The sequence below is a fragment of the Macaca nemestrina genome, chromosome 11 (assembly GCF_043159975.1).
Source record: "Macaca nemestrina isolate mMacNem1 chromosome 11, mMacNem.hap1, whole genome shotgun sequence".
NCBI classification, from domain to species: Eukaryota; Metazoa; Chordata; class Mammalia; order Primates; family Cercopithecidae; genus Macaca; species Macaca nemestrina.
In genome coordinates this window covers 133,235,722-133,307,810 of record NC_092135.1, presented here as the reverse complement: position 1 = coordinate 133,307,810, position 72,089 = coordinate 133,235,722, and the positions used below count along the sequence as shown (strand labels likewise).

General features: G+C 45.6%; 2 long non-coding RNA genes across 4 annotated transcripts; both read right to left on the bottom strand.

The window, feature by feature from the left end:
* Nucleotides 1-14,060: 14,060 nt before the first annotated feature.
* On the bottom strand, nucleotides 14,061-28,473 carry LOC139357256 (uncharacterized). 2 transcript variants are annotated; one of them, XR_011610158.1, is made up of 4 exons: nucleotides 28,338-28,473; nucleotides 28,163-28,217; nucleotides 14,643-15,052; nucleotides 14,061-14,313 (listed from the first exon to the last, which is right to left on the bottom strand). It is a non-coding gene; the product is annotated as an uncharacterized lncRNA (long non-coding RNA). The 2 variants fall into 2 exon arrangements; XR_011610159.1 differs by lacking the exons at nucleotides 14,061-14,313; nucleotides 14,643-15,052 and adding an exon at nucleotides 27,788-27,914.
* Nucleotides 28,474-35,862: 7,389 nt separating this feature from the next.
* LOC139357255 (uncharacterized) lies at nucleotides 35,863-57,306 on the bottom strand. Of its 2 annotated transcripts, none has more exons than XR_011610157.1 (4): nucleotides 56,742-57,306; nucleotides 53,530-53,723; nucleotides 45,799-46,128; nucleotides 35,863-38,519 (listed from the first exon to the last, which is right to left on the bottom strand). It is a non-coding gene; the product is annotated as an uncharacterized lncRNA (long non-coding RNA). The 2 variants fall into 2 exon arrangements; XR_011610156.1 differs by having other exon boundaries at nucleotides 35,864-38,519; nucleotides 53,530-53,725; nucleotides 56,757-57,306.
* Between the last annotated feature and the right edge of the window lie 14,783 nt (nucleotides 57,307-72,089).

Genomic DNA, 72,089 nt, shown 5'->3' with positions numbered 1-72,089 from the left:
AGGTTAGAGTCTTTCCAGCCGTGGCTGAAAGACTTGTGGGTTGGGGTAGGAGCCCGAGGGGTTGGGGGCACCATCCACCAGAGCTCCTGAGTACAGAGGCTGCTCAAGCTTCACAGGAGAGGGCTGAAAGCAGGTTGAGGATGCCTGGTTTGGCCAATGAGATTGGCCTGAGATTCACTTTGGGAAGAGCTTTAGCTGCCCAAGGACAAGGTGCCCTTGACATGGCCAGCCTGGACAATATGGTGAAACCCTGTCTCTACAACAAATACAAAAATTAGCTGGGCGTGGTGGCGTGTGCCTGTAGTCCCAGCTACTCGGGAGGCTGAGGTGAGAGGATCACCTGAGCCCTGGGAGGTTGAGGCTGCAGTGAGCTGCAGCTGCACCACTGCACTCCAGCCTGGGCCACAGAGGGAGAACCTGTCACTTTGTCTGCTCCTGACAGAGTTCCTAAAACCCTTGTCGATGGGGGCACCAGGAGAATCTTTTGTTCTAATGTTTGGCTTTTACCCTGGTTCCTGACATAGAGCTCCTAATCCTTTGGAATTTCCTGAGTGACACGAAGCATCTTTTGTCCTAATTAAGTGTCCTTGATGGACTCCTGGACAGCGTCAGGATTGGGGGGCTGCCTGTGAGGGGAACCACCATGCAATTAGAGGATTGGAACTTTCAAACCTGCTCCCTTACCCCTGGCATCTGGGGAGAGGTGAGGGACTGAGGTTGAGTTGATCACCAACGGCTGATGATTTAATCCATCACGCCTGCATAACAAAGTCTACATATAGCCCCCAAAACTGGGTTCAGAGAGCTTCTGTATAGCTGAACGTGGGAAGGCGCCTGGAGGGGGGTGCCTTGGAAACTCCCTGCTCTCTCTCACACGCTGCCATGCCCACCTCTTCCATCCGACGGTTCATCTGTGCTCTTTGTAATACCCTTTACGCTGAATGCATAAACATAAGGAAGGTGTTTCCCTGAGATCTGTGGAGCACTCTAGCAGATTAATTGAACCTGAGGAGGGTGTTGTGGAAACCCCCAGTTTACAGCTTGTCAGTCAGAAGCACAGGTGACAACCTACTACCTGTGGTTGGCATCTGAAGTAGGGGGCAGTCTTGTGAGACTGAGCCCTCCGCCTGTGGGACCTGATGCTGTCTCTAGTTAGATCATGTCAGAACCGAATTGGATTAGAGGACACCCAGCTGGTATCTGCTGGACAATGGGTTGCTGGTGGGGACAAATCCCCATAGTGCCTTTTGGTGACCACAGAGTAAGTATTCTGTGTTGAGTCTAAGAATAGGAAAATGTTTGTGTTTTCATCAGACCTGCCTTGAATTGTTTTCTCACCTCTCCCTCTTCTCCCCTGCTTTTCACCTGGCTAATCCCTTTTGGTCCTTAAAATCTTGGGTTATTTTCTCCAGGAAGCATTTGCAGCCCTCTGGGCCAGCCTCTGCACACCCACTTGCAGGCTTCCTGCTATCACTTGTCGCATTACATTGGCATGTATTTATGGGCTGTTCTCGGCCTTGGAGCATATGCTTCTCAGGGGAATGTGTCTCACTTCTTATTGCATCTCCAGCAACTAGGAGAGTACCTGGTGCAAAGTAGTTGTTCAGTGAGTTTGTTGAACTGTACCAAATAGCCTTGGTGGCAGGAATAGAAGCATAGCATAGCTGTCGTGACACACATTGGGAAGAAGACTCTGTGAAAAGGATGCACTCCTGAGCTGTGGAATAATTCAAATCTGCCTAATCCAAGAGTGACCTGGGCAGAGGAATCCAGGCACGGCTGTCCACCAGCTCACACAGCACTGCCTTGCCGCAATGGCAAAGATGTGGTTTCAAAGTCCTGCAGCTCACCAGCCTTGAAATTAGGTGATTCTTGACGTTTGGGCTTTAAGGCGTTGTATTATTCCAAATATTTGCATATAGTTAAGTTATATTAATTTAAAAATAGATATAATTTCAAATTTGCATAATTTGAATTCACAAACAGTATTTATCATTGAATCGTAAGCAACACACAGAGGTGGTCTGATCACCCCTGAAACTAGAGCTGAAGGGAGCTGGGCCAGGAGAGGAGCAGGAAGGCAGAAGCAGGTGGAGCACCTGACATGGCTGGGCTGACTCAGCAGGCGATGCACCCCAGCGAGGGGGAGAGCACTGAACTGACAGTGATGACAGCAGCTGATTTCTTTGATTTTTCTAGGCACAGTAAGGCCCTGAATGTGTTATTCAGTTTAATCCTCACAGTACCATGCAGTGTGGGTTCTGTTACCGATGAAGAAACTGGGATACAGAGGGAAGCGGAGGCGTCTTGCCCAAGATCGCACTGTGAGGATAGTCAGTGTCTCAAGCCAGTGCTCTGACTGTAGATTCGCATGCTTTACTCCTCCATCTCTGCCCTGGTCCCCGTATTCCTCTCTAACTCATGAATTGATGTTGTTACCTCTTAAGAAAACCTTATGCAGAGTCGGCTGAATTCAACAAACCCTTCTCGGGCACCCACTGTGTTAGGGAGCAGTTCCTCCCTGCACTCAAGGCATTCACTGTACAGAAATTTGAGTTGCCCAAAGTTGACCTTGCTGGACTGTGGCCACTTTCGAGAGTCTCCAAAGCCCAGAGTGAAACAAATAAAAAGTAAACGAGAGCTTCAGTGGTCTAGAAATTGCTCATGGTGAACAGTCCAAACCCACCTACAGCTGGAGCCTGAGGCCACAGGAATGGCCACAGACACGGCACTGGAACAAAGACCATCCGTGGCCTAGGCATGCTGCTGTGTTAGACGATTCTGCCACCCTGTAATTATACTAGCTTATTGGCAGTGGCTTTTATGACCAGGCTAGGCAGTTTGCCCCCTGTCCACAAATGTCTACTCACCAAAGAGTAGTAGTTCTAAAAGAGAGATGCTGGTTTTATGCTGTGGCAGGGAAACAAGACACTGCTGTGTTTCAGCTTTTCCTGGTTCCTCTCTGAAACAGTTCAGCAGGCTGGCATCAGCTAGAGACTGTTAATAACATGATATGTGATTCTGGTCAACCTCATTCTCTGGAGGGAAATTTGCAGTGAAGGTTCTGTGATTATGATCAGAGCTCCCCAGTGTTCATGGCAAATACCAAATGGAAGGCAGACTTGCCGCAGGACCGTCTCGTCTCCATCCACAGAACTCAGTGTTCTCTGGTTTCTCGAATGCAAACCAAACCAAAACGAAATAATAGATTTTCCTTTAAGATTGAACATAGATGGGTATACTTGAAAACTGACACTCCATGAATTTAAGGAGGCAGGACCTTAAACTAAGTTGGTCCTAGATTAGGATAAGGGTTGTTATGGGTTTGGGGGTCAGTAGATTTCTCTGAAATGAAATGAAAGTTGGTTGAACTTTCATTTATGAAATGAAATTTTCATTTTGTATGTTAGAACTGTATGGAGCCATACTAGCAGCAACCACAGGTATCCTGAAAATGTGTGCAGCAAGCCCTTGGGGGACTGACGATGACAAATGAATGGAACTTCAGAATATAATACTGGTTTTTAAGTCCATTTGCATCCACTTAACTTCGAGGTTCTGTTCTTATCAAGTGTAAATAAGAAGAACAATACCAACCTACTTTGCAGTGTCTTTATACTGAGATGATTGGGAAGAAACTCAGCCAAGGTCATACATGCACAAGGATGGAATATAGAATGTTTTAAAAATATCATCAATATGACAAAAGATTAATATTTCTACACACAGCTCTTAAAGATAAATAAGAAAGAAAACCCAAGAGAAAAATGGGCAATGAGTATGAACAAGCAATTAATGGAGGAAATACAAATGGCTATTAAATTTAGGAAAATGTTTAAACTTACTATCAAAGAAAGAAATGCAATTAAAGTGGGGAAATATTTTTTTCTGCCAAATTGGAAACATGAAATTGAGGTTGTCTGGTGTAGTGAGGGTAGGGGGAGATAGATACAGTTGCACACTAAATGTGTAGACTGAGATAAGTGTTTCAAAGGTCCTTTAAAATTTTTTTTTTTCTTTGAGACAGAGTCTCGCTCTGTTGCCCAGGCTGGAGCACAGTGGCATGATCTAAGCTCACTGCAAGCTCCGCCTCCTGGGTTCATGCCATTCTCCTGCCTCAGCCTCCCGAGTAGCTGGGACTACAGGCACCCACCACCACACCCGGCTAATTTTTTGTATTTTTTAGTAGAGACAGGGTTTCACCGTGTTAGCCAGGATGGTCTTGATCTCCTGACCTCATGATCCGCCCGCCTCGGCCTCCTAAAGTGCTGGGATTAAAGGTGTGAGCCACTGCGCCCAGCCCTGTTAAAATTATACATCAACATTTTAGGTTTCTCATCCTTTGATAGGAGAATTCCACTTCCAGGAGTTTGTGGCTATGGAATGGTAGCTCAAGTGCGTGAAACTGTATGTATAAAGATACTTTTAAAAAGGTTTTGCTGGAAAAGTGATATCAAAAGGGAAAAAAAATCCCTTTAATTACTTCTCCAAATGGAAACGTGTTTAAATTTCTTTCCTACTGTGCTGGACAAAACTTTGTGTAGCAAGGCAAAATGTTTATTTTGCAATTTGACTTGACCTCTTTAGAAACTATCCCAACTGTGGTTGAGTTTTTAATCTTTACAGTAAACTTTTTTTGGAAGAAAAAGGGCAAATCTTGCCAAGAGTAGAAACTCATGTCTGGGTACAAATTAGACCGTGCTTATGTTGTTATGGTGACCCTGACATTTAAAAAAATGTAAACTAATATCTTGGAAGAGTTAATGAGCTCCATGAAAGGACTGGATTACATTCGGGAAAAGACACTGGCTGAGTTTCTGAGTCATCAGTGAAATTACTGAGCAAATTGATATCTGGGCACCATGTGTAGTTTGGTCAAATTTGATGGTTAAAGAGATTACATGAGAGTCAGAGGTTGTGCCCTGGCCTGTTCTAGAAATAAGAAAAAGCAAATGCAGCTCTTTAGCCCTTATTTTTACACTCCATAGAAATGCTATGCTGTAAGTTAAGTCAGAAACCTTTTGATGCACAAACAACATAGCGTCGAAATATATATAACTGCAAATTGTTAGAATTGCTAGGAGAAATTATCAAGACACAGTAACAATGCAAGACATTAATGCACCAATTCAGAATTTGACAGAAACAAAAAAGAAAGAAAAAAGGATATGAATGCTGCAATTAACATGTTTATTTTAATAGATACAACGAATTTTGTACCCTGCTAATAGATACTACTAGAGGCTTATCCCCCTCAAATAACCAGGGAATATTTATAAAATTTGGCTATATGTAGGCTAAAGGAAAACTTGATTACTTACCTCAAAGTAGAAATTACACATTTCATTATTTAATCATTTGTATTAAATCTAAAAATAGGCTGCAAACAAATAATGAGACATAAATTATAAGTATACTGCGACATTTTGAAAGCACTCTTTCAAAACAGTTTTGAGTCAAAAAGTAAATCAATTTATTGTTAAAGTAAATTTACAAATGGGTTGGAAATTAATAATAATGAGAAAAATACAAATCAAACATACAAATCAAAACTATAAATAGTGTTGTCAATTCAAATCCAAAACTTTAAAAGCCTTTACTATTAGAGAAGAAATACTTTTAAGGATTAACAAGAAATATTCAACTCAAGAAGTACATAAAAACAAAAATAAGCAAAATCAGGTATTAATCATGATAGAAGAACACAATTAAGTTAGAAATAAAATGCATAGAAATAATAAATAGAGTGAAGATGCAGATCTTTGAAAAGATTAACAAAATAGAGTTGTTTTGGGGAAATGTCACCAAGGGAAAAAAAGAAACAAATTAAAACATATAATATTTGGAATTAGAAAGATGGTATCACCACAGATAGACGGCAAACTAAAACTTTTCAAATAAAGAATTTTTTTTTTTTTGAGACAAGGTCTCACTCCCATCACCCAGGCAGGAGTGCAGTGGCATGATCACAGCTCACTGCAGCTTCAACTTCCTAGGCTGAGGTGATTCTCCCACCTCAATCTCCTGAGTAGCTGGGACTACAGGCAAGAGCCACTGAGTCCAGCTAATTTTTGTACTTTTTGTAGATGGGGTTTTGCCATGTTGCCCAGGGTGGTCTCAAACTCCTGGGTTCAAATGATAAGTGATCCTCCCGCCCTGGCCTCCCAAAGTGCTGGGATTACAGGCGTGAGCCACTATGCTTGGCCAAGAATAAGTTTTTTATAGTGGTAATATTCTCTCTCTCTCTCTTTTTTTTTTTTTTTTGTAGCTCATACTTTATTTTTATTTTTAAATTATACTTTAAGTTCCAGGGTACATGTGCACAACGTGCAGGTTTGTTACGTAGGTGTACATGTGCCGTGCTGGTGTGCTGCACAATGGTGGTAGTATTCTTAATAACAAAAAACCCAAGTACACATTCATCAATAGATAAATCAAATGTATTACATCCACTCTGTGGAATAGATGGTGCTGTTTAAAAGTGTGAGATAGGCCTTTATGTACTAATATGGAAAAATTAGAATTACATATGTAGAACGCTTTAACTTGTGGGCAAAAGGATGGGTATGTTTTTCATCTTTGCTTCCATGTACATTTAAAAGCTCTAGAAGAAAACATCAAAAATGTTTGATAACACTGGATAGATGCTTAGGTATAGTGCACGGCAGGAACTAATTAGATGGAATCAGAGAAAAGGGAGATTTTTTTTTTTCTGTATATATACCTTTATACTTTTGCCCTTAGAAATTTGTGAATGTATGACCTATTCAGTAAGTTAAATAAGTAAAATAGAAGTGTTGTGAATAGAATTTAAGCAGATTATGGCCAAGCATGGTGGCTCACGCCTGTAATCCCAGCACTTTGGGAGGCTGAGGCGGGTGGGTCACCTGAGGTCAGGAGTTTGAGACCAGCCCGGCCAACATGGTGAGACCCCACGTCTCTACTACAAATACAAATATTAGCCAGGCGTGGTGGTGGGTGCTTGTAATCCCAGGTACTTGGGAGACTGAGGCAGAAGCGTCTCTTGAACCTGGAAGGCGGAGGTTGCAGTGAGCCGAGATCACACTACTGCACTCCAGCCTGTGCGACAGAGTGAGACTGTCTCAGAACAAAACAAACAAACAATTCAAGAAAATGAGGAATCTAGATGTGGTGATGTCTTTTCATACAGGCTGCTGAAATGGGTGAAAGGAGCAGTGTCAAAGCTTAGCATGCCTGTCATCTCAGCATCCTCCAGTTACATCTTTCTAACCCAATGCATCTGTGTGGGGACAACACCATGCAAGTTTGCCCTTGGAAGCTTTTTCAAAACCATCCTTTCTTCTTTAGCTGACCCTGCCCCTGCTCTGGGCTGGGCTGTCACAGCCCTCTGACCAAGTCTCCTGCCTCAGTGGCTTGGCCCTGGTCTGCCTTTCCTGGCACCTGCATCCTGTTAAGACCACCAGCTCCGCATGTGGAGGGCTGGGGTTGCTACTGCTCCTGCTGCATGCCGGCCTCTTGGTTCTGAGTTAACCTTACCTTCCTGAGCCATGTCCCTCACCTGGAAAACGGGAATCATCCTAACGGCACTTCCCTTACTGGGCTCCCCTGAGGATTGAATGAAATAATGAAGGAAACGTGCTCAGCAGGAGACATACCCTGCCCTCTATAAGCCTTCACTCCTGTCACTGCTGGATCTCACTATGGCTGGCACAGAGGTGTCACTCAGCGCTGCCTTCAACCGGAGGTGGTCGCCTGGAGCCTCCACCAGTCGGCTCCTTCAAAGTCCACTCTCGGCTTTTGAATCCAGGTCCTACTCTTCTCAGGGAGGTCCCAGACTGTGTAGGCTGGGTCTGGGGTGGGGAGTTGCGGTAAAAGGGCCCAACCCTGTCTACCAGTGTGGGCCTCCATCAATGGGAAGCCCTTTGTAGGGGCAGGGGAGCTCTGTGCCATCTCTTTTTCCTTCTCAGATGTCATCACTGACATGTTCCTGGGTCTAAGTCTGTTTCCTGAAGAACCCAGCAGGCCAGCTTGTCAGTTCACTTTACCAGACCCCATCCGCCTGAGAGCTAAAAGCCTTGACCTCTGTGTTATGGCCACGGTCTTAAAGGCCATCCTCTCATTTCTTCACCCTGTAAGTTTTGCTCATCCTTCAAGAAAAACCTGTTTGCTTGCTAGTCTTCCCCAAGATCCTGAAGTGATGTGCCCCTCCAAGCCCCAGGTCACTCTGCACATTCCCAGGGTTGCCTGGGCGACGGGCAAAGCTGGTACCACCATAGGCAATGGGGCACCCAACCCACTCCTCAAATCTATGGTGTAAAATCTGTGGCAATAATTTGCCTTAATTTTCCCTATGCACTCTACATTCTCACTAAATATTGCGGAATTGTTGAACTTAAATTAGAAGTTTCGTGAGAAAGATTTTCCTCCCCTTCTTTTAATAGAATTATCCATTTAAGAGAATCGTACATTTAACAGATTCAATACATTCTCCCCATGTGATTCTAATAAATGGAACCACCCAGGCCCTTTAAACGTTCAATTATGTTGGGGGTTGAAGGGGCATGTGTTTTCTTTTTACACAGTATTTTGACTTTAAAAAAAAAAAATCTGAAATGAATCCGAATTCCTCCATACAAATACTGGTAAATGTATTCACAGGGTCATCATTCACAGCTCCAGCGGGAAGCTTGGGAATCATAACCTTACATCAGTGTCCAGGCTGTCATTTCCAGGCTAATTACCAGCCGGCTGCTGAGAGGACACTCAGATGACCGCTTGGTGAACACAGGGCGAAGGGGATCCCGTGGGAGAAGCTGATCAATGGGCTGTGAGCTCAGGGACCCATCTGGACTCTGGGGCGTGGCCTCAGCTTGATGAGGTATACAGCCTGCCTCTGATTGAATTTCCTTGCACTTACTCTGAACTCAGGAGGATCAGAAAGATGTGAGTCGGTAGGACCAACACTCAGCTCCTCCCCAGCCTGGCTCTGAGACCCTCTGTGAACCCCAGTGTCCTTGCCTGGGACAAATAGATTCGCTGATCTCCACTTTATTGGGCCCTTCCGAAAAGTAAATGAGACAATGGCAAGGAGTATTTAGTGGAGGCTGAATCAGAAGCACAGGACTGGGGGATTGGATGAATTTTAAATGAGATCTAGTCGGATCTCCTGAGACTGTAAGTGAGGGAGCGGCAGCACGACAGGGGAAGAGATTTCCTCGCTGGTTCCTGGAAGAGTGAGTCTCAGGACCCAAGTCTCCAAGCAATCCATCCTGAGCGTCCCGTCAGCTCTGCCTCGCTGATAAAACGTCTAGCGATGACATTAAAACCCAACATGTGTTGACTTTATCCCGTGCCAAGTCCTTTTCACTCATTATCTTCAATCCACAAACAACCCTGTGAAGCTGGTGGTATTACTTCCCTTTTATGGATGAGGACACCTCGGTTCAGAGTAGGGCAACTTGCTCAAGATTATGCAGCTAACTGCTGGCGGTAGAGGATTGGAACACCACTGGCATCCACAATGATGCTGGCGTCTGTTACCCAATCAGGCCTCCCCCGTAAGAATCCATACTGCCTCCCAATCCTCAGTAGTAATGGGAGTTTTACTTCACTCTCCAAACAGGTATCACACGTTGTAGTAGTTAAGAGTTCATGTATATAGAGGAAAACAAATGTATTATGTGTTTAAATAATGCATTTAAAAATGAATGTTATTACATGTTTCTTTTTCAAAGACATTTTTATTTTATGTTGATAGTTTTCCCAGCTTTGTGGCCCATGACAGAAAAGAGAAGTAAAGAAGATGCGTGCGCGTGCACGTGCGCACACACACACACACACAAATTTCTCCTTGTTACTCTCCCCTTTAAAAAAAACTAACTTGTTCCTTCCCCAAAATATTTATACTTTAATTAAAGTGGCCTAAGGCAAAACTAATTTTCACGAGAGATTACTCTTCACTGATCTCCAATTATAGGCAGTTGCTATAGTTACACCTGAATTGAGCGAGATACATGATATAATAACTTCACAATGTAGAACTTCTCCCAGAAATGTGTTGCCTACTTCCACCATCTATTGGGTAAGTTGAAAGGCTTTTCAAGGCTCCCTATTCCAAATTAGCTTCAAGAAAGGTTTAATGGCAGGGAAAGGGAGGGGTCAAAGGGAAGATCAAGAGTTTTTTACAGTGGTGGTGTGCTTCTGTGCCGTCACTGTGTATTTTGTGAAGACACTGAATAAAGCAGTGACTCTTTAACAAAATCTATGAATTAGGCCCCTTAGTTAGTGTCAACCTAAACTTCTGCCAGGGCTGAAGTGGTGGGGGATGGTTCCTACTAGGTAGAACTTGAAAGCTCTGTGAGAGACATGTGTATAGTATATATTTATTTAATAGTTTCAAGTGCGGACAAGACCACGGATAATGTTTATTTTCATAAAGAAAACTGTTAAAAGGATGACAACGACAAAATTGCATGTGGCAATGACTTGTATTTTTTTTTTAATTCCCCAATGGCCTTGTTTAGTATGGAGAATGTTGAAAACCACACATCAACTATTGGCAGGTAAACACCAAAAAGGTTTCCTTGGGTATTGAAAAATGTTGACTACGAGACAGAATCAAAGATATGGCTATTTTTCTTCTTTTTAACTTAGTTCATAATTTTATTATTAAATAAATAGCCAACAATAGACACATTTGGAGCATATATGTTTTTAATTCCAATTCTATGTTTGTCTTGGGAAATTCTTAGGGGGTTTTTGCTAACATCATATAGACCATGAGTCTGAATAAGTTCTTCCTTCACACACAGAAAATGCAGGCGGAGGCGGGAGAAGAAGGACCTAGCGTGGGATGAGCCCTGCTGTGGCTCAGCTTCCTGTTGGGTCATCTTCAGAAGACCCTGCAAGGCTTCATGGGACTTTCTTAGGGATTAGGAAGTCAGTCCTTATAGAGGCAAGCAATTTGCCCGGAGCCTCAGTATCAGGATTCAACCCAAGACAATGCCCAGCCTCTCCACTGAGCCTCCGACTCCCCAGTGGATGCCTTTCCCCTTACTGAGCAGAGAGTGAAGATGACTTTGAGTTACCTCAAAGTGGCACATTCTTATTCTATTGTCACAGTGATGCAAACAACACAAGTATTTCGGGAGAAAAAAGAATAGTCCACAGGGTTAGGCTGATCAACCAGACTTTTACATTTTAATTTCCTTTATTTTTGCAGCATTTTTCCCATGTGTGGACCCAATTTCTTCATTGTTATGTGATACTCAGATTTTATCTTTCCTTTGCAGGATTAAAATATCAGTATCATTATTATTACTAGCTACAGATCATTTTGAGATATATTCGAACTCTTCTGTCCCTTCCTCACTAAAGTGTTATTTTAGAGAAAGCCCTGGTTACACCCGCATCCCACCCCGCGGTGAGAGTTCTGTCAATATTAATTGGTAATCGATGGTGAGGAGTCTGGACTCCCTCCTTCCACCCTGGAGCATGTGTTTTTGATCTTCATGACCTGTTGCCCAGGTGAACAATGACTAATCTTACTAACAAAGCATAAATCTCATTTTCCAATTTGCCGCGTCTCTCCAACCAAACTCAATCCTCTGGGGAGAAAAGATGCACCTGTGTCCTTGAACTATCAACCCAATCATAGGATTATGTTTCCCAGAGTCCCTAAAGCCCTTGCCCGGTCAGCTGCCTCGCAGGTGAACTCAACAGGATAAACCCTTCCCCGTGGTCCTTGACCTCCCTGCTACCCCAGGGTGAGCTTGGCTGTGCTGAGAAAGAATATTACCCTCATGCTTCATGAGTCCTATTTCATGGCTGGGGACCAAGCAGGACCAAGCACCAATTTAGAGACAAGTTCCTGTTGGGCAATTTTTACATTTGCAAACCAAAGAAGTGGAGCTCTGAAGCAAGCTTGGGGTGGCTTTCATTTCATCTCCTTTTCCATTGGCAGCCAATGGCATTTCCAACAAAAGTATGTCACCTTGCCCTGCTCATCTGCCTGTCTCTCTTCTTGCCTCTTTGTCCACTCAAGCTCCCTGATACCCAGCCTCCTCGGCCTGCCTTCTCACGCCCTGAATAATCTGTTCCTCTTCTGCCCGCTTACCTCCAAGCACAGACCCAATGAAAACTCCCTTAATGTGGATTTATGCAGGAAGTAATGGATGCACCTCACCATAGCAGCCGGGGAAACAGCAGCACTCCTTCCAGTCTCCATGGGGGATGTGCATCCTCCCCTGGACAGCCTCTCCTCTGATAGCTCCATGATGAAAGTATTGAGCAAGGAACATAGCCTTTCCTGTGTGCCAGGCGAAGTTTCAGGGGCTTCAGCTCTACTGTGTAACAGACTCCTGACAGCTCCTGCTATACTCGAGAGTGTGCGAGGTTTATGTAGGATAGTCCTGAGCAACCCCAAACACATGCTCACTCTACCTCTAGTCATGATTCCTGCTGAAGTCTTGAGAAAACTGAGCTGAGAGAAGATACATGCATTTTCCAAGGTCACCCACCTAGTGAGGGGAGGAGGTAGCCTTGAACCTGGGTGGTTTGCCATCAGCATGGGCGTTCTATGCTGTAGCACAGGGGTCCTCAACCCCCAGGCCCCAGACCGGTACCACACAGCAGGAGGTGAGCTGTGGACAAGTGAGTGAAGCTTCATCTGTATTTACAGCCACCCCACCATCGCTCGAATTACTGCTTGAGCTCTGCCTCCTATCGGATCAGCGGCAGATGGCATTAGATTCTCATAAAAGTGCCAACACTACGGTCAACTGTGCATGCAAGGGATCTAGGTTGCATGCTCTTTATAAGAATCTAATGCCTGATGATCTGTCACTGTCTCCCATCACTCCTATATGGGACTGTCTAGTTGCAGGGAAACAAGCTCAGGGCTCCCACTGATTCTACATTATGGTGAGTTGTATTTCATTATAAATTGCAATGTAATAATTACAGAAATAAAGTGCATAACAAATATAATGGGCTTGAATCACCCCCAAACCACAAAACTATCCCCCCTCCTACCTCCCTGGTCTGTGGAAAAATTGTCTTCCATGAAATCAGTCACTGGTATCAAAAAGGCTGGGGACCACTGCTATTAGCACCTTCTACTGCCTACTCCTCTTTCCTGTTTCAGTGCCAGAAAAACAGGATCAGAAGCCTGGTACTTCTGAAAGGGCTGTGTTAAAATCAGGACTGGGCAAGTGAGCAGGAATTAGAGGGACCCCCACCTGGAGCTCCTTGGAGCCAGCTCAACGCAGACCAGAGAAGTGGCCATGTGTCTTGAGAGTCATCCTTGCCTCCTTGCCCCAACCTCCCAGGACCAGCTCCTGACAACCAGACTCTTCTGCTCAAGAGCACCCACCTCCGAAGGCAAAGGCACTCACCAGACAACTGAATGCTCCCTGCAAGGAGGGTCTGCCATTTAACAGAGGCCAGGGAAGGAGTGGCCCATTGCAAGGATGCAACGCGTGTTGAAATGTCATGGGACTTTGGGAAAGCAATTGTATCTAAGGCCTTGTCTCAATCATGAGGTCACTTACGGCCTCAAAGATGAGACAGGAAGGGAAAGGGCTTCGGCAGGTGGCCTCAGGCTTGTGTTATAAGCAGCAGATGGCCCCAGAGGTGTCATAGTGGGGACTACCCATGCCAAGAGGTGTGATAAAGGGAGGGTTGGTGCTGAATTTGGGTCAGATCATTGTGTAAGGGACAGCTATCACCTGAACCAAGGCAGGGAACTCCTCAACATGAGAATTTTGGATACTAACCAGCAGGGGAACTGCAGGGGCACAAGAGAGCCAATGTCACCACACAGACCTCCTAAAGCAGCTGTTCAGGGTGGACACACAGTCGCCCCTGCCCACATTTCATGGGTCACAGCAAGTCATGTGGCCAAGCCCAGTTCAGTGGGGAGGGAGGCACACCTTGCCCAAAGGAAGCCATATGGGGGGGAGGGACAGAAGAGTTGTGAACCAACACTACAATCGGCCCCTCTCTAACCTTTGAGGGACATCTGCCTGCTACCCTCAAGCTCAATTTGTGGGTCCAGCCCAGTCTAAAACCTCTGGGAGAAGCAAATTAAGAAGGGATGGTTCTTACCAATGGAGTTGTCTGTCCCATGTGTGCTGGGCAAAGCACGGAACAGGCTTGGGGACAGAGGTTCTTCAAACTTCCAAGTCAGGTGAGGTGGACGTTGAGATAGGCCCTGGTTTTGCAAGGCTGGTGAAGTGGGATCAGGGACACGTACAAAGTCCCCTCCATGACATCAGCCAGGGGGTTCAGCTTCTCCGCTATAGGCCACAGAGACAATGAACTCCAGAGCACCTGCATGTAAGGAAATTAAATGATTTGTGAGATTGTTTTTAGAATGAAGAAGAGCTATGAGTACTACAGGTTAAATGAAAGCAAAATAATAAGGAAAGCAGGAATTGTTAATAAGCAGCCAATAATATTTAATTATTCAGAACAATGTGGAAGGTAGGTACTACTATTCCTATTGTTCAGAAAAGGGAACCAGGACTTGGAGAAAACTTACGACTTGCTCAAAAAAAGCTTATGCTTTGTCCCATTAGGGCAAAGACTCACTTTTGTGGATAAAAAGTATTGCCATGGGTAAATAGTTCCTCTGTTCTGCAGATATGATGGCATCGTACCTGCTAGATGACAATGGAAGCACATGTGGGAAGCAGAATCACCAGGAATGCACTCCCAGAAAGAATCTGAAGGACATGTTCGAAACCAAAATGGGGGTTGGAGCAGAGCCTAGAATGAGTCTTGAGTTCTCAACCCCTGATCTGGGAATTGGTCTTCACTGGTGCCTTCACTGTAGTTGGTTTCAGCTGTTAGTTCTCAACTGAGGGCATAGCTCATGCTTCTGAAAAACTGAAAGTCCCAGCTAGTGCTCTCCTCCGTAGCAAGGCTGTTTTGATAGCAGTGATATCTTCAAAGGACCTTGGTGGGCTGGGGGTTACAGGAGATAATTCCTTTCTACTTGCACGGACACTGTCAGTCCTTAATCCAGATATTTTCAGATGTATAGTCACTTTTCTCTGCAGACAGGCTTCTGTGATCACCAGGGGAAAATACAAATCCATTACTATAATTTGCATAATCTGCCCTTTGATCTGCTGAATTGTTTTCTCCTTAGAAAAATGCTGCTCTGCCTGATTTTTTATTCTTAACCTTTTCCACAGTGAAAATGTTTTCCAGGCTTCAGAAATTTCTTAAGTGGATATGACATAAATTTAAAAAGAGCTCCTTTAACATCACCAGCTTAAGTGCCAGACTGGCCATGTGGCTGGGCTTTTCCTGGGGCTTCCTGGCAGCTGTAACAGAAAAGGCTGGATAGACCACTTAGTAAATGAAGCTGGTAAATCAAATATTTATTCTAAGAACTGTCCCTAAGTACTTAGTACCAATTTTACTACTATTCTGCAATGTACTCAGCACACAGAGAGATGGGACAACTGATTAGCTGGAACTGGGGGGCAGGGACCATCCCTCCATTTAATTTCTTTTCTAGTCCTAGACCAGCACAGCACAGAGCCCACAATACTCACATAGGCAGGTGATAATACATTTTAAAAGTGGACCTTTTCAAACCAACTTTACAAAAGTCACTTTTGAAGTCCTTAGCAACATTTGAAATGGGTATTGGATTATTTCAAAGAATTGTTAATTATGTTAGGTGTTAATAGCATCATAATTATATAAGAAAATCCCCATTTTTTAAAACAGCAAAGCATACTGAAGAAGGTCAGGACGAAATGATCTGGTATCTAGAATTTGCTTTACAATATTTCAGAAATAAGGAAGGACAGGAGGAAGGAATGAGAGAAGGAAGGAATGGAGAAAGAGGGAGGGAAGGAAGGAAGATAAGAAAACAAATAAATGAATTATGGCAATTTCCTGATAATATTTGGAATCTGGGTGATGGGTACATGGGGTCATTGTAGACATGCTTTTGTGGTGTTTGGTAATTTTCATAATAAAACAAGCAGGCCTTCAATACGCCTAAGCTACAACAATAAAACAAAACATCTATGTTTCAAGAATGAGACAAGCAGAGAACAACAAGGAGCAAGGACCTAGAAACATAAAAAGATCATTGTTACAACAACTAAGAGGAAAATCTTCACCTGAAATGAATGTACTTCATGGAACAAAGGAAAATCTTATAAAGGGATGGTTTTCTATTCTTAAAGGGATAAAAAAAAGTATGTCATTTGTTAAACAGAAATATGATGGTAGAAGGGGAAAATAAAACGTTTAATAAACTAAATAGCATCATTGTTGGAAGAAATTAAAATCAAAAAATGGCCCTTCAGCAAGTTAAGCAAATGATATAAAAAATAAAAATAGAGAAAAACACTCAAAAAGTTGAAATTTATTAAGAAATAAGAAGAATGTGAATGAAGATGATATTTTTGCTTATCAGAATTGATACTAACCAGTGTTGGTCACCAAAGTACAAGAAATAAACGCTTTAGTTTGGGGCCTATAAATTGGTATAGTATTTTTGAGGAGCCATTTAGCATTATCTGCTAACATTTTAAAGATACACACTCTTTGGCCTTGTAATTCTACCTCTAGGAAAATATCCTATAGAAATGCTTGCACACATGCAGAATGATACATTCACAGAAATATACAATGCAGTTCTGTAAGTGTGAAAAACTAGTAATCACTTAAATGTCCATCTGTTGGGAGGAGGTTGAATATTCTATAATATGTGCATTTGACAATGACTACTACATAGTCGAGAAAAATAATCACAAATATGTCAGTACTGACAGGAGAAGAAAGAATTTCACTTTTACAATTTTCTATTTTTTGACTTTTAATGAAAAGCGTGAATAAATCTATTATTTGTGTAATTTTATTAAAGGTAACACAAAAACATTTAAAAAAATCAACGGACATGGAAAATAGATTCTGGAAATACTGTCCTTTGTAATGGGGTCAGAATTGGTAATCAAAGGTATAATGCAATTCACTATGACTAAATATGAAAACAGCTCACCATATTCAAGGCAAAACAAACAGAACATTTCTCAAGACATTCTGGTGGAATGTTCGAGCTTTAAGATGAAAAAGAAAACATTATTAGACAAAAATCAGGTTTATTTAATTCAATAAGGATTTGAAGCCATTTCCTTTATACAGTGTTTACTGTTCTAAACACTGGAGATGAACAAGATGAAGACTGTTGATAGGAAAAATATGATAAACAAGGAAACAAACAAAAAAGTCATATGTTGTAATGCAAAAAACTAAAATATGGCAGTGAAACAGAAAAGAATGACTTTTACTATAATAATGACTAAACATGTCTTTAAGTCTATAAATGTTGAAGATAAATATTTGAGAGTGAGAAAGTTGTTGTCATTGAAAAGAATTATGGATAAACATCTAAAATCAATAAAAATATATCCTTAGAGATACAAACACACATACTGATGACTCACAGAAAAAGCTGTGAAATATCCCAGACAAAAACGTTTTGGAAAAAAAATTATGTTAAAAAGATAATAGAAAGAATATAATTTTTTAAAAGTTTATCAAGTTAGATGAGTAAATAATGAGAAAATTGGCTAGCCAAAGACAGATAACCCAATGGGAAAATGATCAAAAAACTTGAACAGGCACTTCACAAAAGAGGAAATCCAAATGTCCAATAAACATGCAAAAGGTACTTGACTTCCTTAGTCATTAAAGTGAAAATTAAAGCCACAATGTGGTATAACTGTACCCCTCTCCTCTCCTTTCTAATTTTTCTTCTCCCAGTCTGAGGGGGTAAAAGAAGGTAGGCTAGGGAGATAGAATCATACTTCCTTAGACCCAGATGTACTCTCTCTTTTTAGCTTTTGCTTTTGTTCCTAACAGTCTTGGAGTGAAGTCATCTCTTACATGGCATTTTCTGGATTTTTAATAGACAGGCTATTTTATTTTATTTTATTTTATTTTATTATTTTGTTTTGAGATGGAGTCTTGCTCTGTCACCCAGGCTGGAGTGCAGTGACCCCATCTCAGCTCACTACAAGCTCCACCTCCTGGGTTCACGCCATTCTCCTGCCTCAGCCTCCTGACTAGCTGAGCCTACAGGCACCCACCACCACACCCAGCTAATTATTTGTATTTTTAGTAGAGATGGATTTTCACTGGATTAGCCAGGAAGGTCTTGATCTCCTGACCTCGTGATCCACCTGTCTCAGCCTCCCAAAGTGCTGGGATTACAGGCGTGAGCCACCGCACCCAACCTAGACATAGCCTTTTAACAATACTTCTCAATTTTTGTTTCCTTACTGGTAAACTGGTCTGTCTCTCTTTGTACCCAGCCCACTATTCTAGCCAGTTGTGTGGTGTGCTGGTGAGGGATTAATAACTAGATGTCTAAAATGTATGCATGTAGACATAAGTTCATTGTAAATTTACTGCTATAAAAATATGCAGCAAATATTTACAAATAATGCCAAATCCTATAATACTCATTATTATAAATTTCTTATACCAATTTATTCTCACAGAATAGTTTATTAATTTTTTTTTCTGCCAAATTTTTATGTAATATCTGTAGTCAACCTATGGTTCCGATTCTTGAATGAGAGTATTCTGACATAAATGTTGGTTGATATTTTCATTCATGTTAACAAGTAAAAAAGAAATGAAACAACAATGAAGCTTCACTAGTTTGTTCATGATGTGAGTGACTTCTTTGCTGAATTGCTGAGTTTTCTGATAATGAAAGAATATATCCTCAAGTTTTTGGGCTATTCACAATATGATGGCTACAGACATAACACGCTTTCATGTTTAATCTTCATTGAGTATTAACATTTCCTCTATCATATCTTTAAGACTAAACAATCAACAAAACAATAACTCAAGCCCTGGTTCATAGCATTTGCCAATGTCCATGGTGTAAGTACTCCCTCCATGGCCAATTCCAAGCTACCGATGTGACCTGACAGATCACAGCCCTGGAAAGAGGTTCCTAGTGGTCACCGTCAAACAGTGTTTCCACCATCAAGAGACAATGAATGTAGACAAGAGCACTAATAATAGTAAAAAGTAGCAAGATAATTAGGAAGTGATAAGGTTTAAGTATTTATTGCTGTTGCTTTTAATAAAATGAATCTAATTGTGAATTTTTATGATTTGCTTTTTAATAATGCCTTAACAACCAGTTTGCAAAACTCCTGAAAATCTAACAATTGGCTCTTGGATCTTTCATTGTGCTCTCAATTGCCCCACACAGTGGCAGGAGAAGGAGAAAAAAATTAGTCAGATATGTGTCACAATTGAGGCTGGAGTTCAAGCAGTATGGAGGACGTACATTAAGAGAAAGATTGAGGATAAAGCGAAAACAGAGGGGCTTCCGTGTCACTCCCCACTGAGGACTTGGGGAGGAGAATGCATGGTCCTGCAGAAGATCCAAGACCAATACTCCTAGGACGCCCCTGGCTCCTTCTGGGTGTGGAGGGCGATGAGAAATTCCTGCCCATGCCTGTGGGGGCACTCAGGGGTCATGGAAGTTTGACCAGGAAGTTTCCAGGAGTGGCCAGGGTAGGGAAAAGGACCCCATAGGCAGATACAGGCCAAACACCTAAGCTAAAGCCAATGGGCAGCATTGTCAGACTCAGGAAAAATGCACTAGGGAGGCTGCGATAGCACCGGTTGGTTGGCAGAGAGAGCTACTGGGCCATGACCCAGCTGAGAACAGCCAGAGATGTGGGCAGCAGTGGCAGAGACAGAGCCAGACCAGGGCCACCAGACCATGCACGCCAAGGGCAACTCTAGGCCTGAGCTGCCCTTTCCCATGGAGCTGCAGTATCATTTTCATCCTTCACTCTCAGAAACCACCCAGAGGGCAGCAGGGAGGGAGGGGACATCAAAGACCAAGTGATGGAAAAGAGCCCAAGGTACCCCTGAGACTGCCCAGAGGATGGGTCGAGGCATTTACTAGGTGATACAAAAATGTAATTTCTTCCCTGCTACTCGACTCCTACTGAGTGCAAAATCTGCAAAGGAAATCTGGTCTCCTTATTTTTCTTTTACTCTAGTAAATGTCAGTTTGTAATGCCACAATAGAATCTTCACTGGGGACTTGGAAATCCTATATAAAAACCAAGTATTTATTCCCAGTTGCATCTGGATTTAAAGAGCACCTCATTCTAGAAGAATTTCTGGTGAGGATTTGAGGCAGTGTTTGTGGTGGGAGCCATGAAGGCCGGGCTGGATGTGTGGCAGGGTGAGCTGTGCCAGGCACTGACAGCTCAGGGGTCCCCTTCCCTGGGGGGCCCTTAGTGCTGGGGATGCAGGTCCCCCCTACAGGGAATTGCATGTGTGATGCAGGGAAGAAGGGATGGTCAGCTGGGGATGACTTGAGAGAGTCAAAGCTCTGTTGGACACAATACAAACAACCACGGGTGCAGGTCTGCAGGCTGGCCAAGGATGGCTGCAACACCCACTGAGGTTTGAGGTTTCTCTGCTCCTCCCCACTGTATTTCTCAGCAGTGCCATTAATGAACTCATTGACCGAGTACCCTAGGGACTTCCTTCTCTCTCCTTTCATCTCCACAGTGGCCCTGGGGCCCACAAATCCAGGGCAGAATAGCTTCGGTTTTCCACTTTCTTAGACTTGCCAGGGGCTTCAAACTCCCTAACTTGCTTCCTCAACTCTTGCTTCCATCCTGTGAAAACTCACATTTCCCCAGGGCCGCATGTGCAGGCGGTGGGAAGTGCCCGTTTTCCATCCAGAAATTATTGACTTGCTTTGAGAATTCTTCAAAGGAAACTTTCTCACACTTGGCAATTTAATGAGTTTGCTTATTTACTCCAGGGCTTTATAGGAGGTGCAAACCCTTCTCATCAAAATCACATGTGGACTTAGAGTATTGCTATATTCGGATTTTCAGTCATTTTTTTTTTTTAATACTAAGCATGGTTTTGCAGACAGCTTTATAGGTGGCACCAGCCACATCACCCACGTTTTTCACTCTGTCCTTGATCAGGCTGGGGTGTTGTACCTCCTGTCGTGCGAGGAATGCTGGACACCCGAGACTCAGGCAGAGCATGGTGGAGCTTCCTAGGAGAGAAACAAGAGACTCGGAAATTCCCAAGGCCAAGCTATCACATCTGCTCGGCATTCCCCTTCAGCTGGAATTCTCGGGAACGGCTGTGGGCTTTGTTAGAATAGCCATGGCTAAGGGTGCTTTGCAGACGTCGTGAGCTGAGATTGATTTTCTGAAACTGTGCTGGGGCAGAGGTTCCAGGGTGTTTCCTGGGGTCTCTGGCGACACCCCGGTGAGTGCTCTCCTCCTCCAGCCGTGCCCACCCAGGGGTGGTGTGTTCATCCACTTCTTACACAATGCCGTGTGTTGCTGTCTTGGTTGCCACCTTCCCAACCAATGTTCGAGTCAGGTGGACCCTCATGGAAAAGGCACCAGTGGTCGCAGACTGGCATTGCTCCCTGTCCCACCTCAATGTTGCAAATGTTCCCTGCCCAAATGCCTGCTGTGCAGTAGGAAAACCTACGTGACACCCCGCTCATGTGAACAAGAAAGAAATGATTGCCTCCTTTTGTTCTTTTCTTGGAAGTAGAACCAGAATTGGTCCCATTTTGACTTTGCTGTACAAGTGACTTAGGGTCCCATGGATGAGTTGGACCTCTTGACGAAGATCTCACTGTGAGGAAAAGTGTTTTTTCTTCTTACCCTTGTTCCAGATTGATTCACAGACTTTCATGATAGAATTAGAGTCATTTCAGTGGAAGCGTCTTTGAAGACACCTGGGTTGATGGCGGATTGATAGGAATTGTGGGTATCTCTGAGTAAAAATGTATTTCTTTATTAGGGTCCCGCTTAAGAAGTTATACATGTTCAGGGACTATGGGCATTAACTAATGAGGGAGGAGCAATGCCTGTGCGATCCAGCCAGCTACAAACCAATCGGCAGGGTATTGAGTTACAGTTAGGACTAGAATGCCAAACCATAGCGGATGTGTAGAGAGACCTACGATGGGTCATTCCCAGGGAGTGAGGAGCTAGCTCAAATAAAGGACGATAGGGAAGGAGTAGAGCACGGAGCAGGAGAAGGCTTTTCAAGATACATACCTGGCATAGAACTCATCTGTAGCAAATATAAAGAACTCTCACACACCAATAAGAAAAAGGGAAAACCCAGCAGAGAGTGGGTAGAAGATGTGACTGAGTGTTTCACAAAGGGGATATTCAAATGGCCCATGCACGAGAAGATGCTCACCTTGATGCGTTGTCACGGAAACGCCACAGAAAACCACAGGAGATGCTGCAACACATCCACCAGAATGGCTCAAACAAGGATGACAGGCAAGACCCAGCATTGATGAGGATTTGGAGCTGTTAAACCTCTCATACACTGCCACTGGGGGTGTAAGTGGCACCACCAGTTTGGAAACTGAATGTCCACACACCCCTTTGTATCTTATTCCCTAGCAATTCCACTCTCAGGTAGGTATCCAGCAGAAATGCATATGAATGTTCACCAAAGACATATGCACAGAAATGTTCATAGCAGCCATAGTCATATCAGTAACAAAGTGGAACCAATCCAAGAGTCCATCAAGAAAAGATAAATACAGTAAAATCTCATACAGTCATAGAAATGGACAAATCAGAACAATTCACCACAACAACATAAATGAAGCTTGCAGATACAACTTTAGACATCAGAAGCCAGACACCAAAGATATACTATATGATTCTATTTATGTTAAGTTCAAAAGTAGGCAAAACTGGTCTATGGTGTTCAGAATCTGAATAATGGGAGAAGGGGGCTAGTTAACAAAAGTGGACATGAGAGGGGTAATTCTGGGTTGCTGGCAAGGTTCTGTTTCTTCTTTTAATTGACATAAAATATTTTAAAATATTTATGATGTAATGTATTTGTTCTATGCATAGAATGTGTAATGATCAAGTCAGAGTATCTGGGGCATCCATCACCCTGAGTATTAATCATTTCTATGTGTCGATGACATTTCAAGTCTCTTTTCCTTTTTTTTTTAAGACGGAGTCTTGCACTGTCACCTGGGCTGGAGTGCAATGGCGCAATCTCAGCTCACTGCAACCTCTGCCTCCCAGGTCCAAGCGATTCTCTTGTCTCAGCCTCCCAAGTAGCTGGGATTACAGATCCCCACCACCACACGTGGCTAATTTTTTGTATTTTTAGTAGAGACGGGATTTCACTATGCTGGCCAGGCTGGTCTCGAACTCCTGACCTTGTGACCTGCCCGCCTCAGCCTCCCGTAGTGCTGGGATTATAGGCGTGAGCCACCGCACCCGGCCTCAAGTTCTCTCTTCTAACTACTTTGAAATACACTATACGGTTGCTATTGTCACTCTATTCTGCTATCAAATATTGGGACTTATTTTTTTCTATCTAACTGTATGTTTGTACCCACGAATCAACCTCTCTTTATCCCCTCTCCCTCTCACCCTCTTCCCAGCCTTTCATATCTGGCATCCTATTCTCCACACCCCGCTCCTTTTTTCCTGTAATGAGCCAGGTAATATAGCATTCTATTCTCTATCTCCATGAAATCATAGTTTTTTTGTTTTGTTTTGCTTTTTTTCTTTTTTTTTAGCTTCTGTATATGAGCGAGAACATGAAGCATCTGTCTTTCTGTGTGTGGCTTATTTCACTTAACAATAACCTCCAGTTTCATCCATGTTGCTGCAAAAGACATGATTTCATTTTTTTTTATGGCTGAAAAGTATTCCGTTGTGTGTATATACCGCATTTTCTTTATCCCTTTGTCCGTCAATGGACATTTAGGTTGAGTCCATGTCTTTGCTATTGTGAATAGTGCTGCAATAAACATTTGATGCAGCTATGCCCTTGATATACAGATTTCTTTTGCTTTGGATAAATACCCAGCTGCTTCTTCATCTAAGTGACATTCTGTTGATGATCTGCGGGTTGGTTGCATGAGTGTGTTTACTTTATGAGATCCATTTATCTGTTTGCTTATTATATGTGCATCTTTCTGCATGTGTGTTATACTTTAATGAAACTGTATTTAATGAAATTTTATTTAAAAATAGGAAAAAGAAAGAACGAAGAGGGGCTTGCTGGTTCTTAGGTGGATAATCATTCATAAGCCCTAAATCTCCTATGAATTAAGACCTACTAAGAAATAAGACACAGGAGCTGTAGAGATTGAGTTTTAAAGCCAACAAGAGATTTTGTTCATCTGTTGTTTGTTGTCTGAGAGGCAAATTTATATTGGAGAGTTCAGTTTGGATTTATGGCTCCTACTGGACTTCTTGTCAGCCTCTATCCCAAGCCAGTCCTTGGGCTGACTCACATGGAGGAGGATTGAGGTCTGCAGAGTAAGAAGAGTCAGACTGTCGGCTGGATCACCACTGGGTGCTCTGCCTGACAGAGGGAGAAGGACATCCGACCCACACCTGACCCTAGTGTGCTTGCTGCAAAGTGGGGAGCTGAGGTCAGCCACAGTGGCCTGTTCCCCTCTCGAGTCTCACCAGTCAGAGAAGTCTTTGGGACAAGTGAGTGAATTGGGATGAGGAAGAAGGCCAGGAGAGGTTCTTCCAGGTAAAGGCAGAAATACTTCCAAAGGTTGTCCTAGAGACTCATGCATCTGAAGGAAGGCGGACAGACAGAGGGCAGGTCAAAGAAAGCTCTTCTTGATTTCACTCCTGCCAAGCGTTAGTGCCATGTGTCCAAAAGCAGAGCCTCCAGCCCTACACTGGTTTGGAAAAAATCTCTTAGTGGCATAGTGGTAGCTTAGATTCAGGGTCCCAGACCTTCACCCTCTTTCTGTAATAGATCATACAGCCAAAACTTGTTCCATGTGATTCCTTGGTGCCTCCCGGTGGAATATGTGGAGGACAATCTAGCTTGGGTTGATTTAAAGGTTTGTCACGTGACTTGCTTTCTTGGCCCCTAGAAAGTCAGCAGACAAGAAGCTAACAGTCCTCACTTGCACCCATGTGGTTTAGCTTGGCTTCTTGCCCTTCTGCCATAAAAGTGACATGCCCTGCTAGCTGCTGTTCTGAGAGGAATGAGGGGATTCAGTGAGTGGACCTAAGCCATGCCCACAGACTGGAGCCAAGCCCAGTCAATCCCAGCTGAGCCCAGCAGGGCCACAACCTGCACACGACTCTGTGAATGAAAAATAAAGCCTGAGGTTCTGGTTCTGTTTGTTACGCAGCATTTTTGCAGCAATAGCTGTCTGATGCAAAGACAAAAAGCCAAACACAGATGTTTCCTGTATCAAAGAGTGACATCTGAAATATACCCATTATCTTGCAAAACTTAGGAAGTTATAATGACACCCTGGTCACCAGGTCTTAGATTTGGGTTCCTCTTTGCACATTTTGAATATATAAAGGCTTGTAATTTTCACTTCTCTTTGAGCTTCATGCCCTGGCACCTGGGTGCTGTGTTGAGGGTGGGCTGGTTAGCAATGGCACCTGGGGCCATGCTGCAGCTACCACCACCACTTGCCCCTGCCAGTGAAATGTAACAGCTAGAGGTTATTTTGTCTCTCCTTCTCAGCATCTATTTTGGCCCGAGACTCCCGCTCAGCAGATTCCTGAACAGCAGCTGCTGTTGATGATTGTGAGATGCCCAGTGGCCTGGTGGGACCATGATTTCTGCCGTCTGCTCTTCTCCAAACCTGCCTGTGCTCAGCGTGGACTCTGCAGACCTGGAGGTCCAGTGCAGGGGTGGGCTGGGCCTGGAGTTGTCTCTTCTGGTTCCAGCATCATCCTGAAACTTCTCTAGCTGCTGCCCCAGGTCTCATGGTGCCCATGTCACCCGTGTTCCACATGTAAACCTCAGGTAAGGATAATTTTGGTCTTTAGATTTTCCTGAATGTCGTTCAACTTTATTCCTCCATTTCCCTCTCCAAAATGGCTCTTCACACGCTCCATTTGTTCCTTAATACAATCTATGTCCCATGAGGAAAGCTGTGCTCCCATTTCCAAAATCCAGAATCATAACGACACATTTCTGGATTTCAGAGCAAATGGGGGAAGCCACATCATGACTGGATAAGCTCCCCTTCACTTTAGATGAAGGTCAGACAAGATGAAGAGGAAAATACCAAAATATCTCCTAGTATAGATACTGCCCTGGCTATGGAACCAGGGAGAACTCCCAGAAGCATCTGCTTGCCCACCTGCTCTGCCTGGCTGGGCTACAGAGACTCTCTTCTGGTTTTCTAGTCCCTGCTGTGGCCCAGGTGGAGCTGGGAAAGTCAGGCCAAGGTGAGACCTGGGCACACTGGCGTCCTCGCCTGTCACTAAGGAGCCCCAGCACCATCCCTCTGACACCACCAAGGTCAAGGGACTGAGCTTCCTAAAGCAGTAATGCTGAAAGCCACTGCCCTGGCCCAGCCCCAGGCTTCTCTCTCCACCTGTGAATTCTGACCAGCACATGTCAATCCTTTCCAGCCACCTCTCCGATTTAGTTCACTGTCAAATCCCAAACCAGTTGGCGGGCAGACAGAGGATTCAGACATACGGACATAATAAATCAGTCTTTCTCCTGCTAAAGCTGGCTGGGAGACCTGAACTTTACTTGGGGCCACGACGGACTGGCTTCCAAACCCCTTGGCCTTTGTCAGAAGTGCAGGACAATGACACCAGAGAGGGTTGGGGTTGGCTGAACAAACTCGCTTACCCAGGGCTTCCAGAAGGCAGGTGGGGCCCGAGCCCACCATGCTGAGCACGGGGAAGCAGGGACACAGAAGAAGACCGCTCCCTTCTTTAGAGGCACGAGGAGGGAAACAGAGAGCACCCCAGCAGCTGAGCGGCCCACGCAGGCTCCCTCCTCCTCTCGGTCTCACCTGCAGAGAGGCACACAACAGTGGGGTGGAGAGAAAGGCACAGGCCTCTCCCCTCTGTGGGAAACTGAGGACTAGGAATTGACCTACAGGGTCAATTGGTTTACACACATTTCATACCGTATTTCCATACGGCACATACAGGATTTGAATAGGGCTTTCCCCCCTATACTCCTGTCCTTCCTGGAACCTCTCAGAATGTGGCTTTCTTTGAAAATAGCATCATGGCTTGCTGTATTTGGTTGAGATTAGGTCATTCTGGAGTAGGGTGGGCCCTGATCCAATGGGACTGGTGTCCTTATAAGAGAAGGAGAGATGCCTAGAGGAGCACAGGGCGGACACCATGCCTGGCGGAGGTGGAGGTGGGAGTGCTGCATCTCCTAGTCAAGGAGCTCCGGGGACTGCCTGCAGCTCCAGAAGCCTGGAGAATGGAATACGTTCTTCCCTGGAACCCCCAAAGGGAGCATGGCCCTGCCAGCCTCTCAATTGCAGGCTCCTGGGTGCTCCATCTGTGGGACAATCAGTTTGTTGTTTGAAACCATCTGGTTTCTGGTGTTTTGTTGCAGCAGCCCTGGGGAATGAAGACACCTCAACAGCTCAGTTGTTTAGGCCCAGCTCACCGGAGTCGGGTTCACTCCCACTCAGGAAAACACTGAGAAAGAACAAGGAGATGGAGGAGGAGGCAGAGGAGGAGGAAAGATGTGACTTGCCCAACCAGTTACTCCTGAGTGCCCTGCTGGTCTCTAAAAGCAGAACATGCTGCTCTGGGGGACAGAATGGAGAGGCTGCAGACACTTGTGCGTGTAGAGATGTGAACGGCGTGACAGGAGAGTCGCGGCTGTTCTCGGCTGGACACTGCTGACGCTTGCTGGCTCGATGAGGTTTGCACGTCACCTGGGCCCCGTGAGCCCCAGACTCCTTGTCTACAGGATGAAGGCGGTAAGAGCCCACAGTGTAAGCTGATTGTGGGAATCAATGAGATGCTCAGGTAACGTGCTTCGTAGTGTTCTGCTCACACGAGCATTCAGGTCATGGAAGATGATTGTGGAGCTACCACTGGGTATGAAGTGAGATGCTGGGGAAACAGCAGATACGACACACAACTTCTACCAGAGAAACTTATACATAAGGACATAGTATTCGATAAAAGTGGCATTTTGAAGCAATAAACAAGGGAGGAATTGTTCAACCAACTGTTGGGGGAAAATTAGCTGACGATTTGGAATTTAAAAACGGTGTATGCCAAACTTTAAACCCGATGTTAAAATACATTCCAGAACTATTCAAAAATTAAATGTAAAAATCCAAACCGAATCAACTTACTTGTTGATATTGCAATGTAGAAAAGGAAGAAAAATAAAGTTCGACTGCATTAAATCTGCATAAAAACAGAAGAAAAAACTATAAATTGAGGAAAATATCTTGGAAATGATTTACACACAAACAATTAGTAAACACGTGAAAGTCTCATACAAATCAGTTAAATAAACTAAAATACCTGTAGGTGTGTCGGCACCGCACTATCCATGAAGACTTTTGTGGTGACCGTGGAAATGAGCCTCTCAGCTCTTCAGCCACGGGGACAATCACTGACCAAGGGCACTCAGTCACCACATTATTTGGTCACCAAATCTGTCACCAAGTCTATCACTGGTTTGCAGTGAGGCCACATTTGTTGCAGGCTGTTCCTAGGCAGAGACGGAGGGCGGTAGGGATGCTAAGTGTCTCCTAAAACAAAAATGAAGTCTAAGAATTAAAGTTCATTTTGCTCAGAGGTCTTCCTAAGGGCGGGTCTTTCAGAGTGGTTCTGTCAGCCGCTGCCAAGGCAGCATTTTGGATCACAGTTCATGTACAGGGGGTGAAGGTTCAGTCCGTGCAAAATCACATCAAGGTTTGGGTGCAAGAGGACACCTGGTCATAGTTTCCAGAGGCACAATGACAAAGCCTTCAGATGTTACTTGACGTGCAGGAAAAGGCATCATTCAGCTTTTGAGGAAGAGGGTGATCCGGGCGAGAGACCTGGAGGCTGTGTTCCCTATCCTGTTTTGTCTTCAAAGCATCTTTCCAGGGAGCTGCACATCGTCCCAGAGTCAGGGGCTTTGTGAAGAGACGCTGACAAGCAGAAATGAGCAAAGGTGGCTTCTTACGTTTGCTGCTTTGTCTCACTGGAGGCAGACCGTGCCCAGGGGACGTGGGACTCCTCTGATTGACAACATTAACCCCAGGACTTCCCGACAGCCTCGCTGGACTCCACCAGACTGCACTGCAGCTGAGGGTGCTGTTTCTCAAGCCCTCCTCCTTCCCTCCCTCCCTACCTCCTTCGCGTGGGTCACACCTTCATTACCTTCCGGCAGCCCCCCAGTCTTCCCAGCATCTTCAAGGCGCAGAGCCTTCGGGAATTTCTTGCGGGGCTGAACCCAGCTTGGCATCTGTCTCTCAACAGATACAGACTCACAGATTTTTAACAAACCACTACTGGTTTAACAACAATGAGAAAAAAATATTCAACCCCCATAATATTCAAATATCCTATTCAAGTTGCAATCACTATCATGGTGAAAGTTCACTGGTGTGTTTGTTTTTAAACTAGACTACCCCTGGCTGGATTTTTTTTAAGGAGCTAAGCATGCTCCTATGTTGCTGGGGGAAACCTAAAGTTGCTCAGATGTTGTGAGAAAAAATTAGCAACTGTACCAAGAACCTTAAAAATGATCACATTTTTGACTCTGGCGTTTCATGTTGAGAAAACTCTCCTAAGCCATATAAATACTTATAAATAGGCACTAAAAATAGCCAACATTTTTTATTGGTTTTGGAAAAAATAAGCAGTCATTTAACTTAATGTTGGCAACAAAGTGGAAAGGGTTCTGATATGATGGGGCGTGTGGCAGCTCTGGAGGCTGCTACATGAACCTCCTTTCAGGGAAGACCCTGGCGTGGAGGACATAACTTACTCCTCTATCTGAATGTAGGCTTATGCCCATTAACCACCCTGTTGTCGCCCACCCGTCGCCCCTGCCCCTGCCCCCGGCCTCTGGAAACCATCAGTCTACTCTCTACCTCCATGAGATGAACTGTTTTAGCTACCACATATGAAAGAGAACACATTATATGCATGTAACAAAATAGTGTAGGTATCCCATAAATACGCACAAATATTATGTATCAATTTTTAAAAAGATGCAGTGAGCACTCATTTTTTTAAAAAAGAGCCTGCTCAAGGGGTGGTGAGCTGGTAACTTCCAGCCTTTAGCAACTTCCGGTCAACGCCAGGTTTTGGGCTGAAGCCAGGCTCACTGCAGGTACTGAGGCCTAGGCCCATCCACCCAGTGTGGACCCCCTCCTTGCCAGCAGTCCTTGCTTGGGAAGGCCCTGCGTCTTCCTCAGATCTGCAGTGTCCATGTGGTCAGGAGTCTGCCCCTAGCCAGTGCTGTCTCCTCACCCCATCCTTTCGCAGATGTCAGGTCTCCATGACAGCTGAAAGTCTCTTCCTACTCAGCCTTGCTTCCTCCCTCTTTTATGTTCCACAGGACACGTCTATCGGGTAACCATTTCGAGAACTCCCCCTTGGCTTGGCCAGAACTCTCTTGGAACTGGGCTGCAGTCTGAGACAATTCCCACCTGCTCCTCTTTCCTTCTCTCTTCTTCACTGGGGGCTCAGACCTGCCCTGCTCTAAGGCACTCCCTCTACCTCTGGCTCCCATTCCTTTATCCCCAGTCAGTCTCAGGCTGTCTGGGCGTCAGCCTCTAGTGGACCCAGGCTAACACACCAAACTTCCAAAGACTGGACCCTGAGGCTGTTGCCTCCCTGACCTGCAAGTCAGGGCTCTTTGGGTCAAAACAGTCTGGTTTTCAAAAGCGTGCTTTGTTGCCGGTGAAACTGCAAGAGTTCCACCGAAGTACCAGCTCCAGCTGCCTGCAGAGCGCTGTGGACCCCTTCCACCCAGGGATCAGTGGGTGAAAGAGGACTTACCGTCTTGGCGGAGGTCATGGGCTCTGGTCTTTGGAAGAGTCAAGACTGCTTTGAACACAGTAGGGTCAGGAGGGATCCATGAGGAACTCAGGTGATGCACTTGTGTGAACTTCTTAGTGTTTTCTTGATCCATTGTGATGACAAATGGAGGCATGCAGCAGCCCCAGCCTGAGAAGGGATGCGATCCCGAACTCTTCCTCCTGGGATGGGGGTCTGGGTCACACCACCAGGTAAGCCCCCTAGACCTGCCAAGTGGATGGTGCAGGGTGAGGTGAATTTACAACAGATAGTGGAGGAGGGTGAAAAGGAGTACCACTGGCACCCTCCTTCTGCTCACAAAGAGAAGCCCACTGGCGCCCTGCAGGTGCAGCTCCAGCACATGTATGGAGAAACAGAGGGCCAGGGAGCAAGGGGTGGGCTGCAGCGTCCGTGAGAAAGCACAGCAGACATCTCCCTGCGAGAGAAAACTTGCCGTTCAGCTGCAAGGGTGCAGTGGGCTCCAGCCAGTAGCAGCTCCAGCCCCCTCCACACTCCTTCCAGGCTGCCCCCAGACACTGACTGAGCACAGCTGGGCACTGGAGCCTGGCAGTTTCTACCCAGTGCAGGAACTCCTCCCTGTGTGGTTGGCCGAGACCTTGTCAGAGCTGCACTGCATCTGCAGGCGCTCCCTGTCCAATCCACCTCTCCCTCATCGCTCACAGAGGCCAATTCCCAGCAATCCAGCAATCCTCTGGAGTCCTCACTCCATCTCAGCATCTGCCCCTTGGAGGACCCAACTGGCGCATTAAGCACAATAAATGAGGGAATGAATAAAGAGACTTTCTTCAAACACCAAGTGTGAGGATGGCCCATCTGGAAACACCGATTCCAAGAAATGGGGTCAATGTTTCCAAGTGGGAAACTTAAGGTTTCACTTAAACAGGCAGAGATGAAGGTTTTTGTTTGTTTGTTTGTTTGTTTGTTTGTTTGTTTTTTGAGCAGGATTACATTTTTCATACAACTTTGGTGTATATTAACAGTTGCAGCAATTTGATTGGTTAGGCAGTGTTTCTTTTTGGGAATGGTACATTTAACATTTTTGACAGAGGAAGTACTAGTCATGGGCTTTCCGTTATCTGGTCTAAGCAAAGCAGGGCAACAAAAGGGGAAGTTAATCTATCACAGGGCTCATTAATTAAGAAGGCAGGAGGTTTTCACCCCTGAAGTCATTCAGCTCCCTCTGGTCATTGTACAGAACAAGAAAAAGAAAAAAGCAAGGGAATCTATGATCTGAAAAACAGACGTGATAACCGTCTGTGACTCAGATCACAGTCGCATCTCTCTTGAGGCTTAAAGTGTTTGAGGGGTTTCAACAGCTTTTAAATTGTATTTATTTTCACACTTATGAAGCAGACATTATTCTTCCCATTTTACAGACTGGAAAGCTAAGTCTCAGGAAGGTTGAACAATTCATCCAAGGTCACAGAGCTGGAAAGTAGTAGATATTTGGATTCAGACGTACTTGACTTCTGATCTAACTTTCTTGAGCACCGTGTTTCCCAAATGTCCACCCACACACCACCTCCACCGTCCTGCCCACGTCTGCCTACTGTGAGTCTTTAGTTCAGGGTCAGGTACCTCTTTCTGGAAAGGGCCGTATTGTAAGTATTTGACATTGTGTCCCACATGGTCTCTGTAATCTATTTATCTCTTTAATTTTTACTCTTTTAAAAAGAAAAAGTATTCTTAGCTATGGGCGATACAGAAACAGGCTTCAGTCAGCTTCGGCCTGAGCCACAGTTTGCCAACCTCTGATTTAGCTTATTTTTTCTATATACAGACTTTGTAAATGAATGTTATGTATTTCTTTTCTTTCTTATTTAGCTTTATTCTAAGCAGTAGTATCTGTAAAGTCCCAGGATGGGTATGCCAGTTGTACATGTTTTTAATACACATTTCAATAAATACATGCCAGTTCTTTTTTTTTTCTTTTTCTTTTTTTTGAGATGGAGTCTCACTCTGTCGCCCAGGCTGGAGTGCAATGGTGTAATCTTGGCTCACTGCAACCTCTGCCTCCTGAGTTCAAGTGATTGTCCTGCCTCAGCTTCCTGAGTAGCTGGGATTACAGGCATATGCCTCCATGCCCAGCTAATTTTTGTATTTTTAGTAGAAACAGGGTTTCACTATGTTGGTCAGGCTGGTCTCGAACTTCTGACCTCATGATTCACCCACCTCGGCCTCCCAAAGTGCTGGGATTACAGGTGTGAGCCACCGTGCCTGGCCAATACATGCCAGTTCTTATGGAAATATTGGTTCTATATCCCCATGCTTTGGACAGCAGTACATTTGACTGCTCTGCCGTCTACCTGATATGAGTGGTCATCCCACAGGGTGGGTAGAGGCTAGGGAAAAAAAAAATTCTCTGAAAAAAAAAATTCTTTTTATCAGGCAGAGTCTTATGATTGATATGTATCTTGGTTGCAAATGTAAACCTTTCAGAGAGGCTGACAGCTGTCAGCCTAACTTGTGTGTGGTTGTTTGGTACCAGGCAGAGTCAAACTTCTGAATGATGACTGGTGGCTTAACCATCAAAGGGCCTGGCACCACAAACTGGTCATCATTGTTCTAGAGCCAAGGCAATCAAAACACAGCATTGATTCCTTCCTTCGGTCACCAAGCATCCACCAGGGCTCACCATGTCCTAGTCACTTGCTAAGTGCTGGGGATAGGATGATAACAGTTGCAATCGTGGCCTTTGCCTGGGGAAGCCAGCGGTCCTTTGGGAGACAAACAGTAATTGCTAAACCATAAGTAATGCACAACAGCAATTACTCCCTGCTCAGTGGAATAGGCATGGCATCACATGCAAGCATGAGGCAGGGGTTTGGTTTAGAGAAGTAAGGGAACTTTCTTTGGGAGTTGATAGCTGTCCTGAGATTTGGCAGGTGAGCAAGATTCACCTGAGGAAAGAGGGAGAAAAGGAGATCTGGGCAGGATGAGCAGACTATGCAAAGGCCCTGTGGTGAGAGAGCAGTGGGTAGGGGCAGAGAGGGTACAACAGAATAGTAGGATGGAGCCAGGGAGGCCAATGGGCCAAACTGTGCACGGCCAGAGGCCATGTCTAAAGCATGTGTCTTTAGCCTGCCGGTGGGATGCTGTACAGTGATTCATGCAGGTAGCTCCTGGGAGGATAGCTGCATTTCCCAAAGATCCCTCCCGTGGCAGGGGGAGACTCCTTTGGGTTAAGCATGAGGGAGTGCAGGTGGAGGAGATGGTGAAACACTGCAGTCGTCCAGGCAAGATCTGATGGAAGGCTGGAGAGGGCTGCAGCAGTGTTGGTGCGTGGAGGTGAACTTGTTACACGCTGGGAAGGGGGAAAATTGGTAGAACTAGATGAGAGGCAGACAGATGGTTCCAGGGAGAAAGGAAAGGTCACTGATGACCCCCAGGTGCCTGCTGGGGCATTCACTGAGAGGGAGAACAATTGGAAAAAAAATTTAAACACAACTTTAAGCTTTTCTTATAGAGAGAGCCAAGCTTCAAACATCTCAGCTTTCCTTCTTTGCTTTCCTTGTCTTGCTCCAGCCATGGCTCTAACTTTGACCTCTGATGAGAACCTCATCCAGGTCCAGATACCAGAGCTACCCTTGAAAGCCGTGCTCTTCTAGACCATGTGTGTGCTGCCCAGACAAGGTTTTCATAACTTGCCTGCAGATCTCTGCTGAGGTCCAGAGTGCAGTCTGCTCTCTGATGCTCAACTCTGAACCCAAATACACAGCCACAGAGCTTTTAGCTACCGCTTCAGAGACCTGGATTCACATTCGCCAAGCTCCTCAACTAACATTTCGATATGAAGAAGGGTAAATTTTGTGCATTGTGGACGTCTTTATGAAAGAAGGCATGCTAAATGTTGTATCCACAGGTATTAATTAAAAGAGCTGCACCTTTAAGAACTGATTTATCTCTTGGCAGAGGTCCTCAATAATCAAACATCAGCAGAGGAATGGTGGGAGCAGGCATATGAGTGTTACAATCAGTAGCAACACTGCACACACCCACACATGCACACACACACATGCACACACATGCATGCTGTTCTGTATCGTAGCCTATGTGATGATCAGACAGAGCATATCCTGTTGTCAAGGATGATTGCCTGAGCCCAGACAACAATGCTTTTGTTCCTGATGACTGGTGTCTGTGTGTGTGGTTCTGTTCCCATGATGAAACAATGGCGCAGAATGATAATGACATAATGCCAGAGTGTTTCTAATATTTTCAAATGATCTAGGGTGCCTTTGCTTTGTACACATGAGATGAAAGACAGGAATGTAGTAACAGAACTTTAATTTCTATGTTGAGGGACTCAATGTTGAGTGTCTGTGTCTTACTGACACCCTGTGTGTCTTACTGGCACCCTTTGAATGTAGGTGCATTGTCTTGTGTGGTTCTCATCCCTCATTGGCCCACTAGAAAAGCATTTTAGCTTCATGGAAAGAGTGTGAGCTATAGGACCTGTACACTGATCCAAGCTCCCTATCCATGGCCTGGTGGCCTTGGGCAAAATCCTCATGCTCTTTGAGTATGACAGTGTCTCCATCTGTCACATGGGCTCATGCCACCCATCTTACAGTTTGTTGAATTAGAAATGCAGCTGGGTGCAGTGCCACTTCCAGTGGTCTCATCATGATTGATCGGTTTGGGAATCAGAGACCATCTTGGAAAAGGAAAGGAAATGGGAAGGTAGCGTGTGTGTGTCTGCACACCTGCACACGGGTATGCGTAATGTGTCTTCATGAGTGTTGTATTGGAGATTTATTATATTAAAGTGTCAAGAATGGAAAGTTCAGCCAGGCACTGTGGCTCATGCCTGTAATCCCAGCACTTTGGGAGGCCAAGGCGGGTGAATCACCTGAGGTCAGAAGTTCGACCAACATGGTAAAACCCTGTCTCTACTGATAATACAAAAATTAGCTGGGCATGGTGGCAGATGCCTATAATCCCAGCTACTCAGGAGGCCGAGGCAGGAGAATCGCTTGAACCCGGGAGGTGGAGGTTGCAGTGAGCTGAGATCGCACCACCGTACTCCAACCTGGGTGACTAAGCAAGACTCCATCTCAAAAAAAAAAAAAAAAAAAAAAAGGAAAGTTTTCCAGAAATGGCTATTTGTTCCCAGAATGAGTGTTTTAGAATAAGTACAAATATATTGGTACAAAGTGGCTCTGTTGGTTTTAGTAACATTTTAGAGGAGCGGGGGAGGATGAGCTGAGTTGTAGATGATTCTCCCTCACTCTCTTTAGAAGGTGCTTTTTCCCTGAAGGACCGTGCTGGACTTGCCTAGCCCGTGAGCAGCAGTCAATTGTCCTGCCCTTGGAGCACATTTCTCCTTCCCTTCCATTTTGTGCACATTTCCGCCAACTCCCTGGAGAACTTTGGAAAGACACAAACGGTGCAAGTCAGAAGAAGTCACCAGTTCCACGTGCCTGGAAACCACGTTATGTACAATCCATGCTTCTCTTTCATCATCGCTTGAAATACAGAAGATGCCCAAGTGGTATCCTGAAAGTGAACAAATCTAGAACAAATTGCAATGAAGGAGCAAATCATGAAAATGAACAGCTTCCACCTCCACAGACTGGACTTTTGAGGATGAAAGTGCGTTGGAGCAGCTTTGAAATGAAAGACCCAGCAGAATGAACACAGCTGTATCTAATCCACTGGATTAAAGCTGAAAAGAAGTCATGTTTATAAAACAGTCTTGCCGGCATGGGCTGCTTGTGTCTCAGCATGCAGAGTCTGTTGGTTGGTGCCTGCCGCCAGGTTTCTCCCACGACCCAGCTCCCGGGGAGGCTGGGCTGGCCGGCGGAGTCCCCGCCTGGACAGAGTTGCAGTAAGTCCCAGCCAGAGCCCTGGAGCGGGGTAGGGATGGAGATGTGCCACCCAGATAGCGCAGGGGTTCCAGGAACCCGCCTATTCTCTATTTTCCCGTAAGGACGAACCAAGCATGCAAACATTCTCATGGAGCTGACACGAGCCTCAGGGGGATAAGAATTCTTGCTTTGTTTTTTAAACAGCTTTATTGAGACATAAATCACGTGCCTACAATTGACCGGTTTAAAGCATACAATTCCATGGTTTCGATACGCTGCATTATTAATTTTGGAAAATGGTGGTGATACATACATAGAGCCACATATACATATATGTGCGCGAGGCTGTTTTACACGGGGTGGTCGGGAAGGGGCGACATTTGAGCACAAGAGCAGGAAGGAGGGAATGGGCCTCGCAGGGCTCCCTGAGGGAGAAGACACGGGGGACTGACATGAGAGCTAGCTCGGGACAGAGAGTGGGCTCACGTGGCCAAAGCAAGGAAGCCGCTGTGGGGTGAGGTGGGGAGGAGGCAGAGGCTGGGTCTTCAGGGGTCCCCAGGGTCGAGTGGCAGGGTTTGGTTCTATTCTACGTGTGATGGGAAATAGCAGTTGTTGGATTCGTGTAGCAACATGGTGCCCATGGGAACCCACTGTAGGGCTGAGCAGAGAATCGGCTGCAGCCAGCCGTAGAGGTTCCTGCATCAAGTGGGCTCAATGGGGAGACTGGGAGAGGAGCAGCTGGGAGGGAGGTCAGACTCCCCAGGAGAGGAGAGGAGGAGGAGAAAAGGGGCAAAAGGAAAACGAGTAGAAGTTGGGAAGAGGAGAGATGTCAAATTCTCCAGGAAAATGGGAGAAAAAGGAGAAAAAGGCAAAAGGAAAAATGAGTAGAAACTGGGATCCACACCTCCACATCAGTCAAGGGTGGAGCATTCTTATGACGGCCTCTGACTTTATCCTAATAGTATGAGAGGCTTCTAATCAGAAGAAAATACAGGTTGAGCATGCTTCCTCTGAAAATCCAAAGTCCAAAATCCAAAACTTTGTGAGCACCAACATAATGCCACAAGAGGAAAATTTCACACCTGGCCTCGTGACAGGTCACAGTCAAAATGAAATCAAATGCACAAAATGATTAAAATATGCCATAAATTTACCTTCAGGGTATGTGTGTAAGGTGTATATAAAACATAAGTGAATTTCGTGTTTAGACTCGAGTCCCATTCCCAAGATATCACATTGTGTATGTGCAAATATTCCAAAATCCAAAACAGTTCAAAATCAGAAACACTCTGGTCTCAGGTATTTCAGATAAGGGACACTCACTCAGCCTGTACAGCATTGGGCTGCACTCTGTTTATTCAGAGTTGAGACATTTGGCCTGATTCTCTTCTGCTGTCCTTTATAAGTCACTATATAGATCTCAGTCTATGGAGTGGAGTCTAGGAGAGAACTGTCCCCCACTCCAAACGCACATCTCATCCCCAGCCTCCCCAGGCAGAACTCAAGGTGGGGTTTACACTCCATTCCCACAATTCTCACAGGTGTGAAGGATTCAGCATTAGCCTACATTTCCCTGCAGTATGCTCAGAGCTCTCCAAAGACCTGGAGATAAAAACTATCCCAAAAAAGAAGAGTTCTTCATGGGACATCACATTATAACTGAAGCCACAACCAACTCTGGGCATGCAGGTGACCCTCCCACCACCTCTGGTGAGTCACTGGCAGACCCCAGAAGCAAAGCCTGTGATGCCCAGGTGGCAACGTGGCTCCCACTGTCTCCTGTGCTTCTCTTCTTAAGAAAACACCGGTGGTCTAATTTCAGATCTGCGTTAGTTGCTTCTTGCACCGCTGTAAATACCTGAGACAGGGTAATTCATAAAGAAAAGAGGTTATATTGGCTTACAGCTCTGCAGGTTGTACAGAAAGCATAGCAGCTTCTGTTTCTGCTTCTTGGGAGGCCTCAGGAAACTAACAATCATGGTGGAAGGTGAAGGGTAAACAGGAACATCTCACAAGGCTGGAGTGGAAGGAGGAGAGGGGGGCAGGGAAATTGCCACACATTTTTAAAAGACCAGCTCTTACATGAACTCACTCACTATCATGAGAACAGCACCAAGGGAGAAATCTGCCTCCATGATCCAATCCCCTCCCACCAGGTCCCACCTCCAACATTGGGGATTACAATTTGACATGAGATTTGGGCAGGGACACAGATCCAAACCATATCAAGGTCTTTCTCCTGTTCACTCCATGAACCATGTCATTCTCATGTCATGTTCCCTAGGGCTGCTTGTCTAGGTTGTCACCTGGACCACCTTGGGCACCTGGGCACCTCATGTCAAGTCCCAGGCTCTGTTTCACTTTGTCATGTGTCAGTGGACACCTGGCTCTGCATGGCAGGTTTAGCCCAGATGCTCCCCAGTACAGAAATACTGGATTCTGGAGGACACCCCTGCACAAAGACCCGAGTCACTGGGACCAGCTACGTAGATTGCAAAGCTTATGGCAAAATGGAAACACTTTTTAGGATCAGTTTCTGAAATGTATTAAGGATTTCAAGATGGTGATGCATAACTTTGAACCAAGTGTGAGGCCTCCTACGTGCAGAGCCTTGTGTGTCTGCACGGGTCACATTTCCATGGCACTGGCCCTGAGAGCCATGTAGCATAGTTGGAAAGCAACTCTACTCCACTAAGGCAGACCAAGATCAAGGCAGATTGAGTTCCCATCAAGGAATGGAAAAGATGGTCATCCCCAACTGTGGGAGAAGCACTTGTGTTAAATGGAGATCCTAACCTCTCATTATATTTGCTTCTGGTGTTGATATTTAACTCTGTATCATGTGCACATGTCCTTTTTTCAAAAAAGAGAGAGAAAAAAGGATGAACTAATTGCTTGCGATGTTGACACCTTATTTTTGTCTTCATTTCCAGGTCTGATTATCTACAGTGACTTAGACGGCCAATTAGTTGACGAAATGAATTTGCATCCAGAGCTCAGTGCTCCATCTCTGTAGTCTCAGCAGCCAGAAATGGTAAGAAGAGAAATTTGTTGTAAAATATTCATGCTAATCCAGAACTTGGGATTTTTTAAGGCTAAATCAGGACTTTTTACCCTGAAAATGCTCAGCGACACCTTGCCACTTCTCAGTGACAATTTTGACCATCACTGCCTCCCCAAGGCAAAGTCATTCTCACAAAGGGGGTTTAGATTTTGGTCAGAAGGAGTTGGAGGCTGCAAGCCATCCGAATCTCCAAGCCTGCTTCTCCCAAGTGGCCAGCTCCCAGTGCTGTGGTCCCTGCATCCTGGCAGCAACCAGTTGGGCATCCCCACACCTTCCTGGTGGCAGCTGCCTGCTAACAGGCCAGCACTTTCACAGCACCATTCACTCAGATGTATCCATCTGGACAGACATAAGGTTGAAATGGGCCTGGCAGAGGTGGCAGGCATGCCTCAGAGCAGAAAGCTTGCACCCAAAGGTACAGCGAGCATCCAGCTTTATCCCTGCTGGCTGTGAAATCCTGGCTGGAGGCAGCTTGCTCTAATCAAGCCCCACACAATCCTTTGAGCATCGTGAGTGCTCAGTAGGGATGTATGTGGGCCAGGATGAATAGCTCAGTTAATTTAAAATATTGGACCAGGTCAAGGCCCATGTGTGATGCTCTCACCCCACAGAACACAGTATGCTGGGAACCCTTGGACAGGACTGTCAAACCTTACATATATCTTTCTTCAGAATAAAACACTGTTGTCTTCTCAAGAGTAAGCTCCTTAAGTATGGATTAATTTTTAGTTATGAATTAATTTTGGCTTTTAAAGGGTTTTTAAAAACGGTTACTTGAAATATCAATGAAATATCTTTCAAAACCCTTTGTGAGCTTGCTTAGAAATGACTATCATAGTGGTGATGACAGGAAGCCTCTTCTTATTAAAGATGCATATAAAAGGATGCCATATTTTAATGATCCGTTGAAACGTTTGCCATGCAGCTGCATTGCCGTCTGTCCTCTGTGCTTTGATTCACAGGTTCAGGCAAGAGCATCATGGAAACCATGTCCTCCATCCCAATTCACACACAGTGATGATCTCATGTTTCACCCCAGGCCAGGGTGGTGAGAGCAAGGATGCTGTTCAGCCATGGTACCCTTCCCTAGACACCAGCAACCTTCAGGGAGGTGCCTGTGTTCCTGAGATGCTTGGCTCTGAAGGGCTGCAGGGAAGAACCAGGATGGCAGTGGAACAGGGGTAAGAGGGAGAGGAAGAGGAAGAGGAGGAGGAGGAAGAGGAAGAGGAAGGAGGAAGAGGAGGTGGAGAAAAAGAGGAGGTAAAGTCGGAGATTCACTTCAGTTTTTGGCTCTCCCTGCCCTGAACATGAGTCAGTCCTAAAGCCAAGGGGTAGGGAACCCACTGACATCTGAGTCAGTTCACCCAGATGATGGTAAGAGTGTTGTTGCCACTCAGGGAGCCTTACACAGATGTGTATGAAATCCACTTTGATGTATAGCAGGAGGGAATGAACCTGGTTCTGTGCCCAGGAGAACCAGAGCACATGGCCAAGTCAGAGTATTTTCAAGGCCCCACATAGGGCAGGGGAGAACCGGGCTTCTGATACCCCATTTCTTTGTCTGGTATTTGCTTAAAATAAACACATGGAGGAGCAGATCAGGGAGCTCCAAAGGGGATGGAGAAGAATGAGTAGAAAGTAGCACCTGGTTTTCTGCATATGGCTAGCCTGCTTTCCCAACACCATTTATTAAATAGGGAATCCTTTCCCCATTGCTTGTTTTTGTCAGGTTTGTCAAGATCAGATGGTTGTAGATGTGTGCCATTATTTCTGAGGCCTCTGTTCCGTTCCATTGGTCTCTATATCTGTTTTGGTACCAGTACCATGCTGTTTTGGTTACTGTAGCCTTGTAGTATAGTTTGAAGTCAGGTAGCTTGATGCCCCCAGCTTTGTTCTTTTTGATTAGGATTGTCTTGGCTCTACGAGTCTTTTTTGGTTCCATATGAAATTTAAAGTAGCTTTTGCTAATTATGTGAAGAAAATCAATTGTAGCTTGATGGCGATAGCATTGAATCTACAGTGTACTTTGGGCAGTACAGCCATTTCTATGACATTGATTCTTCCTGTCCATGAGTATGGAATGTGTTTCCATTTGTTGGTGTCCTCTTTTATTTCCTTGAGCAGTGGTTTGTAGTTCTCCTTGAAGAGGTCCTTCACATCCCTTGTAAGTTGTATTCCTAGATATTTTATTCTCTTTGTAGCAATTGCGAATGGGAGTTCATTCATGATGGCTCTCTGTTTGTCTGTTATTGATGTATAGGAATGCTTGTGATTTTCACACATTGATTTTGTATCCTGAGACTTTGCGGAATTTTCTTCTCAGCTTAAGGAGACTTTGGGCTGAGATGATGGGATTTTCTAAATATACAATCATGTCATCTGTAGAAAGAGACAATTTGACTTCCTCTCTTCCTATTTGAATACCTTTATTTCTTTCTCTTGCCTAATTGCCCTGGCCAGAACTTCCAACACTATGTTGAATGGGAGTGGTGAGAGAGGTCATCTTTGTATTGTGCTGGTTTTCGAAGGGAACGCTTCAAACCGTTGCCCCTTCAGTATGATATTGGCTGTGGGTTTGTCATAAGTAGCTCTTATTATTTTGAGATACGCTCCATCAATACCTAGTTCATTGAGAGTTTTTAGCATGAAGGGGTGTTGAATTTTATTGAAGGCCTTCTCTGCATCTGCTGAGATAATCACATGGTTTTGGTCATTGGTTCTGTTTATGTGATGGATTACATTTATTGATCTGTGTATGTTGAACCCGCATTGCATCCCAGGGATGAAGCAGACTTGATTATTGTGGATAAGGTTTTTGATGTGCTGCTGGATTCGGTTTGCCAGTATTTTACTGAGGATTTTCACATCGATGTTCATCAGGGATATTGGCCTGAAGTTCTCTTTTTTTGTTGTGTCCCTGCCGACACGATTGAAAACCTAACTTAGTAGTATGCACTTGTAACAATAGCTGAGTGTTGGCCAATCCCAGCGGCCATACATCAAACTACTCATAGGCTGCTGAGTATTCAGACTGTGTTCAAATAAGGCAAATGCTGAGCTATAATCAATGCCATTGTTTCTGTACCTCACTTCCAGTTTCTGTATGTCACATCCCTTTTTGTGTCTATAAATTTGTTTTGACCATGAGGCACCTCTGAAGTCACTCCGAATCTCCTGTGATTCTGGAGGTTGCGCGATTTGCAAATCATTTCTTTTCTTTTTTTCTCAATTAAACTCCATTAAATTTTAAGGAAAAAAAAAAAAAGGGAAGCACCTGGGAGACCTTCTGCTCCACCCCCCATTAGCTGTGTGATTTCAGCACATTTTTCAACCTCTTTGGACCTGAGTCTCTAATCTGTCAAGTTTGAGGCAAGACTAGCTGACCCTTAAGGTTCCTTTTAGCATTTCTATGAGAGGATCCCGTGATCCCATGAATCGTTATTTTAACACGTGAGATCCAAAGAAACTCATGACAGAGAAGAATTTTAAGAGTGACTGGTTACCAAGGGAGTTTGAGGAATTTTATTCCCTGAAGGCTCCTTAAGAATGAACAGACAACTTTCCTCCTAGTCTCATTTAAGTGCAGTTTTGCCAGAAGGGAGAAGGTTGACCCTGCGGCTTCTAGATTCTGTGAACAGCTTCATCATTCTGTAATTCTGCAACCCCATCTTTTGTGGAGGGTTGATGACCACAGCTGGGAATCTCAGCTATGTCTCTTCCTTTGCAAATCTGAATTTGGCCACAGGTGCTGGCAATAAACACATCAAGAGGACTGGTCCCAGTGCTCCAAAGCCACAAGTTTCACTCCAAGGACATTATTCAGGACATGGAGATCCTCCTCCCCAGTGTGCTATTTCAGGATGAGTGACTGACCCTTGATAATGAAGCTGATCCTACAACTTATGTTATACGTTAATGTTAAAGATGCACATTTTGATTGTGTTTCTGAGCTCCTTGGCAGTTACTATGTAAATTATTTAACACCATCTTAAAAACTGACTATGGATCAAATATTAACAAGCTGAAGTCACTTTAATTATAACAGGTGATACGGTTTGAATATTTATCCCCTCCAAATCTCATGTTGAAAAATGTGATCCCCAGTGTTGGAGGTGGGGCCTGATGGGAGGGGTTATGTTGATGATGGTGAATCCCTCGTGAATGGCTTGGCGTCCTTCCCATAGGAAAGAGTGAGTTCTTGCTCTATTCATTTTTGCAAGGGTTGGTTGTAGGATAAAACCTGGCACTTCCCTCCCCTCTCTCTTCCTTCTTCTCTCCCCCGTGACACCTGCTCCTCCTTCACCTTCCATCATGAGTGGAAGCTTCCTGAAGCCCTCAGCAGAAGCAGACGCTGATGCCATGCTTCTTGTACATCCTGCTGAACTGTAACTCAAAGAAACATCTTTTTTTTAAAAAAATAAATCACCCTCCCTGTGTATTCCTTTATAGCGACAGACTAAGGCAACAGCTATATTTACTACTTTGAAAACTACTGCAAAAGAAAAAAAATCTTAGTTCAAAGATCTTAACCTTTAGGTTTTACGAGACTAGATGTTGGCATATACATCTTCTGTTAAACAACAAACCCAAATATATATTTGAGCATTCAGTGTTTTACTTGGTGAGCTTTTTTTTTTTTCCTCTTAATGCAGAAAATGTTTGCCAATTAGAAAGGTGAACCAGCATAGAGAAGCTCAGGGGGGAAATGCAGAAAATACATGTCTGAATTCCTTGCCCTCGTGAGTCACTATTCAGCCACCATATGTTGAGACTACATCTCAGATCCTCTCTGTGGAGAGACAGGGAGGAAGGCGTGGTCCTGGGACTCCAGTGACTGCATTTGGGAGGTAAGGGGGTAGGAAGTGCCACCAGCAAAGCAACTCAGGTCCATAATTTCACTGTGAGGATGGAAAAGTCCTCACATTTACCATTGACCAGCTGGATTGCTTTATGAATAATGATAAATCTGTCATGTTCTCAAGGAATCTCAACCCTCATTCCCTCTGAGCTTCCTAACTACCTTGTCTGAGAGCATTATCTTTGTCATTTAAAAGCCAGACCTTGTTGAGAGCCCAGTGCTCCTCCCTGCAAAGTCCACTAATGCACCTCACAGCACTTTTCAAAACTCCACTATAGAGAACTCATCAGAGGAAACGTCAGTTCAATGTGCACAGTGGAGGACACCAGTGCACAGGAGCACACACTCGTCATGCTAATATCATCCTTGGCCACTAGGCTTTGGATAGCTGGGGACAGCTGGAAATGGGTTATTGTAATCACACTGGGTCACAGCGTGACTTTAGAAACTAATAATACTTTAGTTTATTAAAAGTAAACTAGTTTCTAAAGTAATTAGGAACTAATTACTAATACTAATACTAATACTCCTAATTACTTTAGAAACTAATACTATTTTATTTCTACAGATGACAAGGCAGATGCCAACGTCTCCAAGTCACTAAAGGAATCAATCTGTGTTTAAAGCCAGGAGAACCAGGAGAAGCAGAACATGACTCAGAATGGAGCAGTAGTTTTCCAGAGGACAACACGTGTCCCCCTTCAGTGCCGAATTACTCAAAGCACAGGGTCATGCCCGACTTAGCTCACTCTGTGACAAATGAAAATGTTTTTGATATAAACATGTGATACTGGCAGGGCGCAGTGGCTCACACCTGTAATCCCAGGTTTACGTTTGGGGAGGCCAAGGTGGGTGGATTACCTGCAGTCAGGAGTTCAAGACCAGCCTGGCTAATATGGTGAAACCCCATCTCTACTAAAAATACAAAAATTAGCCAGGCGAGGTGGCACGTGCCTGTAATTCCAGCTACTCAGGAGGCTGAGGCAGGAGAATAGCTTGAACCTGGGAGGGGGAAGTTGCAGTGAGCCGAGATCGTGCCATTGCACTCCTGCCTGGGTGACAGAGTGAGACACCATCTCAAAAAACAAAATGAAATATTTGATAGGGTGAGGATGTGGAGCAGCAGGCACTTGTTCATTGCTGTTGGAATGCAAAATGGAACAGCCACCTTGGAAGACACCTGGCTCTTGCTTACAAAAGTAAACATAGTCTTACCACATGATCCAGCAGTCATGCTCCTTGGTGTTTACCCAAATGAGCTGAAAACTTGTGTCCACACAAACATCTGCACACAGATGTTTACAGCAGCTTTACTCCTAATGGATGAAACTTGGAAGCAACCGGGATGTCCTTCAGTAGGTGAGCAGATCGACAAACTGGTACATCCATGCAATGGACTATTATCCAGTGATAAAGAGAAATGAGCCATCAATCCGTGAAAAGCCATGGCAGAAGCTTAAACGCTTGTTACTACGTGAAAGAAGTCAGCCTGAAAAGGCCACGGACTGCATGGTTCCAACTCTGGGCCACTCTGGAAAGGCAAAACTATGGAGATAGCAAAAGGATCAGTGGTTACCAGGGGTTTGGCTGGGGGGTAGAAAGCGAGAGATTAATAGGTGGAGCACAGACGATTTTTAGGGCAGTGAAACCACTCTGTAGGATACTATGATGGTGGATGTCTGTCTTTATGCATTGATCGAAACCCACAGAATGTCCACGCACAGTGTGAAGCCCAATGTGATCTGTGGACTTTAGTTAATAATAATGTGTTACCACTGTCTCATCAGTAGTAACAAATGTAGCACCAATGCAAGACGTTAGCAGTAGAGGAAGCTGTGGGGAATGGTGCTGAGGGAGAGACAGGAACTCTGTACTTTTTGCTAAATGTTTCTATAAACCTAAAACTGCTCCAACAATAGTCTATTAATTTAAACATATTTTTAAAAGCTTATCTAAGATGTCATTGTGGGAAGAAATAAGACCATTGGTGGATTTCCTTATACTTGTTCTGGTTTTTTTTTTTCCTCTATTTTATGATTTAATTTCTTTTGGAGGATGGGGAGGAGGGTGCCATGCTTGTATTTCTGTGCTAAGGGCCTCTAAAGGTTAACAAACACGTCTGTCTCCAGCACAGCAGAAACGAAGTGGTCTTTCTTCACACATAATAACATTGCAGTGTTTCCCAAGTCCTCTAGCAAGGGCTTTTCACGAGTCTGACAGGTTATTACCAGAATACAATGGCAGGATTCATTTCTCCCTCTAAGTAATGAAAGCCCCAGATCTCCAGCAACCCCAAAGAGCTGGGGTGGAGGAGGTTAAGGCAAAGGTCATCTGGGGATTTGTCCTGATCCATGAGGACACCGTTCCTAACCCCAGGCTGCAGGCTCCCAGCAGGGGTTAGAGGAGGGATCAGCATAGAACTGGCTTTGTTATGTATTCGGGCTCAGAGTGCCAGGGCCTCTCAATCATTTCATGTGTCCCACTTCTCTTTGGAGAACATATTTTTCCATGTGAAAAATAGGTTAACGTGAACCTTGACAAGAGTCCCCTGAGAGTAGTCCCCTGACTTCAGGAGGGTGAGAAACCCACAGTGGAGGAGGAGCTTCCCCTGGAGAAGGGGAGAGAAGCCATGTCACTTGGGAGCAGAGACACCTTTCTCCTGCATCTCCAACTTCCTGAATTTCTAGTATCTGCCTTTGTCCCTCGATTCTTTTCTTATTGTGGCAAGATAAGCCTAACATAAAATTCATCATTTAACCCTCTTAAGTGTACAGTTCAGTGCTATTAAATACTCTCTTCTTGTGCAGGCATCACCATCATCCAGCCACAGAATTCTTTTGATTTAGCAAAACTGAAACTTTGTGCCTATTGAATACTAACTCCCTACTTCCTTCTCCCTCCATTCCCTGGCCATCACCTTTCCATTTTCTGTCCCTAGGAATGTGATTACTCCAGGCACCCGGTAGAAGTGGAGTCATACAGTATTCGTCCTTTTGTGACTGGCTCATTTCACTTAGCATAATGCCCGCAAGGTTCATCCATGCTGTCGTATATGACAAGATGTCCTTCCTTTTTCAAGGCTGAATAATATTCCTTTTTGTTTATAGACCACATTTTGTTTATTCATTCACCCGTTGAGGGATAATTGAGTTGCTTCCACCTTTTGGCTATTGTAGAGAACGCTGCCACGAATACAGGTGTACAAACATCTCTTCAAGACCCTGCTTTCAATGCTTTTGAATATATATACCCAGAAATAGAATTGCTAAATTGTATGGTAATTCAAATTTTTATTTTTTCAGGAACTGCCACACTGTTTCCCATAGTGGCTGTACCATTTCACATTTTCCCACCGACAATGCACAAAGGTTTGAGTATCTTCACTCTCACTGGTGTTTTCTGTTTTCTGATAGTAACCGTCCTGATGGGTGTGAGGTGTCATCTCCATGCAGCTTTGTTTTGCATTTGCCCTAATGATTAATGATGTTGAGCATCTTGGCAAATGTTTGTTGGCCATTTGTCTGTCTTCTTTGGACCTTCCTTGCTTTTAGAATGAAGAGCTGTCATTATCCTAAGCAAACGAACGCAGGCACAGAAAACCAAATACTGCAGGTTCTCACTTGTAAGTGGAAGCTAAACATAGAGTACACATGGATACAAAGAAGGAACAACAGGGGTCAGGACATACTTGTGGGTGGAGGGTGGGAGGAGGGCAAGGATTGAAAAACTACCTATCGGGTTCTATGCTTATTACCCAGGTGATAGAATACTTTGTACATCAGCCCCTGCCCCCCACCCCCCAATAGTCAATTTACTTGTATAGCAAAACTGCACAAGTACCCCTGAACCTAAAATACAAGTTAAAAAATAAAACAAAATAAAAGGAAGAGCTGGACAGGGTCCCAGGGGATCAACTTCCCAGCTCCCTCTCCAGCCTCGAGGCTGCGATATGTTGGGCTTAGTCTGGGCTGCTACAGGCCCTCAAAGTCTTCATCTTCCTCGTTGGACCACAGTCCTTCAGTTTCACGACCTCCACTTACCCGTCTTACCCCTGCCTCCAGGGACCACGTGAGGACAGGCGCTGGGTTCCGCCCACTGCACCTTCTCAGAGCCTCAAACCACTCCTGGTCCACAACACACAGCCAACAAATGAAACTGCTTGGATTTGGCCCAAGTCTTCAGCACCAGGAATCACAGTGCCGTGCTGAAAGTCAGTTCTCTATTTGAGAAAAGGGTGGCCAGCAATAAGCCCAGAAACTCCATTTTCTCTTCCTTATTCCTGTGATTGTATTTTACAGTACTTCCAGCTTTGCTTTCTCTCTCTCCCTCTCTCTGTATCTTCTGTTCAGCCCAGGATATTCTGGGCTCATGGTGCTAGAAGGGCACCTCTTTAGCTCCTCTGAAGAGTCTGGGACCATCCAGTACTTTTCGTCCACACCGCATCTTCTCTCACACCCCTGTGCCCTGCGCTGAGAGCCTCTCTTCCCATTCTTCCTGACCAGTGATTGACAAAAACCATGGGAGGATCTGGCCAATTTCCACTCACTAATGACAACTAGTCAGGTGGTAGCTAGCAGCCCAGATAACCTGAGAAAGGTGCCCTTTCTCTCTTTTTCACAGCACACTCTTATCTTTCTATATTTTCCTCTTGGAGGAGGAATGAACCCTGACCCACCACTCCCCGATTGCCAAAAAGATCCAGCTGCATTTGTGTTTAACACTCAACTCCAGGCTTAGTGACACAGTCCAGTTAAATCCAAACCCTACGTTGTCGTTCTTCTTGTGTTTTCAGAAATTACATTGAGAGACATTTGGTATGCCCAGGAAATCTCACCCACACTTTGAAGTACATTTTGTATAGACATGCTATAAGTTATCTTCACTTCTTAAAAAATCTATGGGACTGATACCTGCCTTGCAGGGTCGTTGTAAGAATTAACTTAAATCACAAATTTAATGTCCCCAGCATATTAATAGGACCGCAGTAAATATTTTTATGCAAGTCGGATTTTATTTGGTGACTCTGAAAATAACAATACCTAAAATTGAATAGCCCATTACAGTTTAATGGGGTCTTTCTCAAGCTCTACCTTATTTAATCTCCTTAGCAATCATGTGAGGCAGTTACTGTGCCACTAGAAAGAATGCTAATTGCAAATCATCTTGAGGTTAGAGATATTTCCATGTCAGACAGTGTCTGCCAGTAGAATTTTAAGCTTTTCAAGCTGATGTTCTCTTTTTACCCAGAGCAGAGATCTTGGATGATGTCGCCTGAATGAGCTTTTCCAGTGTACTTATTGCCAGAGACATCCAGCTCTCTGCATCTCTGTCTTCCCATTATCCATCTGTGTGCTAGCAAAGCTGGGTTTTGTTTGAGGTTTTGTTTGTTTGCCTCTTTCCTCCATCCTCTTCTTCCTCCCTTCTCTTTGGCAACAGCAATTTCTCCTTGGCACTCTTCTTCTCCCTACTTACATTGCCTCTTGGAGCTATGGAAAAGAACTTAGCTGACTAACCCACCATACAAATTTAGGTAGCTTATCTTTTCTTGAGAGAGAACAGAAAAATTTATTTGATCAAATGACATTCATTCACAGTTCAGATTCCTGGAGCTCACGCCTGTAATCCCAGCACTTTGGGAGGCTGAGGCAGGTGGATCATGAGGTCAGGAGATTGAGACCATCATGGCTAACATGGTGAAACCCCGTCTCTGCTAAAAATACAAAAAATTAGCTGGGCATGGTGGCAGGTGCCTGCAGTCCCAGCTACTTGGGAGGCTGAGGCAGAGAATGGTGTGAACCTAGGAAGCGGAGGTTGCAGTGAGCCAAGATTGTGCCACTGCACTCCAGCCTGGTGACAGAGGTGAGATTCCGTCTCAAAAAAAAAAAAAAGTTTGTAATAAATACAAATACTACTAGAAAATTGCAAGGTATTTTGACCAAGCTCCTACTCTGAAAGAAAATACTAGAAGTAAACAAACTTTTCAATCCTGGAGTAAGTGTGGGACAAGCAGGAGTCAAGGTGACAAGGCCTTGTCAAGGCTTCTGCAGGAAGAAATCTGTAGGTACCTGGAAACCCTGCAGAACGTTTCCGACAATATCCTTCTTTACAGGACCTTCACATTGAATTGCGGATGTATAGTCCTTGCTTTGCCAGAACAGACAAGAAAATAGTGCAAGGCTGGTCAGAGATGACTTCACTGCCTTGCGGACAAGGGAAATCGTGCAACATGGACTCAACTCAAAAAGCCTTGGAGAATTCTGGAATCCTTTGACAGAATGGAAACCTCAACTAGCAAAGTGAGCTAATGGAAGCACTGATTCTATTACTAATAGCTAATTTTAAACCCATGATTTTCAGCTCACTGGCCTCGAAATCAAATACTGAGACCAAATGTCAGAGACTATTTCACAATTTTGACTTATTATTCAAGACAAATAGCAGAAGTCTTCTCATCGAAAGCAGGATAGGTGCCTAGTACTGCCTCCTTAAGAGATGGAGGTGGGGAGGGGCAGAGGTTTGTGTTTGGCTTTGCTTCATTGTCATTGTTGTGTGTCTCTGTGTGTGTGTGTTTTAAAAGAAACTTATTCCTATCCAAGCACGCACACAGATGGACTCTAGAAAGACCACAACATAATCTTTCGCTTTATGCCCTACCTACTTTTACCCAACTCATACACCACCCACAGTTGGGTGGGGTTTTCCTGACACATCTTGTCCCTATTGCCCAATGGGCAATAGGTCTTTGATGGGCAATAGATCTGAATCTGTGATGCAGGATTTCTGGAGAGCCATCTTAGACTAAAGGAGTAAAGACAGTCTTTCCCATTGGACCATCCCTCCTCCTGTCATATCTTCCGCACAGAGCTCTATATTCTTATCTTAGCACATCTCCTCCTAAAGGTTGTTCTGTCCCTTCCTTTTCCTTGAGATAACAACAAATCACAACCTGCTAAACTTATTAAAACTACAGGCTCTCCTTTGAGAGCTGATGATAGTTTGTCCTGCCAAGCATCAGTTAAATGTTTAAGCTACATCTCTGTAAAGTAGTAGCTTGCAATTCTTTTGGGAGCATCTTAGATACAGAGAGTGCAGACAACTTAGCCCTCATATTTTTTGGGAAGTACACAGCTTGCAGAATAAGGTGCCTAAAATTTGACCTGGATTCATTCTTCCATTTGCATCCATCCGTATGAATTTTCTAGGAAGTTAGGGCTTAAAGGTGATTCATCATTCTAACTACCATGAGACCCCAGTGGGTTATGAACCACTAAACTAAAATCTTTATAAAGCATATGTTCTTCTCTATCTTTCCATTCAGGGACAATGCATCTTGGGATTCACTTTGGCAAAGCAGAGTGAACATGTCCAGGACTCCAGAACACTTAATTGATTTTTGAGTGTTAAACCCACCTTGCATACCTGAGATGCATCATACTTGGTCATGGTGTATCATCCTTTTTATATGTTGCTTGATTTGGTTTGCTAGCATTTTGTTGAAGGATTTTACATTTATATTCATAAGAAACATTGGTCTGTAGTTTTCTCTTCTTGTGATATCTTTGCATGGTTTTGGTATCAGATTGAGGTGGGATCTACTTCCAGCCTTGTTCCCCACAATTGATTTTAGATTCAGTATCTAAAATACATTCTAAATGTAAATCAAGTCTATCATGTTCTGACCCCACCTCCAATGGCTTCCCATTGCACGTACCATGCAGAGCACTCACCAAGGTCTCCAGTGCCTACCTCTTGACCTTCATGTCTTGATACCTCTCTCTTGCTCCTTTGACTGCAGCACACTGGTCTTTTTGAGGTTTTGTCAATCTGTCATGCTACTTTCCTCATTAGGGCCTCTATCCTTCCAGTTTCCATTGTCTGAAATGCCGTGAATGGCCCCTTCTGATCATGCAAGTCTGTACACAAACATCAGTTCCTTAAAGGCCTTCTCCAAAGACTGCACCTAAAATAACCTCTATTCCATGGTCACTCTTTACCCATTACCCTGCTTAATTTGTTTAAGCACTTATATTCTGATATCCCATTACTTGTTCACTTATTTATGGCTTGTCTCCCCTACTATAATGTAAATTCCATGAAAGTGTGGATTTTGTCCTATTCCATAATGGATCACCAGTACCTAAGACTGTGAGGGATGCTTGGTAAATGCTTATAAATGTTTCTTGAATGAATGAAGTGCACAAAGATTTCTGTACAAGGATAGTCATCAAAGCATTATTTATAATAGTAACATATTTACAGCTACATAAATGTCCAACAGTAGAGGAATTGCCAAATAAGTTCAAATATCCATAGAATGAAACAAGATGTAGTCATTTAAAATAATGTTTTACATTTTCTAATGACATTAAAAAATTGTATAACATAGTGTGAAAAATATGTTACATCTCCACATAATTTGAGCCTAATTATATTTTATAATTATGTACATAAAATAAAAGACAAGCATCAAAATCTTAACAGTGATGGTCTTGGGTAGAGAGTTATGGGTGATTTCAATGTTTCCTTTGTGTTTTTTGTATGTTCTAAATTTTCCCTGATATGCACACATTATTTTATGATAAAATTCTTTTAAAATTATTATTGTTCTATAACTTAAATATAGCCAATAGATATGTAGTACCTGCCTATCATTTTGGAGCATACAAATTTTCAAGTGAGAAGATAAACTTTCTCCTATGCTGAAGTATTCCTTTTAGTAATCTTTCAAGTAGAACTTTCTACAGTGGTTCTGATTATACAATGGATTGATGGTTTTCTTGTGCTTCTTTTTGCCCAAAGAGGCTGGGGACGAGGTTTGGTTTGCCCTCTTTGTAATGCCAACTGATCCCTGATGCCCACAACCCACTTAGCCCTACAGATTGCCACTCCCTGATGGGAGACCACATCCCCTGCGTCTTTCTCTATCCTGTGGAATCTACTACGCACCTCGCCCGGCTCCATGTTGATGACACTGATCACACAAAGCACAGCCCTGCCTTCACTGGCCTGTGCTCTGTGGCTTCTACTCACTCACAGCAGGACTGACAGGTGACCTTCCCCTCAGATCTCAGCGCTTCAGGAACTCCCAACAGGCAAGGTCTTCTGTAGGATGGTAGGAGCCATGCTGATGACCCTACATGCTCTTAGAAAAAAGAGGGAGCTTCATCAACACAGGGCTGGTGAGAAGAGAAGGCCCTGCCTGTATACACAGTCTTTCCTCCTCCCTTCCCTTCCCTGGTGTGGATGATGGAGCTTTCCAATTCCAGACCAGCTCTTCCTTCCCATGTGCCTGGCGCCATTGGCTGCAGTGGAGACAGCTCCCCACAGGTTGGCAGGGCTGACTGACCCTCGCATCATGAAGGACTTTATCTCTGGAGAAAGAACTATGCTCTCTCCTGCCAAAAGGTGCCAACCTGCTCTATGGGACAGCTCCAGCATCACAAGGCAACCCCCATGTGGTGGGGAATATCAACCTGTCTGCGCTATTCCGAAGACACAGAAACATTCCAAGACTTGGGCTGAACCTGAGTTTCCCAATCCAGGTTGTGGATGTAAACAGAAGCTGAAACAGCCAAGAAAATCTCACAAGCAGGGCTCGATCACTCACTCATTGGCCCAGAATATGTCCTGGCATAACTGTTGCCAGGCCCCTGGAATCCTGAAGAGTTTAAAGAATTCCAGGAGGCAGCCACATAACAGAGGTGCAGAACAAATTCCAGATCAGCCACCTCTGAAGCGATGAGGGGGCTGCTTCCAGGGCCCTCAACCCCAGCTCCCAGATGGAAAGGGGGTTTCTATGTTTTCTTCTCAGACCCCTTCCTTAAATTGTCTGTAAAACTAAAGCAGCCAAGACGTTTTCTCTTAAATGAGTTAAATAGGCTAACATTAATAATAATCACTAGGCTGGGTGCGGTAGCTCACGCCTGTAACCCCAGCACTTTGGGAGGCCGAGGTGGGTGGATCACGAGGTCAAGAGATTGAGACCAGCCTGGCCAACATGGTGAAACCCTGTCTCTACTAAAAATACAAAAATGAGCTGGGTGTGGTGGCACGCACCTGTAGTCCCAGCTACTCGGGAGGCTGAGGCAGGAGAATTGCTTGAACCCAGGAGGCAGAGGTTGCAGTGAGCCAAGATTCTGCCACTGCACTCCAGCCCAGTGACAGAGCGAGACTCCATCTCAAATCATCATCATCATCATCATCATCATCATCACTAATATTCGAGAAGCACCTTTTTCCACTAGGCATTGTGATAAGCTCTTTCTACATCCCCATCTAGCTCAGTTAGAGCCAAAGTCTTCCATTGAACCTACGAGCCCATGAGATGGTCCCTACCCCTCTGCCTTCCAACCTCCTCCCCAGTCCTTGGCATCTTCTGTCCCCAGACACATAGATCAGCTCCTCCTTCAGCGCCTTAGCAGTTGGTCTGGCCTCTGCCTCAACGCCTCCTTCCAAATTCTCAATCCACACAGCTCCCTCTCATTGCCTCTAGGCCTCCCCATGGACACCTGCTCCTTAGAGGAGCGTTTCTTGGTCTTGGGCATAAAATTGTCCCTGCCAACCCTGTTGTTCTGTGGGATATTGATCATCTTCTGACACCTAGAGGTGCTTTAGTCTTGTTTCGTTTTCACCTAGCAGGATGTGTGCCCTGGAAAGGTGAGGGTTCGTCTTTTTTTATGCCAAGTTTCTATACTTAAAACCGTAGCTGTCCAAAGAGGATACACAGAAGGCCAATAAGCACCTGAAAAGACGCTCAATGCCACTCATCATCAGAGAAATGCAAATCAAAACCACAATGAGACACTACCCCACCCACTAGGATGGCTATTATAAAACAAACAAAACAAAAACCTGAAAATAGCAAGTGTTGGCAAGGATGTAGAGAAATTCGAATCTTTGTGTGCTCTTGGTGGGACTATAAAATGTGCCACCACCATGGAAAATAATATGGATGTTCCTAAAAGAATTCAGCATGGATCCACCAAATGCCGCAATCCTACTTCGGGGTGTATGTCTGAAAGCATTGGAAGCAGGGTCTTAAAGAGGTATCTGTATACCTATGTTCACAGCAGCATTATTTATAATAGTCAGAATTTAGCAGCAGCCCAAGTACCCATCAGCAGATGAACGGCTGAGCAAGATGTGGTAAGTAAACACAATGGAATACTCTGCAACCTAAGAAAGAGGAAAATCCTGTCACATGCTGCCACATGGATGGACCTTGAGGACACTAAGCTGAGTGAAATCAGCCAGCCACAGAAAGACACACACTGTATGAGTCCACTTACATGTGCTATCTAAAGTAGTCAGGGCAGGGCGCATGGCTTCTGCCTGTTATCCCAGCACTTTGGGAGGCCGAGACAGGAGGATTGCTTGAGCCCAGGAGTTTGAGACCAGCCTGGGCAACAAAGTGAGATCCCTGCCTCTACAAAAAATGGAAAAAAAGTGGCTGGCCAATTTCCCTCATGAGAAAGGAAATGGTAACACCATAAGTGAGCAGGCCCAGAACCCGCAACCGCACTCCATTGTCCCATCAGACTTTACTCACAAAACACAAATTCAGAAAGAAAATGATCTAGAAGTTTAAGACAGTGATCCCAGAGTGTTAAACGGCAAGCAGGGGCTCTTCTGAGTCGGGACCCTGAGCAATGACCCCGATCTCATATCTATGAAGCCAGCCCTGTGTGGGGGATACTAAGAATCTCTGAAGGGTACTTGCTGGACATTAAAACTTTTCTGACCACCCCAGACTTAGCCAGAATCCTAGCCAGGGCAGGAACCTGGTCATTTGTGTCATAGAGCCCCAGTAATTCTCATGACTGGACGTATTTGGGAAGCACAGCCCACATGCCTGCTTCCTTGCTGAGGGAGTGGCAGGAAATACCACCTGTGCCTAGGCAATCATTCTGTTATGTTTGTGACCCTAACCCTTACAGTCTGATTAGACCAGGGACAGGTACGTGGCCCAAGAACAGATAACCTATAGGCTGGCTGACACCCTATTATGTAGCTTCACACAAAAAACTCTGCCAAACAGAAGCGGTGGTGATGGTCCACTCCAGTTAGAGTGGTTTTTATCAGGATTGCAAGCTGAAACTGTGAGCAGATGGAGAAAGACAGACAGACAGACAGACACACACACACACACACACACACACCCCCAGAGGGATTACATGTTGATGATACAGCAACAGGATCAGGATGAGTAGACGTCCCCTCATGAGAAGACATTCTCCAGACCTCTTGGCTGGTAGTTCAGCCGGTGGGCTCCGAGGACCCTAGGACCATTGCTCAGAGCCTAACTTGATTTGTTCTCTTGGCAAAATGGCCCAGTGTCAAGGCCATGCCACCCTTATTTCCAAGAGTTTTCTTGCCTCTTTTGCTATAACCTGAGTGAGTTTGTTCTTGCAACAGGAGAAGATCATTGCCATTTGTCAGATGAGAAAACTGAGGTTCAGGTTGCTTAGGTAACAGGCATGATGTCATAAAGATACCCTGATGCCAAAGGTCAGCGTGGGCCATCTCCTGCAAGATGGCAAAACCTAGAATGTTGATCATTGGTGGGGGTTGCAAAATGAGAGGCAGAGCAGAAAAGAGGTCCCTGAACGTCATTGGTGCTCCTACCTGAGGCCAGAAGCAGATCAATACCCTAGCTTCACCTGCATCCGGGTCAGATTGGCACAGGCTACAGGGTTCCTTCTTCTCTGACACTGTTCGCTGGCTGCAAGCCTCATCTCAGCCTCCTGGGGTGCTTAGGGATGTTATAATAGCCTGAGGCAATGACAGCTGCAGTCCTGGTGAAATAGCTGAGAAGGAATTTGCTTGTTCTCTTCTGGTGATCAAAAGAGAGAGAAGGCAGTCCCCCATGCTGAGACAATGGGTGGGGACCCATGTCGTGGCACCTCCCAAACAGGCCGAAGGGGAGAGAGCCAGCATTTTCTATGGGGCAAAGTCTTGTACACCCTTTCCTTGCTGCTCCAACTTTAATGGCCTTTATGGTTAATGCACACAGATGCCCAGGATCTTTGCAGAATTATTCGTTCTCTGCAGCTTTCCTCCTGGGGGTTGGCAGGAATTGCTTGGTTTGATTTTAATAACATTCTGAACTGTAAATGCTGTGGCCCAGGCTTCAGCGATGGGGTGGGGAGCTTGGGAAGTGATTGGTGGGATTTCTGACACAGAGCCCAACAGGCTTGTCTTAAGATAGGATTCCTATCAATTTCTTTGACTATCCTGCTACATTCAGGGAGAGTCAGCTCGGATGGAAGAGAAACACTCCTCCTGTTCCCATCTGTCATTTTTGCAAGATGTTTGTTTGTCCTAACTAATGGCTCACCTCGGGCCATCAGACATTTGTTTTTAATTCTCCTCCTTGGATTGAACCTGTTTTAGAAAACAGATTGTATGGAATATTCCAGAAGTTCACTTTTGTTCCAATAAACCAAAAATATTCAGTCTATACGGGATAACCTTTAAAAGATTCAATGCCCTTGGGAAAACAAAGTTGCTGAGTCAGAACTTATGGTCCTTAGAATTTGTCTTAGGCTACCTTTGCAGACTGAGTGACAGCATTTTCCTTGTCACAAGTCTCACATTTCTAGGACAGAGGTAAAGGGATATGACTAAGACAGGAGACTGCTCATCACTTTTTAATTCACAAGAATAAGCACAGAGTTTCCATTTCCGCTGGCTACACTGAGTATGTCACTGGGGAGCATATCATGACTTGGTTGCATGGGGCTGCAAGAAGTAGCTTAATTCGGCCTCACCCACCAAGGCAGAAGGCCTGTCCTGCTCACTGCCTCAATTCCACTGAGTAGAGGACCTCCTTCAGCTGTTCAAGGGCCCAGCAGGTTGGAGGTGCCCCAGAAGTCCCCACTGTTCCTCCAAGTGTGAGGCACAAGCTCCAAGTGAAAGACAGACAGAGGGTTTGTGAGCAGTGGGTCACTGTGCTCTGATGGGCATGACTATCCGGGAAATAGAGCTTCCCTGTCCACACTTGCCAACCAGTCTCCTCTTGGCTGTAGTATCAAGGACAGCAAATGATCATTGTTCAGCCAAAAGTTCTAATAGCCTGGAAGGTAGGGTACACTGACTTCCCACATCCCTGGCCAAGTCCTTTTCTCAGTAATTTAAACCCAAATTTAAAACCAGGCCAAAATTTTGAGCACTCAGCCGAACTGTACCTGCTGTCTCTAGACTTTTTGAAGGTCTACTTCAACCAGTTTGTTGCAGTAGTGGTGAAGTGTAAAATGCAATTGAAGGCTGTTCATGCATCATTGTCCTGGTGTAAATGTTAATAGCACTCACAAACTGACTCACTTTGGATGACAAATTAAGTGGCTCCTCCAAGAGATGAAGCAAGATAGAAACCATAGGGTTTCTAAACCACCTTGCAGGAAGAAAAAGACAGTCCTCTGCATTATCACCTCACCACTGTCACCATCGCCATCACCACTATCACAATGATCACTGTCACCACGACCACCACCATCACCATTATCATCACCACCACCATGACCACCATCACCATCATCACTATCACCGTCATCACTATCATCATCACTATCACTATCGTCACCATCACCATCATCATCATCATCACCATAAACCCATTCATCATCACCATCACCATTATCCTCACCATCACCATCATCACCATTGTCGTCACTATCACCATCACCATCATCACCATCACTATCACCATCACCACCACCATCACCGCCATCATCATCATCATCATCATCACCATAAACCCATTCATCATCACCATCACCATTATCCTCACCATCACCATCATCACCATTGTCGTCACTATCACCATCACCATCATCACCATCACTATCACCATCACCACCACCACCACCGCCATCATCATCATCACCATAAAGCCATTCATCATCACCATCACCATTATCCTCATCATCACCATTGTCATTACTATCACCATCATCACCATCATTACCACCACCATCACCATCATCATCACTATCACCATCATCACCATCACCACCACCATCACCATCACCATCATCATCACCATAAACACCATTCATCATCACCATCACCATTATCCTCACCATCACCATCATCACCATTGTCATCACTGTCACTATCACCATCACCATCATTACCACCACCACCATCATCATCATCACTATCACCATCATCACCATCACTATCACCATCACCACCACCATCACTGCCATCATCATCATCACATAAACACCATCGTCATCACCATCACCATCAGCACCATCAACATTATCATCGCCATCACCACCATCACCACCACTACCATCACTATCACCATCACTGCCATCACCATCATCACCATTCACCATCATCACCATCATCACCATTACCACCACCATTATCATCAACTCACCATCGTCTTCACCACTATCATCATCACCATGGTCACTGACCCTCCTTATATTGAATGCAGTTTAGAAGGTGTTATCCAATATTCTAACCTGATTTTATCCTTACAACACGCTGTAGGCAAGACAGCAGGGACAATTGTGCCATTTGACAGGAGGGAAGGATAAAACTCAGAGACGAAGCTACTTCCCTGCTCAATCTGGACTTCAAAGAGGTTTTCCCAGGGTGTGACTCTTGCCCTCACAATAGAAAGTGTTTGTCAGGCTGAAAGTGAGGAGAGAGAGAGAGCACGCGTGCGTGTGGCCTGTGTGCTCATGCGGTTGTTTGAGGAGGAGAAACACATTCCAAGCAAAGGGAAGAGGTTGGCAGCATAAGCCAATACTGCACACTTTCAGATAACTGCTGTTTCTGCAAGGCCGCTCCTTCTGAAGTCCTCTCCGGTCATGTGGCATCCTCTTCAAGCCCTCTAGTGGTCTCTGTTTCCAGAGAAAGCAGAGTCTACTCTGCTTATCATGACCCCTGTGGCCCTTCCCCATCTGGCCCTGCTGTCTTCCTGGCCCCATCCAGTCTTCCCCAACCCCCTTTAAAGCCTCTGTAATGCCTCTCACTGCTCCTTGAGCTGCTTTTAAACCCACAAGGGCTGTTTTCCTGCACATTCTGCCTCAGCTCTTGCCTCCTCCGAAACACCTTGCAAATCCCTTTCTGCTCGTCTGCCACCTTCTCCATGAGGCTTTGCCATCACATCCTCCTCGGTGCCCTGCTGCACCCTGAGCACGCTTCCATTCTGACTATGCTTGCCCTTTGTGCTACGGCAGGGCTGTCAGTGTGAGCTGTCCCCTCAGGGGCCTGTTTTCCAGGACCTGGGATGAGGGAGCAGACTCCGGAGGGGCGGGGCTGTCTCTGCACGGGGGCTAAGGGCCACCCAGGGATAAGGCTCACGCTGTTTCCTCTGCTGGGGATGAGCCTAACCTCCACTGACAGGGCAAATGAGTGGACTTCTGTAGCTACCTGTGGGTGGAGAGGAGGCCAAAGAGCCTACAGGAAGAGAATTTCCTTTAAGGGGAAAGGAGCCAGGCAGGATGAGCTGGACCCACTGACAGCATTTTGGCTGTCCATAAGAAGGAGAGATTCTGAGAACAGCATCCTGGAAGTTAACTGAGCCTACAAGGGCTCCTCCTGAACCAGTATCCTGGGGGAAGAGGACCACACGTGCACCTGAGTGAGCGGTGTCGTTGGATTAGTCTGCTAAGGCTGCTGCAAAGTGCTGCAAACTGGGTGACTTGAACAACAGACATTGATTCTCTCACAGTTCTGGAGACTCAAGTCCAGCTACAAGGTGTCTCCGGGGTTGGTGCCTTCTGAGGCTGTGAGGGAGGGTCTGTTCCAGGGCTTTCCTTGGCTTGCGACAGCTGTCTTCTCCCTGGGTCTCTTTCCATCTGCTTTCTTCTATCCCCCGTGTGTCTGTGTCCTCTGGATAGGCTCCCGGTCATATTGGATTAGGGCCCACCCTACCCTGTGTGTCTCTGTGTCCTCTGGAGAGGCTCCCGGTCACATTGGATTAGGGCCCACCCTACTCCGGGATGGCTTCTTCCTAGCTGAGATGATTGTAACTGCAATGACCCTCTAACCAAATAAGGTCACATTCCGAGGTCCTGGCGGCTGGGACTGCCATGTATGAATTTTAAGGCAGTATAATTCAGCCCATAACAATCGCTGAACCCTGCGACATACTGGGACCCCAACAGCGCTTCTCCAATGCTCTGTACTATGATGGGGTGTGTACGGGCACCACCACGCCCGGCTAACACACCACTCCAGGCCATCAGGCAGCCCAGGCACAAGTAACCTCCAGGAGAAAGCTGCTGAATCACAAGGGCTGGCAAGGCCCCTGCTGTGCCCTGCTAAATGGCTCTTCCTAGCCCTGAGCCATAGCAGGGACCTTGGTGCCAGGAACACAAGCCTAGCTGAGTGACAATAGGACCACACCTGCCCCCATCCCTTAGCTTGGAAGTGGATGTGTTCGGAACCTCATGTGAACTCCCAGAAATGCTTGGCAGGGGGGAGAAGTCTTTGCACAAGCAGAAAGGAGCCAGCATCAGGGCTATTTACAACATACCTCCCTCTCCTACTGATTTGCAAGATGATAAAGGGGTGGTTTCTATCTTAATTCATCTTTGTAACCCTAGAAACCAGCACAGCATCAATGCTTAATATATTTGTGGAGAATAAATGGGTAAATGAGATCGACAAGGCATTTTGGATCTCTGAAGGAAAATCGATTCATCAGTGAATCATTCCATTGGGCAGTGCAGAGCCCACTGGAAAAGCACCCAGAAACAGGCAACATATGGCCCATTAACTCTGTCGTTTACTCAGTAAACAAGTTATTGAGTGCCTTCTCTGTGCTGGGCTCCCTACCTGCCGGGAGTCACAAAGATGGCCTGGTCCAGACACTCGGATTAGCAATCCCGAAGACCAGATAAAACAGGAACAGAGGCGGGGCACAATGGCTCACTCCTGTAATCCCAGCACTTTGGGAGGCTGAGACAGGAGGATCACTTGAGGTCAGGAGTTCAAGACCAGCCTGGCCAACATGGCGAAACCTCGTCTCTACTAAAAATACAAACATTAGCTGGGTGTGGTGGTTCATGCCTGTAATCCCAGCTTCTTAGGAAGCTGAGGCAGGAGAATTGTTTGAACCTGGAAGGCATAGATTCCAGTGGGCCCAGATTACACCACTGCACTCCAGCCTGGGTGACAGAGCGAGACTCTGTCTCAAAAAACAAACAAAAAACAAAAAAGAAAACAACTGGAACAGAGTCCAGTGGCACGCTCAACTGTGTGGTCCTGATGGCCAGGCTACAAGCAGAGCATAGAAAAGAAATTGAGGCAGGTGAGAGAAACTGTTACGGGCTTCAGTTTTGGTTCTGGACTGTCCAAGGAGAGGGTGCAGGGTTAGAGCAAGGACAATGGTTGGAAGTCACACAAGTTGCCAGATGTGGGAAGCAGGTCAAAGAGTGAAGCTGTATTATTTTCTTTTGAGATGGAGTTTCGCTCTTGTTGCCCAGGCTGGAGTACAGTGGCCCAATCTCGGCTCACTGCAACCTCCACCTCCTGGGTTCAAGCGATTCTCCAGCTTCAGCCTCCTGAGCAGCTGAGACTACAGGAGCCACCACCCCTTTGTAATTTTTATATTTTTAGTAGAGTTGGGGTTTCACCATGTTGGTCAGGATGGTCTTGAACTCCTGACCTCAGGTTATCTGCCCACCTCGACCTCCCAAAGTGTTGGGATTATAGGCATGAGCCACCACACCCAGCCGAAGAGTGAGGCTCTATTTTTAATTTTCCCCAGAACAAGCGTTGGGATATCATGGGAAGTAAGGTGAGATGAGTCTGTGGGGTCTAAGCCTACTGGTCAAGGGTTGGGAAACTTCTCCGGTAAAGGACCTGATAGTAAATCTCTCTGGCTGTGTGGTTGCCTATGGTGTCTGCTGCAACTACTCGGCTCTGTCGTTGGAGCGTGAAAGCAGCCAAGAGACATATAAAGGCATGAGTGTGGCTGTGTTCCAATCGAACTTTAGTGATGGACATTGCAGTTCAAATTTCATATAATTCTCACATATCACAAAATATTCTTCTTCCTTTTTTCCCCAATCGTTAAAAAAATGTAAAGATCGTTCTCTACTTGTGGGCCACATGAAAATAGGTGGCTACCGTGTGCCAGCCTCTGGTGTCCCTACTGTTCCTCAGAGGGTGCTGTTAAGATGCAGGTTCAGACTCCGAGGGTCTGAGGTGGGGCCTGAGACCGCATGTCTGACAGCTCTGGGTGCTGGCGCGGTGGATCCACAGACCACACTAGAACCACTGATGTGGGGTTCGAGAAGGGACCCTGGGCCACCTCATCAGTCACCAGGTCTACAGCGGGCAGGGCGCCAAGCATGATGTGCTGACAGGGTAGAAAGGAGCAACCCACAGTGGGAGTGGTGGAAAGACAATCTCTCCACAGGTAGACACTGTGCCAGCACATCCTGCCCAGCCACCATGCTGGGGGGAGTGGCCCCCACACAGGCCTTGAGAGCAATCTGGAACATACCAAAACAAGCTTGAGAACTAATATTTCCAGGCAGGCATTGCCAAGTGCATTGACATTTGCCAATAATCCCAAAGCAGGATCTTTCCCTGATTTGCACGTGTTGCTTTAGCATGGGTGAAGTTGGCGCCAAGTATCCAAAGATGCATTTCCTCTTCATGGCAAATGTGGGCGAACATGTGCCGCATGTCACCAGGCACTGCCGTCCCTGCTCTGTGTGCAGGAGTAGAGAGCCTCGGGCAGCAGCAGCCAGCCACGCGATGGAGAGAAGGTTCCTGCAAGGCCAGGGAGGCAGCAGAGCTGAAGCCCACGGGTGGGAGCCAGCTCTCTTGTTTGACTCTTTCCTGGGTCCCCTGAAATGTGGCAGATGGAGAGCCGGGCCTGATGGCCAGCCTGCAGGCTTCTCCTGTGTGCATACTGTGTTCTCATGCATGTATGCATGTTTGAGAGAAAGCCTAAAACATGCTGTCTTAACAACAGCCAATATGCATCACTTGACTCAATGTACTTAATATGGATTTAGTAATAAAGAAAGCATGTGATAAAGCAGATCCTTGAAATAGGATGGAAAGCAGCATGTTGCTATGTGCAAAGCATGCCCAAATAATGCTTTTGCATTTGTTAAATAAGATGAATAACAAATGTTTCTTGTAGAAGAATAAAAATATAGATAGACAAAAAGAGGTGTCAGGTCCCCAAAACTGGGGAGCTTACCCTGGATGCCTGCTCTCAGGGGCTTGCTGGGCTGCTCCTGGGCCCCTTCTTGCTGGGAGGAAGTGGTGTGGTGCCCCTCCTGAGAAACCCCTCCTGCCTCTCATGGATCCACTGCCCATCACTCCTGCATGGCCTCCATATGATCAATTCACTGCACCCCAGGATGGGTGAACAGTCTGGACCTTTGCTTTGAGCAGACCATGTCTTTTGTCTTTTTGTAACTTCTTCTGATCTCTCAGGAGTACAGTTTCCTTGGTGGCCCCCCCTTGAGAACCATCCAGGAGATACCAACCTCTCTGGGTGCTTCCATCATCTCCCATATTCGAGGCTGGGGATCGTAGCCAACCTCCCTGATCTAGCCCACCCTGCTGTACTGGGCCCTGCCCAAGACCATGCTGGAGAGAGGGTGCCTGGTTTCGATAGCGCTGGTTGGTGTCCCCTCTGGCAATTTCCCACTCTCTGATTTGCATGCAGACTAGCAATTGGAGATGCATTTGGACAAGAAGCTACCCCTTCAAACACGAATACCCTGGATGAGTTACACCTCTAGGCTCTTGTGAGTTACTTTTTTCAAATATCCAAAGATCAGTGGGGCTCAGGGAACCAGCTCAGATGGAGGCAGGAAGGAAGAGCTGTGTGGAATGGACATTTTTGAAAGTCAGAGGGCAATTCCAGGACCCTGGCATCTTGGGAAATGGGAGAGAAAGGAGAAAGGAAAGGGAGAGCAGAGATGGGGAGGGGCTGAGGTTCCTCCTCCACTGGGTCACTCTGCTGAAGGCTGCGGCGTCTGCAGGGAACAGGATTTCATGTCCAAGCCTTCCCAACTGGCCTGGTTTGCAGTTCCTTAGCTGGTCAATGCTTAAATCAAATTCCCAAGACTATGGTGTGGAGCATCAAAACACTTAGCTTTCCATTCTCCCATTTTCTCTCGCATTTCCACATCTTGAGGTAGAATCTCTCTCCTTTCCATAAAGAGGTGTAGAGAGAAAGTGGAAGAAGCAAAAGAGAGAGCATGGAGAGACCAGCGCCGGAGTCTCCAGCCTGTGCCTCCACGCCCGCTCCCTGCCTTCTTCTCCCCTTATTAAGGGTTCTCTACCTGCGGGTTTCTGTTCGTGGCTTTCCCCTGTCCGTGGAAAATCCACTTATGGGTGAATGCAGGGTCTCCTAGGCTCTCCTCTTTCTGAGGATTTGTGCAGATATGGTTGAATTTACTAACAAAGAGCATCTTAATTAAGATAATGAGCATCTGGAGCGGAAAAACCTCATTCTGGAGTAGTGTCTTTGGATTTTGGGCTCAGACGCGACACAGGGTTGTGTCTCATGCAGTGCAAAGTGCTTTTGGTATCTGTCTCTGTCTCTCTCTCTCTCTACGCCCCCTCTCCCTGCAGCACCCCCACCATCCTCTCTCCCTCTTTTTCTCCTGCTGTTTCATTCAGGCTCAGGATGAGTTGGCTTCAGTTCCTGTCCAGTTCCCGTGGGCATCTTCTCTTTGGGCACCAACTGAAACATCTCTCAGCAGCCGCACGCACTCCCCAGAAAAGGAAGTTCTTTCACGTGCTCCCTGTTGCCAAGGCAACCACTTCCTTGAGATCCAAAACATTAATATCTCTCCCCTTGCATTTGTTTTCTGGTCAGATTTTTTCCTGCAGTGACATCTAGTGACCAACCACAGGGAAAAAAATCCAAAGACTTATTCCTGGTCTTGATGGTAACATTACAGTAAGACAGCAGACGTGCCCGGCCGGGCGTGGCGTCTCACGTGGTGGTTTACGCCTGTAATCCCAGCACTTCGGGAGGCTGAGGCAAGCGGATCACCTGAGGTCAGGAGTTTGAGACCAGCCTTGCCAACATGGTGAAACCTGTCTCTACTAAAAATATAAAAATTAGCTGGGCGTGGCGGCAAGCGCCTGTAAGACCAGCTACTTGGAAGGCTAAGGCGGGAGAATTGCTTGAACTCGGGAGGCGGAGGTTGCAGTGAGCCAACATCGCACCACTGCACTACAGCCTGGACGACAGAGCAAGACTCCATCTCAAAAAAAAAAAAAAAAGGAAAAAGAAAGTGGACATGTCCTCTAGCCGGGGACATCGGGCCCCACCAGCCATGAGCAACCCCTGTACTTCCCCAGCGCCAGACCTGCCTGGGGCCTGCCCCTGTGAGTGTTAAGGAGGCACGTTGGACCTTTTAACACGTGCTCAGCCGCTATTACAGGCTGCGGCTTCATATCACAGTCACATTCTTGAAGGCTCCCCCACACTTATTAAGCTCGTGCTGGGAGCCTTTGCATCATCCAGCATGTATCTTTATTTTGTGACTCATTCCCAGTTTGACTTTTTTTCTGACATACAGTGGGAATCTGTACTACTTCTCCCCGCTGTCCATCACCGCCGCTGGAGGGGATGCAGGGATCTCAACATCAAGCTCAGAATGCTGGGACAAGCAGTCACAATTTCATAACCAAATGACAGTAACATCACCCCTTATTAAAACACTCCTCCAATGACTCGAGTAGGGGCACATGGGAAATGACACAGACTCTTCCCTAGTGAACCAGTCTCCTCCAATCCCAGGAGGAGCAGCCTCATCATTTTGAGGCAGGAGAATAGGATATGGAGGCAGGAAACCTAAGGCCTATTCATGCTGAGTGGAAATCAGAGACTACTCCCTTTTCAATCCTTCCTTTTTCTGCCTGGCAGTTGAAAAATGAAAGTACCTCTAATTGGTCACCTCCTGCAACCAGTCAGACTGGCTGTGGGCCTCCTCTTCATTCTGATTGGTCCCCTCCCACAACCAATCAGACTGGTTGTGGGCCTTCATTCTGATTGGCACCCTCCTGCAACCTGTCATACTGGTCATGGGCCATTACGTCGTTTGCATAAAGTGAACCAATGGGAAACCCCTAGAGGGTATTTAAACCCCAGAAAATTCTGTTACGGAGGCTCTTGAGCTACTTGTTCCAGCCGATTCCCATCCTGTGGAGTGTACTTTCATTTAAAATAAATCTCTGCTTTTCCTGCTTTGCTTTGTTTGTGCATTTTGTCCAATTATTTGTTCAAAATGCCAAGAACCTAGACTACTCTCCACCGGTAACAACTTCTCATGGGGACCCAGGCTGGGCAGGCAGCCAGCTCCGGATGAACTCGGACGTGGTGGATATGTTGGTTTTGACATTGCTAAGGAGATCATGAGCCACTTTCCCCGGGTCAGCCTGGTTTCCACCATTGTCCACCATTGTCCACCACGTGGTAGAGTCTCCCCACGGCCACAATCCTTCATGTCTCCTGGCTCTCACCTTTGCAAGGTGACGTCGTAGCTCAGTCCATCAAGAGGTAGAGTCAGTAGCTTTCTGCTACGTTCAGAACTGTGTCAAGCACAGGACATAGACATCATAACCAAGCCAGATAGGAGAAGAGTTGGAGGAAGGAGCATTCCAAGCATAGGAGACATCAGTGAGAGGGCAGGAATCAGAAGGAACTTAGCAAAAGATGCAGTGGGCAAAACCAGAATGCAATTGAAGCGTATTGGAGGGTTGTACGTGGGGGTGATGTGAGTCAGCCTGGGTTGTATTTGGCCCTGTGGCTCCTGCACCAAGTGTGCCAGAGAGGAGACTGGAGTGGAAGTCGTCACTGAGGAGGCCATTGCTGCACTCCAGGTGAGCGACTGGTGCCTTGGAATAGACTGGTGTCAGCAGAGATGGGGAGAAGAGAGATACCACATCTGTTGTGGAGGGAGGGCCTCCAGGGACATGGTGATGCAGTGAAGGAAGAACCCACAGGGAAGCAGCACTGGGTGGTTCCGTGGGTGTGGTGGGGAGGTCTCCGAGCCTTGGAGGTCACTGAGTTGATGTCCAGGTTCCCAGCTTGAGCAAACAAGTGTGGGATGGTGCAGTTTGCTGAGAAGCATGGTGAGATATAGGAAAGAGAACTGTTTGGTTTTGCCATCCCAAGCTCGAGGTGCCTATGAAACATGTAAATAGAATATCAAATAGTCAATTGGATATATGATCTTGGCACTCAGAGAAAAGGAATGGACCAGAGGTATGAATTCGGAAGTCATTAACATATAAAACCAAGTGCAAGTTCTCAAAATTAACTTATTTGCGTGGTTTGAATTCCTGTTCTTTCATACGTAGTAACCCAGGCTGCATCAATCAAGTCCCAGCAGGAGGCAAATCCCATGCTCAAATTAAAATAATAAATGTGGTCGACTGAATAATGACCTCCAAAGACATCAGGCCTTAATCCCTGGAATCTGTAAAAGTTCCTTTATATGGCAAAGACTGCCAATGCAATTAAGGATTTTGAGATGGGGAGATTACCCTAGATTATCCTGGTGGTTCCTAAATGCAGTCACAAGTGTCCTTAAAGGAGGAGGGTGGCGGGAGATTTGACCACAGACAGAAGAGGAGGTGATGTGATCCTGGAGGAGACTGGAGTGATGTGGTCATGAGCCAAGGAATGGCACCTAGATGCTGGAGGAGGTGAGAGACAGATTCTTCCCAAGAGCCTCCAGAGGGAGAGCAGCCCTGCCCACACCTTGGGTGCAGCCTAGTGACACTGATTTTGGACTTCTGACCTCCAGAACTGTAAAACAATACGTTGTTTTTTAAGTACTAAATTCGTATTTCTAACAGGAAACGTATACATTGGAGGACCTATTTACAAAGGTTTGGGCAGAGTGTAGGGAAATGACAAGGTTCACAGCAGTACCCTGGGACTGCTCACAGCATTGCTGGTCACTGTAGGATGAAGGGAGGGGGCAGCTACCAACACCTGGAAGAAGAGGAGGCAGATGAAGAGGGCAAGAAGAGCAGCAGCCTTCGGTCAAGGGCCATAGCTTCTACGGGGACCTGCAGGAAGGGTGCCAAGGAGATAGAGACCCCAGCCTCCCCTACTCTCATGCTGGGCAATCCCCTTGGCCGAATCTCCAAGTTCAAGGGCCAGGTTGCTGCAGTTGTGCAGGCAGCCTCCTGGGGCTCAGAGCAGAGAGAGGATCTGCTTGTCTGCCCAAGCCTCTGAGGTCTCAAAACGAGAAGAGTACCAACTTTGACCGGTGGTGGTATTAAATGGATCAACATGTGCAGTACCCCTGACAGACAGCAGGTGCTCAATAAATGTCATCTTGAATCATAAATCCCAGGAAGACGTTTGTAGCTCAACGGAGATGGTGAATTGGGGGATATATGACAAAGGCCATGAGAAGCTACCTTTCTAGAAATGTGAAGCATTTCTATGGGAAGTTTTATTTTAAAATCATTGGAAAATATCAGTCCATAAACAAATGGCCAATCCATGCAATTCCAGTTATTTATGTCTGGGCTCTTTAGAAAGGAATTTAGTTATTTGTCTTTGTAAAATTTAACATGCTTACTATGCTTCCAAGAGGCCTATGACACAGCACGTGTGCAGCCGATTCAGCTGTGCCTCAATGACACCTTTTGTTCTGTCACACTCTCTTTTCTTCTCATGGTTGCATCCACACTTAAACTTGGACTCAACACCAGCCTGCAGGCGTGTGCCACTGTCACCTCTATTTTCTATATTACCTTTATTTTCTATGATAACGCAGTCACCTCGGCATGTTATAAATGTGGCGACATCACTAAAGACATGGAAATTACAGGGCTGTTCACGTAATGCCCCATGGGGCCTCTTGCCATCTGGCTGGCCTAACCTCCCTCACTGCCTGCCCTCCACTCTCCACTTGGGCCTTTGGTGTCCTCACATTCCAACCATTTCCGAAACCCGGATGACCATGTGGCTGGGCACAGCCCTCCGGAGAGTGTTAGTGAGTGTTGTGCAGCTCACTTGGACGAGCTGGTCGTGCACTTTTCTTCCCAGCTCTGCCATTCAGGGAATGTCCACTGGTAGTTTGAAATCAGCCACGGTGGGAGTGTTTATGCCAGGGAATTGGCAGACACCACGCATCAGGGTGTTTTTCTCTTCAGGAGAGCCAGTTGCAAATCACTGGCTGGTATACCTTGGGAGTGTGGCACTGCCTTTAATGCCTCCTGGTCCACTGTAAGAGCTGACCCTGCCCCGCTCAAGGGTGGCCTGCCTGCCCAAGTGCCCCTGGGATATTACTGGAGAACAGAACGCTCTCAGGCTCATTACCTGCTCAAGACTCATCCTCCACCAGGGCTTTGCATCGATCCCCTCCTGCCTTCCCAGGGAACTCATCCTGTGCCAAAGCCGGGGGTCTTAGTGAAATCCCGCTATGGGGAGGGGGGCCTATCCTGGCATTGTTTCCCCATGAAACAGCTCCTCTGCTCCTCAGGTGGTGGTGCAAACACATCATTGTATATTAACATGCATAACCCTTGTGCCAAGGGATGCAATTATTTAATAGATCAAATGAAGTCAGAATCCAAGCACTGTCCATTGATTTTGCTCAGATTGATGCACACCCAAATCCAGATGCCATGTGGGATGCATAACCATCTTCACATGCAACAGGCAGCTTGCTGCAGGATGCTCCTGCTGGCTAAGTCAGCCAGTGCAGGATCCATATGAACAGGTGGCAGAAAGGCAAGAAATGGGGTGGCTAAAAGGTTTCCTAAAACACAGACTCTGAACTTGTGTTGTTTTGTGTGTGTGTGTGTGTGTGTGTGTGTGTTAGTGTTGGTGGGGTAACACATTTGTTTCCTCCCTTGTGTGTCCCCTGGTAGATAGCTGCTCCTTGGAGTGCTGTGTTGAAAAGCATCAGAGGGGAAGGCATGGAACAGGCAGGGATGAGGAGCAGCAGGCGTCCCACATCCTGAAGCAAGGGACAGAGGTGGGACTGTGGGGAAGTCAGTTCTTACCACCTGACACCGGCAGGCCCGCCCACAGGGATGGAGAGGGTTGTGTTACATGCACAACTGTTGACTTTCATTTTGGCCACTGTTGAGAAATTTACAAATTGAACCAATTTGGAGACTTAAATTGGTTGGCTGGATTTAACCCCAAAACTAGATTTTCTCTAATCAGTGGAAAGAGGTCTTCTAGCTCTTTAATTGAAAGTTGAAAATAGCGAGTTTATGTAAGACAATAAGACCTTCCAGAGACTCATTTGGAATCTTTTCACCAATTACTCCCTGCTGAGGAGCTTCTAGGCTGGTCTCAGGTAAGTCCATTCCCAGCAGCCAGAGAGGCCGGCTCTCGCTTTCTTTTGTAAAAGTGCACACATATAGCTCTTGACCCAGGCACCCCAGAGATGTAATGACAACATGCAGAGATCTGCATGTTAGAATCAAGGCCCAGTTTTGCTCTGGGGGAAAAACTCAAAACAATTCTCAGAGGCATTAATTTTAGTGCACTCCAGAAGGCTCCATAACCCACA